The sequence below is a fragment of the Bufo gargarizans genome, chromosome 5, assembly GCF_014858855.1.
Source record: "Bufo gargarizans isolate SCDJY-AF-19 chromosome 5, ASM1485885v1, whole genome shotgun sequence".
Classification (NCBI taxonomy): domain Eukaryota; kingdom Metazoa; phylum Chordata; class Amphibia; order Anura; family Bufonidae; genus Bufo; species Bufo gargarizans.
In genome coordinates this window covers 437,399,434-437,471,522 of record NC_058084.1, presented here as the reverse complement: position 1 = coordinate 437,471,522, position 72,089 = coordinate 437,399,434, and the positions used below count along the sequence as shown (strand labels likewise).

Below are 72,089 nucleotides of genomic sequence, written 5' to 3'. Positions count from 1 at the left end.
TTGTGGGACTATTTGTGTACTTCTAGTAAGTGCTTGCTGGCTGCAAATATGACCTGAAGGTTTTTCAGGTTCGTCTGCCATTAAAGTGAATAGGGCCCGCCACAAACGCTCTGTTCACGAACATTTGATCGTGAACGCGCGTTCGCGAATCGTCCCGGCCGATGTTTGTCTATCACTACTGGCGCGATCTGCCCTTCTTCTTGACTGGAAACCATACTTAAGGAGAGGATTGTGGAACATCTAAAATCCCATGGATTGAAAGATGAAAAAACGCATGGGTTTACTTCAGGGAGATCATGTCAAACTAATCTTATTGATTTTGTTGATTGGGTGACTAAAACAATAGATGGAGGAGGTGCAGTAGACATCGCTTATCTAGACTTTAGTGAGGCTTTTGATACTGTCCCACATAGAAGGCTTATCAATAAATTGCAGTCTTTGGGCTTGGATTCCCATATTGTTGAATGGATTAGGCAGTGGCTGAGGGACAGGCAACAGAGGGTTGTAGTCAATGGAGTATATTCAGACCAAGGTCTTGTTACCAGTGGGGTACCTCAGGGATCTGTTCTGGGACCCATATTGTTTAATATCTTTATCAGCGAAATTGCAGAAGGCCTCGATGGTAAGGTGTGTCTTTTTGCTGATGACACAAAGATTTGTAACAGGGTTGATCTTCCTGGAGGAATACACCAAATGGAAAAGGACTTAGGAAAACTAGAGGAATGGTCAAAAATCTGGCAACTAAAATTTAATGTGGATAAGTGCAAAATAATGCACCTGGGACGTAAAAACCCAAGAGCAGAATATAAAATCAGTGATACAGTCCTAACCTCAGTATCTGAGGAAAGGGATTTAGGGGTCATTATTTCAGAAGACTTAAAGGTAGGCAGACAATGTCATAAAGCAGCAGGAAATGCTAGCAGAATGCTTGGGTGTATAGCAAGAGGAATTACCAGTAGAAAGAGGGAGGTGCTCATGCCGCTCTACAGAGCACTAGTGAGACCTCATTTGGAGTATTGTGCTCAGTACTGGAGACCATATCTCCAGAAGGGTATTGATACTTTGGAGAGAGTTCAGAGAAGAGCTACTAAACTAGTACATGGATTGCAGGATAAAACTTACCAGGAAAGGTTAAAGGACCTTAACATGTATAGCTTGGAAGAAAGACGAGACAGAGGGGATATGATAGAAATACATAAAGGGAATCAACAAGGTAAAAGAGGAGAGAATATTTAAAAGAAGAAAAACTGCTACAAGGGGACATAGTTTTAAATTAGCGGGGCAAAGGTTTAAAAGTAATATCAGGAAGTATTACTTTACTGAGAGAGTAGTGGATGCATGGAATAGCCTTCCTGCAGAAGTGGTATCTGCAAATACAGTGAAGGAGTTTAAGCATGCATGGGATAGGCATAAGGCCATCCTTCATATAAGATAGGGCCAGGGGGTCTCCATAGTATTCAGTATATTGGGCAGACTAGATGGGCCAAATGGTTCTTATCTGCCGACACATTCTATGTTTCTATGTATCCCGGACAAGTGTGATAAGCAGCATTACACTCATTGACAATGGGCTGCCACAGGGGTTGACATTGGGCTTTGCTCTTTTATTTTTTTTTTAATTAAAGGCAAACTTCCATTATTGTTTTTTCACATATTACCTCCTTAAGGACTGGGCTTATTTTCACCTTAAAGGGACTCTGTCACCTCCATATGGCCATATACAGTGCTTACATTGTCCTATCGCTCACCTATACATGAATGTAATGGTACCTTTGTCATTTTCTTTACACTTGCAGAAGCTGGAAAAACGAACTTTGATTGATATGCAAATGAGCACTCGTAAGTGCCCAGGGGCGGCGTTCACTGTGTTGGTGCCCAGGCTGCTCTGCCTTTTTTCATTGTTCCCCCACCCCAGCCTCTGCTTATGCCCGCCCTCCTATTCCCTTGTGTCATCCTTTGGTCCGGCCGAGATCCCGCGACTGTGCACTGCCTTGCCGGGGCATGCTCACTGCGATGCCCATTGTGGGCACTGCATCGCTTTAACTACTGCGCATGCGCCGGCAAACGCCACATTGCTGCTGGTTTTGCGCAGTTCGCCGGAGCATGCACAGTAGTTAAAGCGATGCCGTGCCAACAATGGGCATCGCAGTGAGCATGCCCCGGCCCGGAGGCAGTGCGCAAGCGCAGGATCTTGGCTGGACTGGAGGATGACGCAAGGGAATAGGAGGGCGGACATATGCAGAGGCTGGGGCGGGGGAACAATGAAAAAAGGCAGAGCAGCCTGGGCACCAACACAGTGAACGCCGCCCCTGGGCACTTACGAGTGCTCATTTGCATATCAATCAAAGTTCGTTTTTCCAGCTTCTGCAAATGTAAAGACAAAGACAAAGGTACCATTACATTCATGTATAGGTGAGCGATAGGACAATGTAAGCACTGTATATGGCCATATGGAGGTGACAGACTCCCTTTAAGGACCAGGCTGTTTTTTGCAAATCTGACGCTTTGACTTATCCAGGCAATTCTGAGATTGTTTTTTTGTCACGTATTGTGCTTCATGACACTGGTAAAGTGGAGTAAAAAAATGCATTTTTATTTATAAAAAAAAATACAAAATTTACCAAAATATGGGAAGAATTTGCAAATTTCCAAGTTTCAATTTCTCTACTTATATAATACATAGGGTTCAACTGGATCGACACAGCCTGTTATCAACAGGAATGTACCACCTAAATATATATCAACTAAAGAGAAATCGGTACTATGTAATATCCTTTAAAAAAATTTTTATTATTATTAAATGACATAAAAGACATGTACAAAAGAACACATGAATGCAGAGATCATACAGAGTGCCATACAAGACAGTCCACATTAATATCACTTGTTAGCAGTTGGTATTTGCTATACATACAGCTATATTGCTGTTAGGAAGCTGTGCAGGGGCGCCCAGGTCAGCATACAATATCAAACAGCTGGCTCTGGCTATGCTTACAGCTATCCCAACTTACAATACATCTAGCATAGTTATAGATCGGGTATAGATGGTATTTCTAATGTTGTGACCGACACCATATAGCCTATAAGTCATGTCATCTAGTGCTGTGGTGTATCAAATCAGGCCGATCAAAATCTCTATGTCTTACCCTATGTTCAGCGCTGTATGAGTGTGGGCTGGCTCGGTATGGCGTGCGCTCCTCGACGCGCGTTTCGCTTTAATGCTTCATCAGGAGGGGCTCATTTTTTAATGAATGATGAGGTCTTTTTATGCGGGTGTTGGCCTATGGCTCGGTCCATTTAGTGTCATGTGACTCCACTGACGTCGATTTCTTACTTGGCGCGTCATGCTTCCGCCCTTCCGTCTGCGCGATCCAGATGAGGGCAGATACGTCTGACGTCATCAGGATCCCGCTTGACGGGACGGCGAAAGTCCTCTCATCTGCAATCCATGACGCGCACAGAGATCTCAATCTGGTTTTCTTACATATGTGGAGGAGTATGGGTATTATCTCATCTACCTTGATGTGTATGTTATTTTCCATATTGATCTATCTCCACCATATATTAACATAGTGGTAGTGAAAATACCATCTACAATCCCTAGATGTTCTATATTGGAGACTTAAATCGCCCTGATATCATACATAGGCAGCAATACTTGCATGATTATTTATACTTGCATGATCACTATACTTGCATGATTATTTCATATTTAATATGTTTTAAAATGTATACCCGAAATTTAGAAGTACATATTTCTAAAAATACATAGCATCTACATAATTATCTCATATTCTATCTGTTAAGTGTATATAGCAGAGATTCCAAAAATACATATTTATAGAATTACATCAATATAATATTTTAATATTTTCTAATAAAGTGTCGTGTGCATATGTGTGCCATGCATATATAAAATGTCAAGTGCATGTGTACTCGATGTACTACGGTACAGATGGAAGGCCACAGAGGAGAGTGTTGCAGTAGTCTAGGCTGGAGATGATGAGGGCATGTTCAAGCATTTTTGCAGATTCAAAGTTAAGGAAAGCATGGATGTAGGAGATGTTTTTGAGTTTGAGGCGGCAGGTGGTGGAAAGGGCTTGGGTGTGCGGTCGGAAGGAAAAGGGCAGAATCCAAGGTCACTCCAAGGCAGCGGACTTGGTTGACCGGGGATAGTGTGCAGCCATTGATCGTGATAGGTCTGTTGGGGAGGTTGAGCAAGATGGGGGAAAGTGGAACCGTTACGTCCACACACACACAGGGGGAAGGATAGTGAGCACTGCGTTCCACCCTCACCCCTGGCCCTGCCTACTTGCCTCACGAGTCCTGGTGACAGGGGACAACTGGACGACAGTCCCTTACTTAGGATATGTGCAGGGAAGACAGACAAGACAAAATACGGAACGTGAACGGACCGGGTCAGAACCAAGAGAGCTACGCAGTACAAAGGGTTAAGCAAAGAATGGTCAGGAGAAGCCGGGGTCAAATACCAGGAGAGTAGAGAAGTACCAGAGGAGTCTGCAAAGAGTAGTCAGGTGGGAGCCAAGGTCACAATACCAGGACGGATGCGCAATACAGGAGGAGCAGGCAAAGGATCGTCAAGGAACAGGATCAGGTGAGTATTCAGTATTCCAACAAATAGCCAGGAACCTAGAAATTAACAGGCAACCTGTGGCCAGCAGGCTGCCTGTATTTATAGTGGGGAGTGAGGGCCATGTGACGTGGCCAGCGTCACATGACCGACAGACCGACCAGTCGAGCACCGAGTGATCAGCTCGGCGCTCAAGGCAGACCTAGGAGCAGGGAGCCTCCCAGCTAGCAAAGAGAATGAGGTGAAACACAGATCCTCGCTCCCGAAGCTAAGCAGCAGGTCTGAGGCTGATGGGAGACCGAGTGCGCCTTCGGCACCCTGTTACAGAAAGATGATGAATTCTGTTTTATCCATGCTAAGTTTTAGAAGAAGGATGATATAGAAGATAGACATTGTGGGATTCTTGATAGTAAGGTGGTGATGTCTGGACCAGAGAGGTAGATTTGTGTGTCGTCAGCATAAGAGTGATACTGAAAGCCATGGGACTCTATAAGTTGTCCCAGTCTAAAAATGTAGATAGAGAAGAGCAGGGGTCCTAGGACAGAGCCTTGCGGGACACCAACAGAGAGGGAATGAGACGAGGAGTGGGAGACACAAAATGTACGTTCTGTGAGGTATGATGTGATCCAGGAGAGGGCCAGGTCAGTGATGCCAAGAAATGAGAGAGTTTGCAACAGAAGGAAGTGGTCAACAGTGTCGAAGGCAGAGGACAGGTCAACGAGAAGGAGGACAGAGTATTGTTTCTTGGTTTTGGCTGTTAGTAGCTCATTGGTGACTTTGGTAAGGGCAGTCTCAGTCGAGTGGTGGGGTCGGAAGCCAGATTGTAGGCGGTCAAAGAGGGAGCAAGAGGAGAGGTTAGAGGACAGTTCTGAATGGACATGTTCAAGTAGCTTTGAGGCATACGGAAGAAGTGATATGGGGCGATAACTGGACAAAGCAGATGGGTCAAGTGAAGGCTTTTTGAGGATGGGTGTAATGGTAGCATGTTTAAAAGCAGAGGGGAAGACACCAGAGGTTAGTGATAGATTGAAGAGATGAGTTAGGGCTGGGATAAACACTGTGGTGAGGTTAGGGATGAGGTGGGATGGGATTGTGTCAAGTGCACAGGTGGTGAGATGTGATCTGGAGAGTAGAGTGGAGAGTTTTTCTTCTGTAATGCCGGAGAAGTGGGTTTTGGGAGAAGAAGACCGAGCAGTTGTGTAGAGGGTCCGTGGGGACTGTGTACTGAAGCTTTCTCTGATGTTGACTATCTTTTGTTTGAAGTATTTGGCAAAGTCCTCAGCTGAGATGAGAGCAGAGGGTTGGGGCGCTGGGGGACAGAGAAGGGAGTTAAAAGTGTTAAAAAGTTGTTTAGGGCTGTGTGACAGGGTAGATATGAGAGATGAGAACTAGGCCTGTTTTGCATCAGCGAGTGAGGATTTGAATATGAGAAGGGATTGCTTGTATGCAGTGAAATGATCTTTAGAATGGGATTTCTTCCATCACCGCTCAGCAGCCCTGGAAGCTTGTCTGAGTTTTTTGGTCAGGTTGGTGTGCCAGGGTTGTCTGTAAATTTTTCGGGGTTTTTTGTGTGTGAGGGGGGCAACAGTGTCCAGAGCTGTACTTATTGTGGTGTTATATAGGGTGGTGGCAGCATCTGGGTCTTGGAGGGAACAAGTGGTATAGAGTGGGAGAGAGTCAGAAAGCAAGCCAAAGTCCAGATGTTTAAGGTTCCTGCGGGGGTGTGCTAGTGTGTGGACCTGGGGAGCAGCAGAAGAGACCAATGAAGAGAAGGTGAGTAGGTTGTGGTCGGATAGGGGGAGAGGCGAATTAGAAAGGTTAGATAGGGAGCAGAGGCAGGTAAAGATAAGATCCAGAGTGTGACCATCTCTGTGGGTGGGAGCTGAAGACCACTGTGATAGGCCAAAGGAGGAAGAGAGTGACAGGAGTTTAGAGGTGGCCCGAGTGGCAGATGTCAAGGGATGTTGACGTCACCCATTATGATAGTGGGGATGTCGGCAGAAAGAAAGAGTAGTAGCCAGGTGTTAAAGGTGTAGCCATAAACTGTTGAGGAACACCTAAAGGGTTGATAACGTTTGTAAAATCAGTTTTGAATACCTTGATGGGTGTAGTTTCTTAGATGGGGTCATTTTTATGGAGTTTCTACTCTAGGGGTGCATCAGGGGTTCTTCAAATGGGACATGGTGTCAAAAAAAGGCAATCAAAATCCGCCTTCCAGAAACCATACAGCGTTCCTTTCCTTCTTCCCCCTGCCGTTTGGTCATACAGCAGTTTACGACCACATATGGGGTGTTTCTGTAAACTGCAGAATCAGGGTAATAAATATTGAGTTTTCTTTGGCTGTTAACCCTTGCTTTGTTAGTGGAAAAAACTGTTTAAAATGGAAGATTTGCCAAAAAATAGCTGTTTTGGCACTGTTTTTATTTTTTGACAGTGTTATCTGAAGGGTTAGGTCATGGGTATTTTTATAGAGCAGATTCTTACGGACGCAGCGATACCTAATATGTCTACTTTTTAAACATTTATTTAGGTTTTACACTATATTATCCTTTTATAAACAAAAAAAACATTTTAGTATCTCCATAGTCTAAGAGTCAGATTTTTTTTTAGTTTTTAGCCTATTATCTTAGGAAGGGGCTCATTTTTTGCGGGAGGAAAGGATGGTTTTATTGGCACTATTTAGGGGGGCATATGACTTTTTGATCGCTCGCTATTACACTTTTTGTGATGTAAGGTGACAAAAAAATACCTTTTTTGCACCGTTTTTTTTAACCGTGTTCATCTGACGGGTTAGGTCATGGGGTATTTTTACAGAGCAGATCTTAATATGTATGTACACTGAATGGTGGTGTCCTTCCGTATCCCTCTCCTGTTACACACTCTGCACTTTTTTTGGGTCCGTTTCTTCTTTCCAGTATGGGGGACAACACCTGGAAAGTGTTGGCCAGGGACGATCCGGGCGCCTCCAGTTCCTGGGGTACTCCGGCCTGCTCTTTCCCGGTCAGAAAAGATCAGGGCCTTGAGGACTGCCTCATAGAACTGGAGGAATGTCCCTGTGTTGCCAGCGCTCCGGGACAGCACAAAAGAGTTGTACAAGGCAACTTGCACCAAGTAGACTGCAACTTTTTTTGTACCATGCCCGGGTTTTGCGCATGGCGTTATATGGCGTGAGGACTTGATCAGAGAGATCAACTCCTCCCATATACCGATTGTAGTCGACGATACAATGGGGCTTGAGGACTGTTGCCGTGGTACCTCGCACAGGGACAGGGGTGATGCCGTTACCATGAATTGTGGACAGTGCAAGGACATCCCTCTTGTCCTTATATCTGACCAGCAACAGGTTTTCACTGGTAAGGGCATGAGTCTCACCCCTGGGGATAGGTACCTGGAGGAGGTGGGTAGGGAGGCCGCATTGATTTTTCTGCACGGTCCCACAAGCGGACATGGATCTGGCGGCGAGGGACTGGAACAAGGGGATACTAGTATAAAAGTTATCCACATAAAGGTGGTAACCCTTATCTAGCAGTGGGTGCATAAGGTCCCACACGAGTTTTCCGCTAACACCCAGAGTGGGGGGACATTCTGGGGGTTGAATACGGGAATCTCGCCCCTCGTACACACGAAACTTGTAAGTGTACCCTGAGGTACTCTCACAAAGTTTGTACAGCTTCACGCCATACCTCGCCCGCTTTGAGGGAACATACTGGCGGAAAATGAGTCTCCCCTTGAATGCAATGAGAGACTCATCAACCGCGACCTCCCTTCCAGGTACATAGGCCTGTACAAATTTGGCCCCAAAGTGATCGATAACCGGCCTGATTTTGTACAGGCGGTCATAGGCAGGATCACCTCGGGGGGGAACATGCTATATTATCTGAATAATGCAGACATTTCCGGATGGCCTCAAACCGGGTACGTGTCATGGCCATACTGTAAAGTGGGGTCTGGTAGAGGACGTCCCCACTCCAGTAATGCCTGACACTAGGTTTCTTGACTAGGCCCATATGCAGCACGAGGCCCCAAAATGTCCTCATCTCGGCTGCACTGACCTGTGTCCAGCCACCGGGCCTGGCCAAAAAGGAGCCTGGGTGTTGAGCAACGAACTGTTGGGCGTACAGGTTTGTTTGCTCCACCATTAGATTTACCAGTTGGTCACTGAAAAAAATGACTAAAAAAGTCATATTCAGTGAAGCCCACTGTGGAAATCTGGATTCCTGGTTGGCCTACAAAATCAGGAATCACGGGCTCAAATCGTTCTGGGGTACACCAGACAAGTTCACCGGCAGGAGGCTCCGGTTTAACTGTTGAGCCGGAAAACTAGTACGAGGCCCAGAGCAGCTCGTACTAGTGTGTGCAACAGGGACCCTGGCATAACGGTCCCTTTGCTCCGCCGCCTTGGGGGCTCATCATCATCGCTAGATGATAAGGATGCGGATGACAAGAGGAAAATGGGGTCATCCTCGTCCTCACTGGGGCTCTCGGATTCGGAGGCAAGCTGGGCGTATGCCTCCTCAGCCGAGAACGTCCGGCTGGCCATAGGGGAGTGTGTGTGCATGCGTGGAAAACTTTATTCAGTGTGCGTGTGTGTGGGGGCACGGGTGTTCACGTACTTACCCTAAACCTAACAGACAAATTAATAAATAAAAAATAAAAGATTCAAACACACTGATCAGCGGTACGAAGCTGATCAGTGATGGGGTGGGCGATGCGCTAGCAGTGGCCGGACGCTAAGAGGGCCGGCCACAGTCAGTGCATGCAAAAAAAAACAAAAAAAAACTTGCGCCCCCAAAAAATGTGTGTGTGGGGGTGGGGGGTTAAGGCAAGCTGCAGCACCCCTGGGGGGTCTAGGGTCACACAGTGCTGTGGAGCCCAGACACCCGATCTGGTGCTACAACACAACACAATCTCAGGACGGTGATTGGTGGTGTATTATCACACCACCGATCACTGTCCTATTCCGGGTCATCGGTGACCTGATAACCCGGAAACGCAGCAAACCGCAGGTCTGAATTGACCTGCGGTTTTCTGTGATCGCCTACAGGGGGGGGGGGGGGGGGTTACAGGACCCCCCTGGGCATTGTACCAAGGTGCCTGCTCAATGATTTGAGCAGGCGCCTTGTTCCGATCACCGCCCGCCGCGCGGTGATGATCGTAAATACACAGGGTTTACAGGTACGCCCTGTGTCCGTAAGAGCTTAAAGGGGGTTTCCAGTTACAAAAAAAAAAAAAAACATGACACCTACATTGAACCTTGCTTTATTATACATATCAGATGATGACATTCTGGGTGCATTTTGACTCTTTCGGCATAATTGCTATCTGTGACCCGCACCCTGTGTTTACATCCCAGCGCAAGACTCACAGGGAGTGCCTGTTGCATCACTTTCCTCTCCTTCCCTTCCCAGCTTGAACATCACAGATCCAAGCAGCCTCATTAGTATTCACTTCAGTGGATATGGATTGAGGGAAGCGCCCTCTTCCAGCACAAAGACATATACTAAAGAAATTATTTAGCAGTTCTTGATCATGATTTGAACCCCAAACCTCCTGTATGGCAGGCTAAAGAGTTACCATTACACTAAAGCCCTGCTCTGTTGGAAGGGCTGAATTTTCTGTTCTTAAAAAGCTATTTTCTTCACAAGCAAAATAACTATAACAAAAAAGTAGTATATTACTGTAGTGAAAGAAACAAAATTGCACCATTTACCAATCACCATAAATATGTGTTAACGATATTGTACAGCGTATTATGATTACAGTGATACCAAATACTGGGGCACATTTATTAAGACCAGCGTTTTAGACTCCGGTCTTAATAAAGCCCCATAGCTGGCGGAGGATCCGTCGAAGTTATGAGGAGGCGCCGACCTCTCCATTACTTCAGCACACCCAGCGCCAGTCTAAATGTAAGACAGTTTCCGAGCTGTCTTACATGTAGACCATTTTCTATGCCTAAAACAGGTGTAGAAAATGGTAAATCGGAGTTGGCATGAGCGGGGAACTGGCATGGCCATCTACGCCTGAAATACGCCTAATTTAGGCATATTTCTGATTATTAAATTACCCCCACTGTTTTGTGATATTTAATACTACGCGCCCCCTCCTATCCCTTGGTAGAACTTGATGTACATGTCTTTTTTAACCGTATTAACTATATGTAACTATATACAAGTATATATTTTGAAAACTGTAATGGTTTTTGCTTCGTACCAATAACTTTGCAGAAATTTGTAACTTGTACCATAAAAAAAAGCCAGAAAGTAACAATTCTATTTTTTTCGCCATAACGTAACCCGTCCACAAACCGGGTAACCCGTAAACAGCTGCCTTACCCACTCCTCTATAGAAAAGCTCTGCTGTAAAGATCAGATCATCATAATTATAATAACTAGGGATGAGCAAATAGATTTTGGATGAAACATCCGAAGTCGATTCGCATAAAACTTTGTTTCCATACTGTACGGAGCGAGCGCTCTCTGTACAGTATTAGAATGTATTGGCTCTGATGAGCCGAAGTTATTACTTTGCGATGTCTAGCAAGACTTCGCATAATAACTTCAGAAATTGATTTATACTGTAAAAAACATTTCCCGAACTCGAGTTCGGTACCAAGGTACCACTTGAAACCAAACCCGGGTTCAGGAAATGTTTTTTTTTTACAGTATAAATCAATTTCTGAAGTTATTATGCGAAGTCTCGCCGAACTGCGCGAAGTAATAACTACGGCTCATCAGAGCCAATACATTCTAATACTTCACGGAGCGCTCGTCCTGTACAGTATTGAAACAAAGTTTTATGCAATTCGCTCATCCCTAATAAAAACCCGTACAATAATAATAACCCGTACAATGTAGTGAACATATTATTTATGGTGATTGGTAATCAGAGTAAATAATAATGTTGTGTGTGAGTGAGGGGGGGGGGGGCAGTTTGCCTTTATGGAGCCATGAAATTCCATAAATGACTATTAGTAAGTGTTGTTTCCTGTCAATTGCTGAATTGCAAAACTAGAATACCCCTTTAACAACTGTGGGGTTTCGCTCTGGTAGACAGGATTAGCGGACGCAGTATGGAGGCAACAACAAGTTCTTTGGATACAACAGTTCAGTGTTTTATTCACACTTTAGGCAAGTGACAAAACAAGCAGTCATATGCAAACAAAAAGTCACCCTGCGGTGTTGGTGGTAATTCACACCATGCGGCAATTCTGCCTCAAAAAGTCCTTGCTGATAGCAGCACCAACCTGTTTTCACGCCAAACAGGTAGCAAGCCTTCATCCAGACACAAGGCTCCCAGATCCCAACACAGAGACACGGCTTCTGAGCCCAGCTGCCTATTCAAGGACAGCCAGGTGCTGCCAAAACCCGGGCCGGCACTTAAAATCTGGTCCGGTATTTGACCTCATCTGGCTGTAAATCAGCTCAGCAGCACATGCTGGGAGGAAAATACCTGTTTTCCCAGACCAAACCTCTCACTGTGTCACACAACATATATTTTTTAGGAATCAATAGAGAAAGTGACTTCTGGTCCACCCAAAAAAGCTGTATGATTAAGCGAGTCAGGGTGCCACGTGGTATAGCAACCAGAACGGTTACAAATAACTGAGAAATAAAGGCATCAGTAATAAAAGTAACTACGTTGCTAAACTGCCAGGTAATAAGAGAATCTTAACCATTACAGCTTGTCTTAGGCTACTTTCACACTAGCGTTCGTCGGTCCGCTCGTGAGCTCCGTTTGAAGGGGCTCACGAGCGGACCCGAACGCTTCCGTCCAGCCCTGATGCAGTCTGAATGGATGCGGATCCGCTCAGACTGCATCAGTCTGGCGGCGTTCAGCCTCCGCTCCGCTAGCCTCCGCACGGACAGGCGGACAGCTGAACGCTGCTTGCAGCGTTCAGCTGTCCGCCTGGCCGTGCGGAGGCGAGCGGATCCGTCCAGACTTACAATGTAAGTCAATGGGAACGGATCCGCTTGAAGATGTCACCATATGGCTCAATCTTCAAGCGGATCCGTCCCCCATTGACTTTACATTGAAAGTCTGAACGGATCCGGGCAGGCTACTTGCGCACTTGCGAATTTTTTTAAAGTTATTAATGCAGACGGATCCGTACTGAACGGAGCCTCCGTCTGCATTAATGTGATCGGATCTGTTCAGAACGGATCCGATCAAGCGCAAGTGTGAAAGTAGCCTTAGCAGTATCTCCATAAGACCTGTATATGAGGCTCTTCATAGGCGGCCTTCTCCTCTCAGCTCCAGCAGCTTCACAGGCAGGTACCCGTAGCTCCCCCCCCCCCCCCCCCCCCCAGCATTGGCAAGACCATGTCACTTCTTGATTCTGTATTCTGTCTCACTATTGAGGGGCTACAGACTCACAAACCATGCCTACCTGCCCATCTGCAGTACCCAAGAATAGGATACTTGCAAAGTTATTTTTATTATTTAATCCTCTGATGTATTGCAACCTGCATAGGTTTGTATGGACAACCCTGACTCAGGCCTTAGGGGAGGCTAGGAGTTGGGCTTAGGTCCGCCCCTAGTTTAGTGTGAGTCTAGTGTTAGTCCCACAGAATTCCTGTCTCTGATATATGGGCATCAAGAAAAAGCCATCTCTACTTCACAGTACTCCATAGAGAATGAAAGAACTAGATGGTTCAGATTCTGTAAAGCACAGCACTGGAGTCAGTCAGTAAGGTATTCACTGTTTAAGGCCTCATGCACACGACCGTTGTTTTATTCTGTGTCCGTTGCGCCATTTTTCGTGATTTTCTATGGACCCATTGATTTTCAATAGGTCCGTTGAAAACTCTGCTAATGCACCGTTTGCCATCCGCGTCGGTGATCCGTGGTTCCAGTCCGTCAAAAAAATATAACCTGTCCTATTATTTTCGCGGAAAACGGTTAGCGGACCAATTTAAGTCAATGGGACCGCTAAAAAACGTGGAGGCACACAAGATTGTCATCTGTGTCCGTTTTTTTCCTATCATTTGCATTTCTTTATGGCTACATGCACACGACCGTATGTGTTTTGCGGTCTGAAAATTGCGGATGCGCAAAAAAAAAGTATAGCATCCGTTTTTTTTTGCGGATCCGTTTTTTTTGCGGATCCATTGTAATAATGCCTATCCTTGTCCGCAAACTAGAAAAAAATAGGACATGCACTATTTCTTTTGCGGAGCAACGGAACGGACATACTGATGCGGACAGCACACGGTGTGCTGTCCGCTTTTTTTGCGGACCTATTGAAATGAATGGGTCCGCATCCTATCCGCAAAAAAAACGTATCGGGCACGGAAACAAAATACGGTTGTGTGCATGAGGCCTATGTCTGGTGGTCCTCCAAAAATAAGGGAAGACACACGGAAACCAAAACGGATCACGGAACAACGAAACCCCATTTTGCCGAACGGAACACAACAACGGTCGTGTGCATGAGGCCTTAGGCTGATAAAGACCACTTAAGGAACTTTCTAAATAGTCTTCCTTACAAATGTCCTATCGTTTTGCTGCTGCAGATGCACAGCACACCACACCACACTTCTCTGGGCTGTATTATCTCTCTCCTCTCTAAGGCTACTTTCACACTGGTGTTTTGGTTTCCGTTTGTGAGATCCGTCACGGGCTCTCACAAGCGGTCCAAAACGGATCAGTTTTGCCCTTAATGCATACTGAATGGAAAAGTATCCGCTCAGAATGCATCAGTTTGCCTCTGTTCCGTCTCCATTCCGCTTTGGTGTCCGTCTGACGAAACTGAGCCAAACGGTTCCGTTCTGACACACAATGTAAGTCAATGGGGACGGATCCGTTTTCTATGACACGATAAAAAACTGATCTGTCATCCATTGACTTTCAATGGAGTTTAAGATGGATCCATCTTGGCTTTGTTAAAGATAATACAAACTGATCCGTTCTGAAAGGATGCAGATGGTTGTATTATCTGAATAGATCCGTACCAAACGCGAGTGTTAAAGTAGCCTAAGGAGAGAGGAAATGGAGACCTCTTGTGAGCTAGGGAGAGGGAAATCAGTCCAGGAATGAAACTGTGCTTATACTTGTGAGCTAGTGAAGACTGCAGCATCCTGGACACACAGACTTCACATCCAGCATGTAATACTGAGAGGGACACAAACACGTGAGAAAAGTCTGAAACTAGAATCAGGATGTGCTGCTCCTGCATCCAGCAGGTCTCCTCGAGCTTTGGGGCCCGTCTGCCAGTACTATCCTGGTCATGACTTCTATTCCATTACTTCTAGGCTATTTACCAGCAAGCCCTATCCTAATCCTTGCCCCTATCTTCAGCAGAGTGACGAGTGAGGCAAGCATCGGATGCTACATACAAAGTCGCTTCGTTCAAAACTTCAGATTAATACTGTACAGAGATCAGTTACGGTCCATTCACACGTCCGCAACTGTTTTACAGTCTCCAAGTTTCTGATCCGCAAAACACGGACATTGGCCATGTGCGTTCCGCATACACTGGCACTATAATAGAAATGCCTATTATTGTCTGTGGCTGCGAACAAGAATAGGACATGTTCTATTTTTTTGCTGGGGCCGCGGAACGGAAGTGCAGATGCGGACAGTACACGGTGTGCTGTCCGCATCTTTTACGGCCCTATTGAAAATGAATGGGTCCGCACCCGTTCCGCAAAATTGCGGAACGGGTGTGGACCCATTATGCCGATGTGTGAATGGACCCTTATTCTTGAAGTCGCGCGAGACTTTGGTGAATAACTTTGGTAGTTGATTTTTTTAAAGTGGAAAACCACTTCAAAACTTGGAATGGAACTCGGCTTCGGTTCCGAGGTAACAGTCAGATCCGAAGCCGGGGATTTGGGTACGACGCGGTTAATCGCATACCTCCCAACTTTTTGCACGGTCATAGAGGGGCACTTCTGGTTCACCGCGTGAAAGATCCTCTTTTCTTGCTTATTTATATGACTCGATAGTCTTCTTTTACACATTAGCACAAAAATTAACAGAATTGAGAAATTTCTAAAATCCAAATGGCATCAAATAATGAAATAACATACAAGGCGGCTCTAATACACAGAGAGGAACCAGACAGGCACTTTCTGGAACAATATTGTACGTGTAATAAAGCAAAAATACAACTCAGATCAAAAAGAAGGACTTGGGTCAAATGACGGCCACTTCGGAGGGCTGTAAATCACTCATTTTCCGGTTTTGTCTGTGAGGTTCAATAAAGTTGTCAAGACTTTAGAATAAAAAAATAAAATAAAAATAATTACACGTCATTGCCGAGGCGCGTATGGTACGCATGCGTCTTGACGTCACGCTTCTAGGCGGTGCTGCGCTTGCTCCTTGGGAAGCTGGGTAAGGCGGGGCAGCGCATGCGCGTTCCTGCAGCCTAGACGGGAACGGTGGAGTGCGCGTCCCCGAGTGTCTGCGCAGCCGCTGCCGCCGCCGCTGTGCCGTCTGTGTCTGTGTGTGCAGGGGGGGAAGATGGGTGACGGGCCCACGCCCCATTAACGTTCACAGTGTTACCAGTAAACCCTCATAAGCCCGAGCGTGTGTGTACAGTCTTGTAGACTGGGGCCTTCCCCCGATCACCGTGCCCCGGTACCGCGCCCGCCGGTGGACGGGTTACTGTTGTCAGCGGCCCTCTCGCGTCCACACCCCACTCACACACGGCATTGATGGTAATGTATGCAAGGAAACAAGCGAGACTCAGTGATGGGTAATGAGCATTCCTCGTTCTTCCTCTTCCCCGTCTCCTCCTCTTCTCGCCGCCATTTTCCCTGCCCCCCCCTCCTCCCAGTGACGGCGGCGGCGAGAGCTCCCCCCGCACCCGCTCCTCCGCACCCGCTAACCCGCTTCTCTCTTCTGTCTTTCAGCTGTCACGACCGAAGGGACTCCCAACCCTACCAGGTATATACGGAGCGCAGCGGCTACTCCAGGCAGGCTTCGGCCTGCGCATTAGGCCTTAGCTTCAGTTTGGGGGTTGCTCCCGCAGCCTGTGGCCCCTTACTGCAGGCGGTGGCCCCTGCTACATGAGCAGGGCCCTCCATTGGTGTATCTAGAGTGATTTTAATTTTTTTTAATTTTATATGGGGGAGGGGAGGCTGTGGTATTTGCAGGGGGCTGAGCGGTCACTTTTCTGGTGGCACTATAGAGCAGGACAATATTTGCTCCTCTGTAGACTTTAGTGGACGGTGCGGTATAGGACTCCATGCATCGTGCCGGGCAGCCCGTATGCCGGAGACACGTATTTTGGCCTTTCTCTCCCCCCCCCCCCCTCTATTGACATCAATGAACATACAGCCTGCCACGCTGTATAGAAAGTCTCTAAAAGTGATTAGCCCCCCACCCCTGGATTATTGGTGGTCTGTGACAGCTCCTACAGGCAGAACCTGTCGCTTCATGAAGAAGCAGGGATGATCACCTGACCGCACTAGTCAGATGGGAGTAATTGTTCTCATCAGAGATGTTGGGGGAGTAGTACAGTTTCTGCATGTTATAATGCTGCAGAGGAAGTCTGGTGAAGCATGGGTGATCTGTACATGTAGGGGTCACCTGACCGCACTAGTCAGATGGGAGTAATTGTTCTCATCAGAGATGTTGGGGGAGTAGTACAGTTTCTGCATGTTATAATGCTGCAGGTATTACATGGCAAATGAATGATCGACCGTGGATGGACCGGAATCGCTTTCTACAAAATCTGTGTGAAGGAGGGGCAGTCTTCCCCCTGTAAAGGGAACCCGTCAGCATAGTAGTAGGGAGAAAGCTGTCAGCGAGGAGGACTGCTGCCTCGCAGCGCTGGGATAGCACCACTACAATAACCTGTAAGTTCTAGAGGACCAGTATGTGTTCAGCGCGCAGGAGTCGCAGAGGGCCGCATGAGTTGGATGTCTGGCGCATGTCTTAGTGGTGGTTGCGGAGGAGTCCCCTGAGTAGCTTGGATGGTAGGATATGCTGAGACTTGCAGCTAGACCAGGGATCAGCAACCTCCGGCACTCCAGCTGCTGTGAAACTACAACTCCCAACATGCACTTTTACTCTGCTGTTCTTGTAACCTCCATAGAATTGAAAGGAGGACTCTGGGAGCTGTCGTTTGTGAACAGCTGGAGGTTGCTGTTCCCTGAGCTAGACGGTGCTTGATTCCACCCAGTTTTTCCACTAGGCCAAAATTGCAGACTGAACCTGGTACTTTTTTGGGGTACCACATCCAAGGAGATTCCAAGTGAGTGAAGGTTGTACCACTGAATGGAACCTGTCACCACAACAAGCAGCAGGTTATCGAGCAGGAGGAGCTGAGCAGATTGATGGATTTTTTGGTGGGGAAAGTTTTAGGGAACTTTCAGGCCCCCTGCACACGATCAGGATTGCGTGCGGATTTTCCGCGCGGAAAATCCGCACCGTAGGTCATGTACATTGTATTCTATGAGAATTTGAAATTCTCAATGCACACGATGCGGATTTTTTGCGCGCGGATTTTGACCTGCGGTGCGGATTTTAAAATCCGCGACATGTCAATAAATTTTTTTTTTCCTGACCGGATTTTCTTAATTCACTTAGTGAAATCCGCATGCAGAAAATCCGCACCAAATCCGCACGCAAATCCGCACCAATTAATGCGGATTGACCGCACGGATTTGCCTGTGAACACCTGCGGATTTCAGTGCGGATTCTCCGCACATGAATCCTGAACGTGTGCATGTAGCCTTACACTTGCGGCAGAGGATTCCGGCAGGCAGTTCCGTCGCTGGAACTGCCTGCCGGATCTGCCAATTCGGACGCAAACAAATATATTGCAATACTGGATCTGTCTTTCCGGTTGTCATCCGGAAAAACGGATCCAGTATTTTTTCTTCTAAACAGATTTAAAGGCCTGCGCATGGCGGACCGGAAGAACGGATCCGTCAATGTGGAAATTTTTTGTTCCGGCACTAATACATTTCAATGGAAATTAATGCCGGATACGGCATTCCGGCAAGCGTTCAGGATTTTGGGCTGTAGAGAAAACTGCAGCATTCTGCGGTATTTTCTCCGTCCAAAAAATTTAAGTGACTGAACGCATTGCTCTCCATTCAGAATGCATTAGGATAAAACTGATCAGTTCTTTTCCGATATAGAGCCCCTGTGATGGAACTCAGTGCCGGAAAAGAATAACGCTAGTGTGAAAGTACCCTTATGCATTCGCATCTCAGCGGTTTCTGAGCTCAAGATGGCACATTCAGCTGTTATCGGTCATTGGCTTTCTCTGTATGTGTATACAGATAGTTAGGACACCCCCGTGTACAACCAAGCATAGAAAGAGCAGAGATATAAATTATAAGTTTTACGGAGTCTCTTCCCACAAAACTAGATTAATCTGCTCCGCTCCTCCTGCTCTAACATGCTGCCTGTGAGTTATACCATTTATGGTGACAGGTTCCCTTTAAGGTCAGGTGACCACACTGCAGACTAGTGATTGGTCAGAGAGCAGTCACTGCACTGATACCAGCCACTTTGAGCGGGTGCATATCCACACTGTGAAAATAACTACCCGGTGAAAAACCAGAGTGGTGTGGAGCTGTATCATGCAGTGGAAAAGTGGCTTCTGGTTCACCCCATGTGAAGACCATACACATTAAGGCCTCATGCACACGACCGTTGTTGAGTTCCGTTCCGCAAAATGGGGTTCCGGGATCCGTTTCCGTTTTTGTTTCCGTGTGTCTTCCTTTATTTCTGGAGGACCACCAGACATAAAGGAAAGTTAAAAAAAAAATATTCTGTCAGGTTTGCCATGCAAATGATAAGAAAAAAACGGACGCGGTTGACAATCTTGTGTGCCTCCGCGTTTTTTTGCTGTCCCATTGACTTGAATGGGGCCGCAAACCGTGTTCCGCGAAAATAATAGGACAGGTTATATTTTCTGTGACGGACTGGAATCACGGACGCGGATGGCAAACGGTGCATTAGCTGAGTTTTCCACGGACCCATTGAAAATCAATGAGTTCGCAGAAAATCACGAAAAGCGGAGCAACGGACACGGAATAAAACGGTCGTGTGCATGAGGCCTAAGATCTCTTGACAACCTCCATCCATTAGTAGGAGAGCAGATACACGTTGTGCTCTTCAGTAAAAGGTGAGTGCTCACTTACCTTTCATCCTCGTGTGTATTTGTTAAACATTATTCTGATTACAGTAGAAGATGTCTGAGCTATTTTATAGTGTAATAGGCTCATGTCCAAAGTTCGTTGTCTTGAGAATTTTCCTCTTAATGTGTATGGTCCCATGATGTAGCCGTTGAGCGATTTGTGACAGTACTGGCTGGTGGAGTTCTGGTGGCTCTGCTGTCACCGGGGGACCTCAGGCTCTCTAAAGCTGGAAATAGACATCCGAGTCAACCCTGCTAGAACTCCTTGGTAAGATGTTTTCAATCCAAAGTTCTGCTGGAGATAGGTCTTCCAGTTCTTGTAGTTTCGGCAGTGGTCAGTTCAGTCCTGTAGCAGCAGACTAAAGACCTGTAAGGCTGCCTGCACACATTGCACGAAACGCATAGAAATCCGCACGAAACGCCAGACAGATTTTCTGTTTTTAAACCTGCACTCAAGTGCAAGTAGCCTTAAACAGACTGGATTACATCTTGGCGTCAAGCCGCAATTTTCTCCCCAAAACTTTTTCTTTGAATAATAATGGTTATTAACGTTAGATCAAGCCCCTAACATCTGCACTAGGGAGGAGCGAATCGACTTCAGATTAAACATCCGGAGTTGATTTGCTTAAAGCTTTGTTCCAATACTGTACGGAGCGAGCTCTCCGTACAGTATTAGAATGTATTGGCTCTAATGAGCCAAAGTTATTGCTTTGCAAAGTCTCGTGAGACTTTACGTTATAACTTCATAAAGTGTACTGTAAATTACCACTTCCCGAACTTGGGTTAGTTTCCGAGGTACCATTTCGGGAAATGGTTTCATTACAGTACACATTAATTTGAGGGTATTACGCAAAGTCTCACGAGACTTTGTAAAATAATAACTTTGGCTCATCAGAGCCAATACATTCTAATACTGTACGGAGCTCCTGCTCCGTACAGTATTAGATCGAAGTTTTATGCGAATAGACTTCGGATGTTTAATCCAAAGTTGATTTGCTCATCCCTAATCTGCACGGTCGTTCCTCAAGGTGCAGCTATTAATGGGGTGTGCCGGTTATATCATAATATATCCACAGGCTAGGGCAGTGATGGCGAACCTATGGCACGGGTGCCAGAGGCGGCACTTAGAGCTCTCTTTGTGGGCACCCACGCCCTGGAAAAAGTCTATGGTGTACCAATATACTCTGGACTTTACCAGCCATTCATCAGCAGCGCTGGGCACACTATGAACAGCACATTGAATGTAGGCAGGTCATTATACTTAAATGATAAAGTACATGGAAAATATACTATACTGGACTGTAGTATTCAGGATAAATTGCCGTGTTGGCACTTTGCGATAAATAAGTGGGTTTTGGGCTGCAGTTTGGGCACCCGGTCTCTAACAGGTTCACCATCACTGGGCTAGGGGATAACTATCAGATCATTGGAGACGCCTGATGGAGTTGCTAGTTGGGAAAGCACGCCACCGCTCCATTTCGAGCCCCGGAGCGACCCAAGCTCTCTACTCTGCCATATCCAATGCTCCCATATAAATGAATGGAGCTGCAGAGTGCATTTTTGACCAGATGCTCTGTCTGTTTCAGGGCGCTTCACAGGGCAAGAGGCCCCCTTTTCATGATCGTGGGCATCCCAGCAGTAGGACCCCCACCGGATCTGATAGTTATCCCCTAGCCTGTGGGTAGGGGGTGTATTGTTATAACCGGAATACCACTTGAAGCATTCTTGCAGTGGTCTCCAGCCTGTGGTTCTCTACCTGATATACCAGCATTCCCTACTTTAGTGCAAGGATCCCGTGGTGTCTTACATTTCGTCCGTTGTCGCATAATCCATATTTTTCTGGTTTTGGTTGCAAATCTGGAGGGATGCAAAATACGAACCATGTGAATTTTAAAAAAATCTGGAATAGGGATATCCAGCACTTCCTTTCCGATTAATGATTCGTGTAAAGGGATATTCACATGAAAATCTGTTTATCTGAATGTGGTTGTTTTGACCACATCAGATCTACCATTACCATCAGATCAGTGACCCTCCTATAATCAGCTAGCCATAGAAGCGCATAGAAAAACTGAGCACCCGTTCTTCACCATACTGCTGTGGCCTTCTATGTTTTAAGATGTTTATAATAATCCTGAAATATGCTTATTCTTTTATTTCAGACTCTTAAATATTCAAAGGGTCACCCAAGTAGCGGTGATCACCGTCATGACAAGATGCGAGATTCTACAGACCCGTCTCCCCCAAATAAAATGCGTAGATCAGATAGCCCTGAAAAATATGCTGACAGTGTTGGACACGGCAAAGCCAAAAGTGTGCACGTTCACAGGGTGCGGGAGAGGGATGGAGGTAAGTCACAGCCTGCAAGTTTCTCTTCCCTTTTGGATGTGGGGTCTCTGTCCGGATGATGTGATTGTTGAAAAATCTTCTTAGAGGTTGCAGATGTAATTGTGATCTGTACATTCGGTTGAGGCAGGTGAATTTAGCAATATCCGTGAGGCCACACATGCAGGTTTTTTATGCAGTTTTTGAAAACTAAAAAAGGTGTGAGCAGATTTAACAGAGGTAGTATCTGTCCTTGATGCTTTCTCCCCTTATATGAGCCCCATTTGATTTTGACCGGTAACGTTCGGTTCACACTAGCGTTCTCAGATCCTGCAGCCTGGCGTTAATATTCCAGCATTAATGTCAGGTTTTGGGCGGAATTTGTCGAAAAGCAGCCGGATCCCGTTATATTCAATGGGGATGCAGCGGTGAATGGCAGTATTAAGCTATGCCAGATACGGTGAACTCTGCCAGAACAGCTTACTAGATTTTAACGCAGATGTGAGTGTACACTAAGACTGCAACAAAAAAATCCTAAACGTGTGGCCGCACCCTCAGAGGCCTTTTTGAGCTGGTGCTACTGCATGACGCTCACCTGAATGAATGTAGCTCCTCCTCCAGTGTGTATAGTGAGTGACTGTGTAAAGAGACTAGGGTTTGCAAAATGTACCTATGTGCCGGCATTAGCCAGTAAAAAATTATAGGGGATGTCCAGGGGGCAAAATTTGTTAGAAAGGGCTCGGAGTAGGATAAAACAAAAATAAAACCAACCAAGAGCAATGAACCACACATGTAGTATAAGGAATCTACTTTATTATGATCGTCCAAAATGTATACAATATGACATAATAAAAGTGATGCAGACGAGTGTCATGAAAAATATCCCCCCTAAAATTCGAGCAGCATGTACCACCGATCTTTATACAGCTATCTGCCTACGGAAGGGTATGGTGGCAGTGCCTACGGAAGGGTATGGTGGCAGTGCCTACGGAAGGGTATGGTGGCAGTGCCTACGGAAGGGTATGGTGGCAGTTGTAGTTTTACAACAGCTGGATGGCCGCAGGTTGAGCTTGCCTGGAGTAGGATATATAATGTGGTGATAAAAACCTGATTGCAGCATACAACAGAACATATCAACCACACATCAAAAGCCACAAAATACAGTAACACTGACCCTAAAATCCAGGTTGATATTGAGTTGCTTATGCCCTCGAAATAGCATTTAGATATAATAATTGAACCGGATTATATACAAATAGAGATGTATACCTTAACCATGGTTTGCCATCTGCGGTATGCTGCAATCAGGTTATTACCACGTTATGTATCCTACGCAATATTGGGCAATAGGATATAATTCATGCTATATCACGGAGAATTGAATCATTATTTGCTGATAGCTGTATAAAGATCGGTGGTACATGCTGCCCGAATCCTAGGGGGGATATTTTTCATGACATTCGTCTGCATCGCTTTTATTATGTCCTATTGTCATGTTGTATACATTTTGCAGTATACAGTAGATTCCTTATATTACATGTGCGATTCATTGCTCTTGGTTGGTTTTGTGATTCTGGTTCCACACATGATTTTGTAGGTTTATTATATTTGCTGTTTTTTGGTTTTCTAAAAACAAAAATAAAGGGGATACTCCCCTTCCCTGTTTCATTGACTCTCCATTTCCGACCCTACACCAGAAATGCCTGAGATGATGTGACTTTTGATGCACAGTATTTTTTGTTGAAAAACGCTAAAATAAAATTCTAGATTCCAAGCTGAGTGGTCTGAATAACCTGTGTAACAGGAATCTTGACTACACAGGGCAGCTCTGTTACACTGGGGGGGTCACTCACATGGGCATTTCTACTTTGGTTATCCTTACTCAGGGCTGTTTGACAGAGGTTTTCCAAAACGTGTTCAAGGAGCAGCTGCGCGTAGGGCCTCATTCACACTGTATATTTGGTTTGCGTCCGATCAGCATGTTTTTCGGATAGCATGCGATCCCGTTCATTTCTATGGGACTGCTAAAAATGTGTCATCCGTGTGCTGTTCACATCCTTGCGGCCCTTCTACAAATGATAGAACGTGTCCTTGTCCTTTTGGCGGACAAGAATAGACATTTTGACAATGAGAAAAGTGCTGGATGCACCTGGCCGGTGACCGCGGTTTACAGACCGGAAAACAGATACTGATGTGCGAATGTAGGCTAATAAACAATAAAACTGGATCTGAGTGATGGGCAACTGCTAATGTTGGTTTACACCAGGGGTGCACAGCCTGGGGACCACATGCGGCCCTTGATACCATTTTGTGCAGCCCCCATCCATCGGGTAACAGGTATTTTGTCTTGTGGCTGCTCACATGTATTTTCCATTTATTCTACCAATGGAAGGGAGTCCTGGGAGTGTAGCTAGACATGTCTGGTATATACTGTATGTTCTGTCATAACTACAGTATTCCCTTCAAGTTTTATTTTTGGCCCTTGGGATTGGCTCAGTCTGACATTTTGGTCCCCAAATAGCAAAGATTGTGCACCCCTGGGATACATTATTCTGTTGTCTCATGCCTTTACACTGCTAGACTTATTGTGTAAGGCCTCATGCACACGACTGTTGTGGTCTGCATCCGTGGGGACCCATTCACTTAAATGGGGTCGCAAAACATTCGGACAGCACTCAGTGTGCTATCCACATCCGTGGCCCCGCAAAAAAAAAAATAGCATGTCCTATTCTTGTCAGTTTTGCACACAAGAATAGGCATTTCTACAATGGGCTTTCCGTTGCGCAAATTGCGGAAGGCACACGGGCAGCTCTGATTTTTGCAGATCTGCGGTTTGCGGACCGCAAAAAATGGAACGGTCGTGTGCATGAGGCCTAAGGAAGAGAAGTGTTGCATCTCAGTGATGGAAGCCTTATTGTATCCTAGATGTTAGGATCCTGCACCACACCGTACATTGTGATCTCTATAATAGAATATTTCTGTACATTGAGAGTTACCTTTGTTTTAAATGCAGTAATGCTTGAAAGGGTTTGCCACGTTAAAGACTCCTTGCTGTGCCACAGTCGCCTGACAAACGCCTCTCAGCTCACCTGAGCTACTTTTTGCAAGGTTCCCAGCTATGCAACCATCCTACCGCCTAAGCTGCTGTGTCCAAGGAAGCTCAAATGTCCGCAGTCATTTGGTGTAGGCTCCGTTCACCGTTGCATTCGCTATTCCGTTAGCCTGTTCAGTCATAAATGTCATCTAATAAAATAACCCCCCCCCTCCCCCCCCGCGCTGCATTTGAATTCCCAACGCAACTGTGAATGCAGCCTAAATTATCTGACTGTTTCCTTACCTATCCATGAGCATATCCTCTTCTGCCTCAGTGCTGGATCAGTCACATTGCCGTCTGGTGATTGCGCAGAAGAAAATACGGAAACGGTAAAAGACAGAGTTACCCGAAACAGCATAGCTCACGTGCATTGCTATGGGAGTTATGGAAAACTGAAGAGCACTGCGGGCTCCGATATCCCCATCTCCGGCTGCCGCTTAGGCCTCTTGCACACGAACGTGTGCGCTCCGTGGCCGTATTACGGACCGCATTGGCAGATCCGCAATACACGGCACAGTTCTGTGTGAATTCCGCATCACGGATGCGGACCCAGTCACTTTAAATAAACATTATTAATCTTTAACCTCTAAGGGTGGGGTCACATCATGTGTTTAATGTATCCTTTTGGGGGGTGGAGAGATATAAAGGGCAACACACCACATATTTTTTTTTTTATCCTCTAAATAGTTTTTTTTAGAATGGAACTCTATGGGAAATGTCCCTTCTAGCAATTTTGCTGTTCACTCACTATTAGGCCTCACGGACAGGACTGTATTTTTGGTTGGAGTTTGATCCGCATTTTTTTTGGGGTCCAAATCAACAAAAAAAGGACAGCACATGGATGTCATCTGTCTGCTGGCGACATCCGTGCCTCTGGCCTGCGAATTATAGAACCTGTCCTATTCTTGTGCATGTTGCGGACAAGAATAGTTGTGTGTGGTGTTTTGTTTTTTTTGTTTTTTTTTTTACATTGGGTCCCTCTATACGTACAGAGTGCACACTGATTGCATATGCATTTTGTTTAACAGCAATTTGCACACCACAAAACTAATACGGTCGTGTGTCCTAGGCCTTACTAGGCGATTCCTGTCCTTTAGCAGAGAGCTACATGGACTGAAGACAGCGGGTGTCTTCTCTGGCTGGCCCTGGAGCTCAGTCAGCTCCTGAGCTCTGTGCAGAGGCCTCTGCCCCATACAGACTTCAGAACGTGAACACTGCAGAATGCTCACTATCTCAGACTGCTGTTTTCTATGTATGACAGCCACATCTTCCCTCCAGTACATAGTAAGTGCATTACTTACTCAAGTCCTAATATAATTCACTTATGAACTGCTTGAGTGCTTCTGCATGTTTTGATTTTCTTCTGCTAGACTGACTCTGCATCAGTTTACATAGTCCCTGCCCCATCTGTGCTGTAATCAGTAGTCTCTCTTGTGTTCTGGATCGTTCCCCTCTGTTCTGTGAGCATAAACTGTCTTCTGTGACCTGCAATGTTCCCCTCCCTGTGCAGTCATGATAATGTGTATTAAATCATAGATTATGCTCACAGCACACAGAAAGGAATAAACTGTCATATTACACACCATGTGTTCTGAGGATAGGGGCAAGGATTAGGATAGGGCTTGCTGGTAAATAGCCTAGAAGTAATGGAATAGAAGTCATGACCAGGATAGTACTGGCAGACAGGCCCCAAAGCTCGAGGAGACCTGCTGGATGCAGGAGCCGCACATCCTGATTCTAGTTTCAGACCTTTCTTACGTGTTTGTCCCTCTCAGTATTACATGCTGGATGTGAAGTCTGTGTGTCCAGGATGCTGCAGTCTTCACTAGCTCACAGGTATAAGCACAGTTTTATTCCTTGACTGATTTCCCTCTCCCTAGTTCATGAGGTCTCAATTTCCTTGTGCTGTTTGTGAAGGCAGTGGTGCTCACAGTAGCTCTATGGCCTTCTCACAGTTTTCCCCTAGGCCAGTGACATCATATTCATTGGTCACATGGCCTAGGTGCAGCTAAGCCCCATAGAGGGGCTGAGTGCAATAACAAGCACAGTTGCTATACAATGTATGGAGCTGAGAGAAGGCCGCGGTGCTCACAGGAGAGCCGGTGCCTTGTCAAACAGCTGATCAGTGGGGGTCACTGGTTGTCAGACCCCCCACTGATCAGCTACGGATGACCTATTCTGAGGATAGGTCATCAGTATAGAAGTCTTGGAAAACCTTTTTAAACTGTGAGGGGAAGGATTTGATAACCCAATTCCCCTAGTTTTCTGGCATATAAAATTCATAAATATTTGTGCTTTTCTTGTCACTAAAAGTATTAGGAAGTGCTGGGTGGGGGGATTATCAGACAGATTTATCAATGACTTGTGCCAGAAATGGGCATAAATTATGGCTAAATCTATGTAGGCTTTGCTTTTCTGTCGCACAAAAGATGAACCAAAGCTTGCACCATGTATATTAGGAGGAGCATGCCTGGTGCTTCTTGGATTATGACTGGAGTTTAAAAAATCTCCCCCCATTGTTTTCATGTTTATAGCTGTAGCCCTTATTGCTTGGTGGCTAGATAGAAATCCTCTTTGGGTTCACACAGCAAAGCGGACTGTTTTCTTCTTCCAAACACATGATCAAGCAGCCTGACTACAAATTGATATGTTTGATTAAAATGGAATTAAAATATTTATTTTCCACCTTTCTGTGGGTGGGCAGCAGCTCACATGAAACAATCAAGTATCTGCATCTCCAGGAAGCATTGCTATTGGCTCTTAACTTCACTGCATAGAAAACCTCCCTCATGTATAGCCTCGGTAAAGCATATGTAATGCCTTCACAGTCTAGAGAGAGATATAGCTATATATTTCCATGAGTTTAGAGATCCTTGTGACGGCCCTGAGTGAAGGAAGGGAGCAGGGAAGATTTTTGCCATGTTGATCCACCACTGAATGCAAGAGAAGGTGGACAAATGAATAAGCAGCAGGGGGCGCTACCAGAGAGGAAATGTATAGTAATAGTTATCATGGATTAACCCCTTTAAAGGGGTTTTCCAAAATTTTAATACTGATGACCTATCCTCTGGTATCGGTTTGCATTGCCCCGGGGTCAATATGCTGTCTGCAAAAAAAATGTGAATAAGGGTTAATGCACATGACTGGATACCGGCCGTGTGCGTTCTGTATTTTACAGGACATCTGGCCCGTAATAGAACAGTCCTATCCTTGTCCGTAATGCAGACAAGAATAGGACATGTTCTGTATTTTTGCAGGTGGAACGGAATGGACAAACGTTATGCGGACAGCACACGGAGTGCTGTCCGCATTTTTACAGACTCGTTGAAGTGAATTTGTCCGAGCCGCAAAAAATGCGGATTGGATGCAGGCAAAAAATACACTTGTGTGCATGAGCCCAAACACACGGATGAAAAATGGTCGTGTGCCTGAGGCTTTGCATAGACTTCTTGAGCACTTTTAATTGATCTTAAGTATTGCCGACTATGTTGGTGCTATATAAAGATCATCATTATTATTAGGGATGAACAAATCCACTTCGGATGAAACATCCGAAGACGATTCGCATAAAACGTAATTTCAATACTGTATGGAGCAGGAGCTCCGTACAGTATTACAATGTATGAGTCGAAGTTATTGCTTCGCGAAGTCCCAAAGTTTGCTTCGGTTCCAACAGTATTAAAACAGTTTTATGCGAATCGACTGGATGTTTCATCCGAAGTCGATTCGCTCATCCCTAATTATTATAATCTTGGCAGCGCATTCTATTGCATCTAAGGCTTTAGACTACAGCTGTAGCTCAGTAGTTAAACTCAATTAAGTGATACAGAAAGACTACATGTAGCCACAGCCTTAGCTGTTCTGTGAGAGTTTATTTGTGCCTGGCTTTACACTTTCTTGAATTACAGGCCAGAGTAAGGCTGCTAAGGCTACTTTCACACTAGCGTTGTTTAAATCCGGCGTTCAATTCCAACACCGGTACTGGTCGCCGGATCCGGAAAAACGTGTGAAAACGGATTACATTTGAATCCTGATCACAATGAAAAAATGCATTGGAAAAAACGGATCCGCCATTTATGGACTTTAACTTTTTTTTTTTTTTCTCACATTTTTCGGGTTGAACATGCAAAAGCCGGATCTGGTTTGATTGAACACACAGCACCAGATCTGGTGTTAATGCAAGTCAATGGGAAAAAAACCGGATCCGGCGTTCAGTCAGTGTTCCGAATTTTTGGCTGGAGGTAAAAATACAACATGCTACGGTTTTCTGAAAAGCCTGATCAGTCAAAAAGACTGAACTGAAGACATCCTGATGCATCCTGAACGAATTACTCTCCATTCAGAATGCATGGGGATAAAACTGATCAGTTCTTTTCTGGATTTGAGCCCCTAGGACGGAACTCGGCGCCGGAAAAGAAAAACGCTAGTGTGAAAGTGCCCCAAGATGGGTTTTAGTTGAGTGTAGGACACTGATGTGAAACCAAAGCTTGGAGGAAGCACACCACGCTGAGGTAATCTCAGTATTCCTGTTAGGAATTTGTAGAAATGTGGCATGCTTCATAATCTGGAATTTATTCTCTAGTAGGAGTTACCTGGAATCCTTCAATCTAATCCCACTTTACAAGAAGTGCACAGAGTAGCTTTCCACCCCAGTCTAGGCTAGCTTTTGCTCTGACAGATTTTTAACTCCCTTAAGGCTCTTTCACATGAGCATGTCACTTGCGGGAATCGCACTCTGACAGATGAATCATATGGTCTGGACTACAGAAAAGCAGGGCATTATCATGATTGATACTGCTGAGTGCCTCTGTGTGACCTTTCTGTAACAGAATCACACTGACAGCTTTATGTCAGTACATGCTCGTGTAAAAGAGCCCTTAGGGTTGATTCACATGGAAATTTTTTGAGGAGGTTTTAAGGCAGATTTGGCTGGATACACTTATGGCTTTGGCTGAAACAAAAAACCCCGTGAACCTGCCCTCTGGTTTAAGAGGGCCTTCAGCTAGAAGAGCATTTTTCACTGCTATTTTGGATGGTGATCTCGGAGGTTTCACGGCACAGTGCATACTGGTGTTATATATTTAAGCCCTGCTTCGTACAAAAGGAAATTTTTCAGGATTGTGCGAAATTTTGGGACGTTCTCTGCAAATTAGGGAGTGAAACTGAAAACTATGATGTTGGTCTTTCAGAATAAATAAGTGACTCGTATTTGGGTTATCATTTACTGTGATTTCAAATAGCTGCATGTACTGTACTTTATTAATGGGGTTTCCTTCGTTTTCAGGGACCAGTTTTTCTCCACAAGAAAATTCACATAACCACAGTGCTCTTCATAGCTCAAATTCACATTCTTCTACTCCAAGCAAGGCGAGTGATTCTGTAAGTTATAACGCACCAACACAGACCTCTTAAATAGCACCTTATTCTGTTTGTTTTAGGAATACAGTATACTTGATATTTTGTTTTAAATTAAGTTTTTATAACATTTTGAAAGAATTTTTGGTTATTTTTACTATCGCTATCTATACTTTCATTATAATTATGTTCTTACAAAAAAGAAACCAAAACTAAAATCCAGCAGTTTTTCCACTAGGCCTAATAGGCACCGCTTTTTGTCATTATCACATGCAGGATTACAATGAGCTGTAGTGGCTTAATACACCCAAACATAGTGTGTTGGGTCTAGATCTGTTACTCTGTCTTCCATCATGCTGAATCTGGGATACAGACATGACGTGCCTTTATGAACACTTACGCTGCGTTCACACCGGAACGCGCTGTAAAACGCTCAACAGGCAAGAACCAATGATTCCCTATGCGAATGGTTCTCACCTGAGCCTTTTACAGCGCGTACGATCGTGCTGTAAAACGCCCGACGCCCCAAGAAGTACAGGAGCTTGTTCCGGAGCCGCGATTGTAAACGCGCATACAATCGCGCATAAAGAGCCCTCCATCCCGAACGCTCAGGTCTGAACCCAGCCTAAGGGTCCATTCACACGTCCGTTTTTTCTTTCCTGATCTGTTCCGTTTTTTGCGGAACAGATCAGGACCAGATCAGGACCCATTCATTTTCAATGGGTCCTGAAAAAAAACGGACAGCACAATGTGTGCTGTCCGTTTCCGTTGTTCCGTTCCGCATGTCCGTTTAAATATAAAACATGTCCTATTATGTTCCTGAAAAATCGGATCCTGGTACAATGCAAAGTCAATGGTTCCGCAAAAAACGGAAGACATTCGGATGTCATTCCGTATGTCTTCCGTTTTTTGCGGAATCCGTTCCTGGAAACACATAGCAAATATTTTTTTTTTCAATTTTTTTTCAAAGAAATCCAAACAACTTTATTTGATTATTGAACTAGATACATGTTTCCGTTTTTTGCGGATACGCAAAAAACGGATGACATACGGAAACATTTTCAGGAACAACGGATCCGCAAAAACGGACCGAAAATCGGGATATAGGAAAATACTGACGTGTGAATGTAGCCTTAGTGTTATTCCGTGTAGAGATATTTGACCCATGACCTCAAAAAGCCTGATGTGGTTACCACATAAGACATGATTAATGCCACAAGGGACTTCAAGAATCTAGATTTTAGAAACTTAAATTGTGCTCCTGTGTTTTTTTTTTTTTTGTTTTTTTTTTAAATTTATTTGTTCTAACTTTTATTTTGGGGGGTGGTTTTTATAGTACAAGAATTGCCAGGGGAAAACAAAAAAAAATGGTTCCGCATGGAATGAATTAGAGATGAGCGAATTGATTAGTCTCTAACCAGCCTGGTCAATCTACTGCCTGCACCACTGACAGCTCAAATTCAGTTTCAGGAGCAGCTGCTGCGCACGTGTCACAACTCAGAACTGTAGCGCCGCGTGTGCAGTAGCTGATCCTAAAGCCCAATTTGATCTTCGTGTTAGCGACGCAGGCATGAGATTGGCCGGGCAAGATGGCACATGTGTTGTGTCATCACTACAGCAGGTATTAGGGAACGGTAAGGGACTTTAAAATGTCTCAGAATGTCCATGTCCCATGCTGAGCTATTTTAAAGATTAATTCTGGATAAAGTTGTGTAATGAAAAAAAAATTGTCACTGAATTAGTATACAGTGTCAAACGTAGCATGTGAAAGGTGGCACTGGCAGCATGCCTTTCAGATTGCTGTGGTTGATAGGCAGGGTCTGTATGCCATGCCAAAGTGTTTTTAATAACTGTAGACCAGGCATGGCCAACATGGGGCTCTCCAGCTGTTTGTAAAACTACAACTCCCGCAATGCCCTGCTGATAGCTGTTGGCAGTCTGGGTATGATAGGCGTTGTAGTTTTGCAACAGCTGGAGAGCCTCAGGTTGGCCATCCCTGCTTTAGACCGTCGTCCATCTTGCTTTGTTATGAGAATGTGGTGGGAAGACAGAGCGTCTCACCTGTAGCTGGCATTGACTCTCTTTGTGCTTTGTAGACATATGATCCTGCAGATGACTGGTCTGAACATATCAGCTCTTCTGGTAAGAAGTACTATTACAATTGCCGAACAGAAGTGTCTCAGTGGGAGAAGCCAAAAGAGTGGCTGGAGAGGTAAATGTGCGAGCGGTCTCCATTTCTGAATGTTGCTTTGTCTTCTGCGGTTCAGCTGCAGATGTCTTAAATGCCACTTAGCAAAAAAGGCGATTTATAAGGTGAGCGAGCGTTCCTAGCAAAAGGGATTTCTCCCCATGTCTGCATTATTTTTTTTTTTTTTTTTTTTTTTTTTTTTTCCGGTTTATGTGAAGGGGTTGCTTTAAATTTTACAGCAAGTGGTGCAAATTATCCAGAGAAAACTGATCACTGTGCTACGCTGTCTCCATAAATCGCGTATCTCGCTTTGCTGTGGGCAATCGATTCACTGCTATGGCACAACGTAGTGCAGTCCGCTTGGCTGTTTCTGGATCTCTGCCCAAGCCTGGCCTTTGCTTAGGAGGGTTTACAACAATGGACATCATTTGCCCACAGGATAAGTCGGCGATGGCTAACCTTAGGCACTCCAGCTGTGGTGAAACTACAACTCCCAGCATGCTTCATTTATTTCTATGGGGTTCTGGGAACAGCCAAGCAAGTGTACATCTTAGGAGTCGTAGTCTTACCACAGCTGGAGTGCCGAAGGTTAGCCGTCACAGGAATAAGTGATAGTCGTTGGGAGCTACACTGGTGGTACCCTCAGATTTCTCAGAGTGAAGATCACCTATTCCTGTGATGGCTAACCTCCGCCACTCCAGCTGTGGTAAGACTACGACTCCCAAGATGTACACTTGCTTGGCGGTTCTCAGAACTCCTTAAAAATTATTAAAGCATGCTGGGAGTTGTAGTTTCACCACAGATGGAGTGCCGAAGATTAGCCATCACTACAGGTCCCCAGTGAAGAGAGGTTTGGATGGAGAGCAACACTTTATGGGACTGACCGATAGCCCCCAAACTGCATCTAACTGTCATGTCCTGTGAAGGAATGTAAGGTCCTCCTGTTCTAACTGAGGGGGCCCCTGTCTTGTGGATGTGATAAATGTCGATTCTGGGAAACCCCCTTCTAATGTGACAGTTTGTTAGACGCGTATAGCTTTCTATCCTATAATGCAGTATATGACCTGTATTTCAAACATCTTGTCTATTGCTTATTTTTTGGCTGCCTTCAGTTGCCACGTCTCACTAGTCATTACCGATGAGGCCCGGATAGAAGCAGTAATAGAAAAATACACTTTGATTCTTGCTATTTATTTATGCAGCATTTTCCTTGTGGTCTTTAGAGCAATCATTATAAAATCATGTGAAAGTATACAGCCCTGTGACTGCTTTTCTTCCAGTAACTTAGGCTAATTTCACACTAGCGTTAAAATCTTCCTGCATGTTTTTTTTTTTTTTTGTTTTGGGAGGGGATGTCAGTACTTGACTAGTTCCTCTGCTGGAACAGCTTGCCAGAAGATTTTAATGCTGGGGTGAAACTAACTTCACACCGCAGCTTTACTGATGTTTATTAGAAGTTAGGTCTGTTGATGAATATTCATTAGGGTCCTGCCCTTGTCCAGCCCCTTTTTTGCATAAAGGAATCAGCAGCTGATTGACCATCGGAGTCAGTGTAAAGTGTTTGAAATCACCTGATCAGAACCCTCTCTGCAGCTCATTCACAACTAAGTAAAATTAATTTAAAAATGGCACAGATGCAGTATAAAAAAACAAATGTCACTTAACCAAACTTCCACAAGTGATGAACGAACACTGAATAAACCTATACAATAGATGAATGATTTATATTCTGCTCTTCAAGTTCCCTGGAGGCGGAGCTTCACTGTGAAGTGCTCTCTATTGAGTTGCTTCTCAGCCCCGCCCCTCTGCTCTGAGTGACAGCTGCTGAATCCAACCAGAAGTCAAATGCAGCTGTCAGATAAAGGAAAGGCTGGGAAGTAGCAGAGAGGACTTCACTGTGAAGCAGTGCACATGTAGGATCAGACCCTGGCAGAATAAAAGCCCATGTTCACACTACTCCTGATAGTTAACGCTCTGTAGAAGAAATGTTTGTCCTGCTCTCCCCAGCCCCAACTTAGCACTGTGAACAGTTCAGCGTGGTCAAAACTGCTGAATAATGTGCCCCAGAGTGGCCCTCAGTAGTAATAATGACCCCATGAGTAATAATATCCCCATGAAGACTAGAGTCATTCTACACAGCAAAGCTGGAAAGTGTGCAGAAGTGGTCAATTAGTGTAATCCAATCTGTGCATGTGTCTGCTGTGAATATTGGAAATCCTCAGGATTATTTTTTTGATGGTTATTTTTTAAATGAAAGTTGTTTTCTGCTGATCATATTTTGAGTAGTGCCTGCAGCCTGCCTCCTGAAAAAGATTCATATTTCCCTGCTCCGCGCTGCCTCTGGCCTCTCCATCTTCCGGGGCCAGCACTGTTTACATCCGGCCTGATCACATGTGTCCACAAGCAGCATGTCGCCTCTGAAGACAGTTATTGGCTGCAGCAGTGTATGTGACCATGCCCATAGCCCACTGGATGCCTAAGTTACTGGAAAATGGAGAGATCGGGGGCAGCGATCAGGGCCAGAGTGGCCGGGAGCAGATAAGTAGGAGTCTTCTTTTTTTCAGTAGGCAGGCTCGGGGCGTTACGTAAAATATAGAATTAGAATTGGAAACATTTGTTTAGAAAATTGGCTATTATTGTTTTCAAGGTGATAGAAAATGTTTTCAGTGCTATGCTCACCTCGCAGATCTCCTGCCGCAGACTGGTACCCCTCTACTTCCTGGTCCAGAGTAATTGGCTGCAGTGGTGACATGACCCTGTGTAGGGCTTCATCCCTGGACCATGAAGCAGAGAGCGGTGAACTGCACTCTTTAAAAGTGGTTTTCAAAAAAATTATTCTTAAGCCAGAAACGGCTTTAAGAAGTTATCTTCTGGTGAAACAGCCCCTTTTAATTATCTGTTTATTTTTGTCCTATTCTGTCGCATAGAGAGCAGCGCCAAAAGGATTCAACCAAAGTGGCAATTAATAGTTTCCCCAAAGACAGAGACTATAGAAGAGAAGCCATGCAAGCCACAGCTACAGGTGAGTTTTATCTGCCACGAAGCAGGATCCTTTGTAGTATATGGTTTTGATAACATTTTTGACATATATATATATATATATATATATATATATATATATATATATATATATATATATATATATATATATATATATAATTTTTTTTTTTTTTTTTCTCTTTAATTTCCTGTTGAGTAGAGAAACTTATACATGAATGTATTTTCTGATATAGGTATTTTCCTATAAAGGGGTTATTGTAAAGAATATACATTAACACATTGAGCAGATGGCAGTTTCTTAATCTTGTGCAGGGCTTTGGGGAATTTTCAGATCCCCGATGGTTGCCTTGCGGCCACGTTTAACCCTTCAGTGTGCTGCAGACTACCGTAAACAGTCAAAAAGTATCTCCTGATAGATCTGCAAGGCAGTTTTGGCAATAGGAGGCTAGTCAAGTGATGTTTTGCGGTATGTGCTCCCAGCAGTATTGTGTAGTAATACAGAACGGACAGTCCAGCTCTCCTGCTCAGTAATGCACGGAGGTGTGGAGGAATAACACGAGAACAAAGTGCAGCAGAGACAGAAACCAGTATTCATAGACATGGAAACCTTTGTCACATCTGAAACAGGAGCAGGACAAAGTGTCTGGAATATCAGGAAGGCTGTCTGAGGAACGTTCTCCTATGACACTAGTAGCCCCTCAGTCCCTTGTACCACCAGTGAGGAATTGAGGGTTAATGAACCCTATGGGGCAATGATTGTAGGAGAAAGCTCCTCAGTAGGTAGAGTTTCTAGATATTCCAGTGAAAAACCTGCATCCCTTAGGCCCCTTTCACACAAGCTAGTTTTCTGTACGGGTGCAATGCGTGAATTGAACGCATTGCACCCACACTGAATCCTGACCCATTCATTTCTATGGGTCTGTGTACATGAGTGTTGATTTTCACACATCACTATGTTACATGAAAATTGCAGCATGTTCTATATTCTGCATTTTTCACGCATCTCTGGTCCCATTGGGCTTCCGTGAAAAACGCGTTGCTTCTGGAAGCAGTCCGGATGCAAAGCGTTTTTCACTGATGTTGTGTAGGAGATTGTTTGTTTGTTTGTTTGTTTTTTATTCTTCTGTTTTTTTATTTTCCCACACGTGGAAAAAATGCATCTAAAAGTGATTGCACCCACATGGAAGAAACTGGACGCAATCGCAGACAAACTTGACTGCACTTGCGTGCATAATCTTCAGTTTTTTTTCCCTGAACAGATCCAGACACAATCTGTATTGTTCGTGTGAAAGGGGCCTAATGGTTATGAAGAAAAAAACCTGATTTAATGTTAAGGTGGTGTTTTCATACTGATTCTTTGTGACGTTATATATTATCGCTCTAAGGATTCTCTCTTTTCTTTTGTTCGCATAATCTGGTGTTATTTTCTAGTTCTATTCTACACCTGTGATTGGCTTTATTGGCCTTCTACAGCTGTGTGTTCATATCTTGTACATGGCATTGTCTTCAGTAAGGATCAGTTTGTATAGATCCGAAACGCATAGACGCAGTGTTTGCCCAATTCCTGTTTTTTGAGACTCGACAATAAAGGTCTTCGTTTGGATGCTGGATTTTTTTTCTCTGCTGCACCCATCAGTAATGTACAGAAGTTTTAGCCTAGTCTACACTGCAACTTTTTGAAGCCTCTCGGATTAATTTTCAAGGGTTTTTTCTGGGAGTTCAAGATTTATGGCCTATCCTCAGAATTTGTCATTAAAGGAGTCGTGTCATTTAAGCAAATGACGTTTGTCATGTAGAGAAAGGGCACTTACTAATGTATTGTGATCGTCCATATTGCCTCAGTTGCTGGCTGGATTCATTTTTCCATCACATTATACACTGCTCGTTTCCATGGTTACCACCAGCAGAAGTGAAGTGATGCTTGCACACTATAGGAAAAAGTGCTGGACTATGCGCATTCTCATGGTCCCGGCCCCCAGAGAGGTTGCTGCTTTTTCCTATAGTGTGCAAGCATGACCACCACTGATGGATTGCAGGTCATAACCATGGAGAAGAGCAGTGTGTAAAGCGTTGAAAAAAAAATGAAGCAAGGCTTGGCCTGTGCACCGAAGCGACGTTGCCTCTTCAAACAGCTGATTGGCGAGGTTGCCGGGAGTTGGACTCCCCACCGTTCAGAGATTGACCTATTCTGAGGATCACGAAAAATGTCTTTCACTTTTGAGTGACAACTGCAGTCCCAAGATTGAATACAACCTGGTGGATTCCTTTGGACTGCAGATGGGGCTTGATCGGCAGCACTGTAAAAAGTCGCAGCTGAGCCGTAGCCTTATTGTGCAATAGAATTTGTCTGCATTTCAGGTCAGTACTAAATGCAGCCTTCAGGTTCACTTTCACAGGCAGTTTTAAAGGGAACCTGTCATCAACTTTATGCTGATCTCACTGAGGGCAGCATAAAGTAGTGACAGAAATGCTGATGTCAGCGGTGTGTCACTCATCAGCTAAAAGTAAGTGGTTGCCGAGAACCAGCATCATAATCATTGCAGCCCAGGCCTTGAAAAGAGTCAAATCTACCTGAGAAGAGTCATGGTTATCCATAATCTCCTGCTCTCCTGTCCATCTAGAGGGAAGGGGAGAAAACTAGGTAAAAGCCGGTCAGTCATCAGCAGGAAGATATGAATAACCAGGACTCTTCTCAGGTGGCCGGGACTCTTTTCCAGGCCCAGTCTGCAATGATTGTGATGTTGGTTCTCGGCAACCACTTATCAACTCACCTGCCTCTACTTTATTCTGCCGTTAGTATGGGCAGCACAAAGTTGATGACTGGTTCCCTTTTAATTATTAGGGTTGGTTCACACGTGCCATTTTGTATAGTTTCATTTATTCTTTAACCATAAGCTATTTTGATTGTATTTTACAAGAAAGTGTGAAATAATCCTGGTGCGTAAACTCCAGCCTTATTTATAGCAGTGCTGTGACGTAAAGGCATGCCACTATCCCTTTGATTTGTTAGGGGAGCTGCCTCTGATTATGCAGAAGTTTCAGAAGCGATTCACTGGTTCTCCCTGCGCAGTGGTGCGCCCGGGAAGTGAAATCACCTCTGTGGCATCTGGATTCTAAGGATTAGTGAGGGTCACAGAAGCTGGGCCTCCACCCAATATCTTGGCATGGGATAAGAATGAAGGCACAGTACTTTTTTTTTTCTCTGATTCAGTGTTGCACCCGTCCACCTACTGCACATGAAAATGCAGCAGAGCCGATTTAGCGCTGCATTGTATTCCCCTGCACAGAGGGCGGCTGCTGTGCAGAGTAACTGAAATGGGTTCTGCCCCTTCGTTCATGGTAACGAGAGGGGTGTCCGTGAACTCCCACCTTTCATGAAGTGTGGATAGTTCCCCACAATATGGCATCACTTGTTAATGGGTTGTGTGAAAAAGAAAATGGTGAAAGACATGGCAAAATATTAAAATAATCAAAACTTGTACTCTCCGTTTTTCCACACCGGGCTTTGTTTTTTGACTACGATGGTGACATGCTAATACTGCATGTGACCTCTGCACCCGATCACTGGCTTCAGTGGTATACAATGCAAGACCAGATGTGTGATCCTAGTTGCCTCTGTAGCCATGCTGTCATGTTTTTGGGTGCAGAGGCGCGGTGCTGGAGCCGAGGGGGCTCTGAATGGTGAGTGTTGTTTATTTTTCTATCTTACCATGCCTTTTACAAGTTAAGCAATCGCTTTAAGATGGCAATACCCCATTAAAGGGGAATGTATCTTTTCTGATATTAGCAAAAGAACCTTCACTCCCTTGTCTACTGGGGCAAAACCTTACCACTGGTTGGATGCTTGGATAATTGTTAGACACAGGTAGCGGTTGATTGTGCGGCTGACGTAGGAATTACTGTGAAACCAGATGTTAATGATAACTGGCTGTTTTCTGTGTCGTGATCGCTTTCATTTGGGATTACTGATGTTACTGCTTGGCAAATATTACTGAGAAGGCTCAGCCATTCTGTAATACTCCTAATGTCTAACTTTGCTCCTTTTCAGAGCAGGATCACATTGTCTAAGTTGTGAGAGCAAAGGTGCATTATGGAATTGCTGAATATCCTCTTCCCTAGTCTATAAGCCTGGATTGTCTGACGCTTACCTCTGACTATTGGGCGGTGTTCAGTTTCTGTACTGTTTGCTTATGTAATTGGCGGTTTCAGTAACTCCTGCTGAATCGTTCTGTAAGTTGTCATAGCCTGGGCACCATTGTAATGGTTACAACAACCATGTGTTGTCCTTGTTTTCAGACATTTAGGTGGCCGGCTATCAGTAAGTTGTAGCGCTCCTCCCATTTGTCTGTTTTGGTTGAATGGCAGGCTGCGCCTCAGGGCTCACACAGGGCTAGCCGTAATCGTTTTTGTGGTCCGCAAATTGTGGCTCCACAAAAGACGTATACCAACCATGTGCGTTCCCCATTTTGCAGAACAGAATTTCCTTTTTTTCCATAGAAGTCCTATCCTTGTCCGTAAAACGGACAAGACTAGGACATGGTCTATTGTGTTGCAGGGCCGTGGAATTGACATTCCTGTGTGCTGTCTGCATCTTTTGTGGCCCGGTTGAATTGAATGGGTCCACATCCGACCCACAAAAGGGCAGATCGAATGCGGACAAGAAACACTGTTGTGTGCATGAGCCCTGACAAAGTGTTTGTTAGCTGGAGGGGACCATTGCATTCTTCACATGTACTTGTGCTAGAAATAATTTTATTTGGTCATTAAAGGGAACCTGTCACATCCAAAACACATTTTAAACCGACATTGCCTTACAGTAGCCCCCAGTGTGTTCCTAATCATGTTTTTCATTCCTCCACTGGTTGTTGTTTACTTAAAAAATACACAGTTTTAATCTGTGTTTTCGCTATCCTCAGTCGGCTTGAAGTCAAGGCGGCAGCTGCCTCTTTGCTTCAAGTCAAGCTAAGCCCGTCCCTTACCCGTCCTCCCTTCACTGTGATTGACATCCTGCTGTGAGGCTGGGATTGTGCAAGTCTTGCGCATGCGCGGTGCGCTCCTTGTCACTGAGCGATCCCGGCTCCTGCACTCAGCCGGTCGCTTTCCTCTCTAGCCAGCTGAGTACGGGAGATGGGATCACACAGTGACAAGGAGCGCGAGACTTTTACGATCCCAGCCTCGCAGCAGGATGTCAATCACAGTGAAGGGAGGACGGGTAAGGGGCGGGCTTAGCTCGACTTGAAGCAAAGAGGCCGCTGCCCCCTTGACTTCAAGCTGGGGGGGGGGGCTTGGGTGGGGCGGTGCACTGCGCCACCTATGTTTTTAATACTGGGGTGGGGGCGCACTGTGCCACCAATTATTAATACTGGGGAGCTTGGGGGGGCGCACTGCGCCACCAATGAAGAGAAATCTCTCAATCATATACAGGAGGCGGGAGCTAGCTGCAGAATCACATAGCCGGCTCCCGACCTCTATGAGCTGGAGCTGCGATCTGCAGCACCTGAGGGGTTAACTACCGCAGATCGCAGCTACAGCTCAAAGAGGTCGGGAGCCGGCTATGTGATTCTGCAGCTCCCCCCTCCTGTATATGAATGAATGAGAGATTTCTCTTCATTGGTGGCGCAGTGGCCACAGCCCCTCCTCTTCTCTTGTCCTCCTTCCCCTCATTGGCGGCAGCACAGGGGAGAGAGACGCTGCTTCCTTCTCCCCTGTGCTGCTGAGGGAACACGGAGAGCGCTGTCAGCAGCGCGATCTGTGTCCCCAATACGTTATCGGAATATCGGCAAAATAGATGCCGATAACGGTCAAAATACTGATAATCTGTCGATCCCTAATCTACAGACTGTTGCTCTACAGCTCTGATGGCTTGATCTGTAACCCTTCTCTGCACTTTCCTAACAGCTTATAAGCACTCATGGATAATTTACTGTCGCTTTGATAAGAATTCATCTGTAATGAGTGTTTATAGACAGTCAGGAAATGATGGCTATAGATCCAGTTGTCAGAGCTGCCCCGAGGGATTCATTTAGAAGGTGGGACCAGCAGTTTGTGCACATACACTTGTAAGTGAAAGCGGTACAGGAAAAACTAAAATGTTTTTAATGAAGACCAACTGGAGAAATGATTTTTAGCTCAAAATGAATAAAATGCAATAATAAAAAATTGCCCTCAAAGGTGTCCATAGACTTCAGATAGCTCTTATACTTAATCTAGTGTTTGCAATGAAAAAGATTATATATACACACACACACATTTATTTTTTTCTGCATGTGTTACTTTAATATATATATTCAGTAGATGACTGTCATGCAGAGTAACTTGACAACTTGGTGTTACTTTTACCCTTATCGATAGTTGGTGCCCGAATTTGGTGACCGTGTTGGTGTGTAGGGAAATACCGCAAGGTATAACAAGGAGAATGCTAACAATGTTTTTAGTTTACAGTATTCTACAGGTAGAGTAAGGCTACTTTCACATCTGCAGTTTTCCTTTTCGGTATTGAGATCCGGCAGAGGATCTCAATGCTGAACAAAAATGCTTCTGTTTTGCCCCCATTCATTGTCGATGGGCACAAAACTGAACAGAGCACACCAGAATGCATTCCGCTCTTTGGTTTCGTCCCATGTCCGACAGAAAACGTTTTTCTGTCCAGCATGGGATGCAGAGCAAGACGGATCTGGCATGAAACGCAACTTACGCCAATGGTGCCGGATCCGTTTTCTCAGACACAAAAGAAAACCGATCCAGCGCCTGTTGATTAACAATGGTGTTCGTGACTGATCCGTCCTTGCTATGGTAAACATAATACAGCCGGATCCGTTCATAACGGATGCAGTCGGTTGTATTATCAGAAATGGAAGCATTTTTGCTGATCCATGACGGATCCAGCAAAAACGCTAGTGTGAAAGTATCCTAACACTGGAACGGTAATATGCAGAGGTCTAAGAAAAGATGTTCCACAATTGGTGTTTTATGGGGTACACACATATTTAGTCATGTCAGGAACGGCTACAAGTCCTCTTTACTCTGGCCCTAGACTTGTATCTTGAATTATTTAGTATCATTTGTTTGGTCCTTTGTACTGAAATTGATAGGCAGGTTGAGATCTGTTTTTGACAAACATGTTGCTGATCTCTCTAATCACATTTAGGGCTCATTCAGACGGCCGTATGCTGTCCGCAAAAATACTGAATGCTATCCGTTTTTTTTGCGGATCCGCAAAAAAACGGATAGCATTCAGTATTTTTGCTGACCCATAGACTTCAATAGGGCCATGTCCTGATTTTCACGGACAAGTATAGGACATGTTTCATTTATTTTGCGGAACCTTGGAATAGATAAGGGCCCCATAGAAGTGAATAGGTCAGCATCTAATCCGCAAAAAAACGGATCCGCATTTTTGCGGATAGCATACGGCCGTCTGAATGAGCCCTTACTTTGTTATTGTCCTGTGCTATTTCTCTGCAGTAATTTTTTAGAAGCATTTTGAGCTTTGTTTAATTTGGGGGCAAAAGTCTTTGCATCTGTTGCCTGCTTAATGGGGTATTCCCATCTTGTAAAATGGCAACCTATTAGTAGGAGAGGTTATGCTTTTGATTGGCTTAGTGCTACTTCCCACTCCAAGTTCTTTCTGGATTGTTGTGCTGCCAGCCAGCCATAGCTATGGCCGAGGTTCTGTATCCCACCAATCATAGTGATTGCCTGTTTTATAGAGCGGTGCCATTGTTTTACTGGATGGGAATACCCCTTTAAATCTTCTATAACCCCAGAGCAATAAGTTATGTGAACTGTAATTACTGCAGCACAGGAGGAAGTTGTTTGCCAGTGAATATTTTACATCTGTTATTCACCCTTTAACCATTGAGGACATACCGGTTACTTCCGGTCAGTGGAGGCCTAAATGCATTAAAAAATTGAATTTTCAATATTTTTTTTCTGATCACAAACTCTGAAATGACAATTCGTTGTCTGCCAGAGCACCCAATTGATGTTTTCAAGTTCGGATCGTAAGACCTCTGAAATCTATCCCCTGCCCCTGTTGCCCCTAGGCAATGTTCATCGTGCATAGAAGGAGTTAAATCGTATGCAAATAATAAACTTTAAAATAGAATTATAATTAAGAAACTGTGTATCTTTTGCCTAAAAATGTATATTCTCTTCACCTAACCCCCTCCCCCTAATTCAAAACTACTAAATGACGGGAGCGCACGGGGCGTACAGGACATGTGAGAGCTTTCTGTCTTGTCTTTGTATTTGAATACGGTTTCCACTATAACTTAAAGCTGAGCAGTTTGGCGCTTTGTACAATGTACATCATTTAACATAAATGGTCATGTCGCTGTATTGAGCTTTTTTTAATTTTTATTTTTATTTTTTATTTTTTTTCTTTCTATAAAAATTCCCAATCAGTTGACGAGAAACATTCCAATGACGCAAGCAGCATGCTTCCACAGAATATCTTGTCGCAGACAAGCCGGCACAATGATAGAGACTACAGACTCCCCAGAACAGAGACTCACAGTAGTGCAGCCCCGGTGCAGCACACAATTAAACCGGTGGTTCACCCTTCCGCTGCCCCAAGCACTGTTCCTTCTAGTACTTTTACAGTACAGCCTGACCACCCTCCTCCAAAAAAGTCATTTGACGCAAATGGAGCAGCAGCTTTATCGAAACTGCCTATCCCTACAGCTTCCATCCCAGCACAAAAATCGGACAGAAAAGGTAATGTGTGACACTGGGAATAATTTTTGGGGAGGGAGGGAAGGTGCTCGGCTGCATATCTGCATCCCGGTGGCACCAGGGAAATTTTCTGCTTTGTGATCTTTGAACAGATTTCCAATGGCTGCCATGATGCGGCGGTCTCATTATAAGGAGGTACTGGTGTATAGGCCAGGTTACATGGTTTGTTTTGGCAGAAGGACCTGCTGTTCAGCATATCTGCTGCCATCTGCACTAGTAAGAGTATTTCATTAGACTTTGTTTAAGCAAGGTCCTAAATTTTAGCTTCACATACCTGTACAGCTATTAGTGATAAAACATTGCTGTTCAATGTGGGCTCGGGTATGGGGGATGTCGACAAGTGAAAGTCTGCAAAATGAGAGTTTTCAGCCCTTGGTTCTGTCAGGGCCAACTCTTTTCTGTATGCCCTCTAAGGGCCTGCCTCTATCAGTCTTAAAGGGGGTTGTCCGTTTTAATGACCTATCTTTTAGTATCAGCTCGTACAAGCGGCGACTCTTCAAACGGCTGATTGGTGGGGGTGCTGGGAATCAAACCCCCGCCGATCAGCTGTTTGAAGAGGAGTCGCCACTTGTACGAGAGCTGTCTTCTCCACCGTTGACCTTGCAGTGGTGAGCAGTGTAATTACAACTAAGCCGTCCCGTTCTTTCAATGGAACGGCTCCTTACTGTTACAAGTGGAGTTGTAATTACACTGCTCACCACTGCAATCTCAACGATGAAATCACTGCGTTCTCTTTAAACAGCTGACGTTCGAGGGAGCCAGGAGTCGGACCTCCACTAATCTGACGTTGACCTATCCTGAGAATAGGTAATCAGTGTGAATAAGCAGACAACCCTATTAATGCTACTAAATTTTGTGGCAGCTGCCACAGCAGTGGTAGGCTGCAGTTGCCTTCCCTGGTGGTGTCGACTGCCACCTGAGTTTTTTACCTGCTGCACCAGTTGACATTTGGATGCCTACCTCTCCTGACGTGCCTGTTTTAGTAAATATTTGCTTTCGCCATGAAATAATTCTGGATAGTCTTTTCTTAGCACTCTGTTGTGTTGTTATTCCTCCTAGAAATGCATGAATTTATTGACAGGTGTTGGATATTTGTCCTTGCATGCTCTTAGGCCAGTTTAAGACTGGCATTAAGCTTTTACAGCAGGCTGCTCCCGTAGGGGAACAGCCTGCCGGATCCCTATTGCCGTTTTTATTTACACTTGTGCCGCCGGAAGTCCTCCCAGCCCCATTCACTATAATGGGAACCGGCCAGAGATCCGGCCGCAGCATGGCACTGTTCCCGAGAGGCGGCTGGACAAAAACTGCAGCGTGGAGCGATATTTGTCCGGCCGGCTCTCGGCATATTTGCTATGCTGTGGCCGGATCTCCGGACAGTCCTCGCTATAGTGAATGGGGCTGGGCGGACTTCTGGCAGCACACGTGTGTAAATGGTAGTACGGATCCAGCAGCTGTTCCCCTGCCAGGACAGCCTGTTGGAAAAGCTTAACGCCAGTGTGCTTTGCCGGATCTTAAAACCTGAATTAAAAACGCAAATGTGAAAGTAGCATAACCCATAATTTGTATGATCAGACTGCAGACAGTTTTTTTTGTAGTCCGTAACCACATGGGCTGCTTGGGTGAACAAGGGGTTATGTCCGAATTCAGAGCTGAACCCGGACAACCCCTTTAAAGAGATGCTGTCTACTCTCCTGACATTTCTATTTTAGTAACTGCTTGCATTCCCCATCTGTTGCTGTGGGTTTATGTTGTGCCATTCCTTTATTATTCCTTCTAGAAATTATGAATGAATTGCCAGCAGTCCGCAGTGAAGGACTGTGCAGGGGCACAGCCTCACCTGGTAACACCCCGCTGGACCTCTAATGCAGACTGCTGGCAATTCATTCATAAATTCAAGCATGAATAAAAAAGGAATGGCACAACATAGTCTTAAGATCCAGAATTTTGTGGGGAATGCAAGTAATTGGAAAACAGACAGGCGAGGTGACAAGTCAGCGTTAAGCCTCTTTATATAGCAACCTTGTAGAAGATGAACCCATTCTATAACTGGTGGAAACGCCATTGTTTGCATGTGACACTACAAACCCTGAGAGCCCCTTAGAGTCATGAAGCAATGGAAATGTAATAGATATCGATCTGCCTGGTGCCTTACAGGTGGCAGCACTTCTAATAACTATGCCCTCTGTTGGCCTGGGTTCCCCCAAGTTGGCCATGATGCGGCCTGCACAACCCTGCCATGCCACATCAGTCAATTGTCTGGATAACTGAGGTATTTCTGCTACCTCTTGAGAACCCAGTCTTTCCATCTGCATGTGACTGTCTGTGCATGTGCACATGGCTCACAGTTCTTGCTAGTCTGTGTAAATCCTCTCACACACAGCTTCCCATGCTTAGAATGTCATCTGTTTAGCAGCCCTAAGGCCTCTTTCACACGGGCGTCATGGATTTGGGCTGGATAAGATGCGCGTGCGTTGTGTGAAAATGCGCAATTTTTCTGCGCGAGTGCAAAATATTTTAATGCGCTTTGCACGCGCGTGAGAGAGTTTGGCATGTTTGGTAGCTGAACTTCACAGAAGTTTAGGTTAGGTGTTGTGTAGATTGTATTATTTTCCCTTATAACCATGTTATAAGGGAAAATAATATTCTTAATACAGAATGCTAAGTAAATTAGGACTGAAAAGGTTAATAAAAAATAATTTAACTCCCCTCATCCATTTGTTCGCGCAGCCCGGCTTCTCTTCAGTCATCTTATTTGCTGTCCAGGAGGAAAAGACCTGTGGTGACGTCACTGCGCTCATCACATGGTCCATCACCATGGTGATGGATCATGTGACAAACCATGTGATGAGCGCAGTGATGTCACCACAGGTCCTTTTCCTCCTGGACAGCAAATAAGACGGAGGAGAAGCCGGGCTGCACGAACAAGTGGATGAGGTGAGTTAAATTATTTTTATTAACCCCTTCAGCCCTATTTTACTAAGCATTCTCTATTAAGAATGCTATTTTCTATTATAACCATGTTATTATGGAAAATAGCAATGATGAGGTCCCCATCCCAATCATCTCCTAGCAACCATGCGTGAAAATCGCGCCGCATCTGCACTTGCTTGCGGATGCTTGCAATTTTCACGCAGCCCCATTCACTTCTATGGGGCCTGCGTTGCGTGAAAAACACACAAGTGATGTGTGAAAATCACCGCTCATGTGCACAGCCCCATAGAAATGAATGGGTCCGGATTCAGTGTAGGGGCAATGCGTTCTCCTCACACATTGCACCCGTGCGGAAATCTCGCTCGTGTGAAAGAGGCCTAAGTGTTTCAGTTGCAAAAGCTTGGAGGGACTTTTAGATGCCAAGTGGAACTTGTGATCATGATGGCAAGTGTCATACACCTGCAGATCCCTCCTTCAGCCTAAAGGATATCTACACCTTTGGGGGCATTTTTTAAATTATTGCATTGTACTCATTTTGAGCTAAATTTTTTTTTATTGGTTTTTAATGCAAAAATGTGATCCACTGTCTCTGTGCAGCCTTGAGTTTCTGTAGTAGCAGGAACTGAACTCTTCCATCAGGCAGCAAAGCTGATGGCGCCTTATCTCTTTCCTTATAAACACTCATTAAAGCTCAGTTCTGATTTTACTAGATTAAATGTTTGACCTCTTAGTAATTTAGATATAAGGGTTATTAGATGACCGGCACAAAGGGACAGTAAAGAAATTATTTTTAGCCCAAAATTAGTAAAATGCAATCATAAAAACATTGCCCCCAAAGTTGTACATAGCCTTTACTAAATGGGTAATCTGATTTCACGTAGAAACTACTGTGCCTATAAAATGCTTTTGGATTTTCATTTAAGTTGAAGCGTTCACACTTTTCTGCTACCGAGGAGTCCTTCTTTTCTCAACTCATGAGGGCCCTTGATCACCAGGGAAGGGATTCCTTTGCATTGATTGCTTTGTGCGAAGATCCCGCTGAGAGTATTCCCCCATAGTCTCATGAATGTTAATAATCTTGGAGAAACAGTGTTCTTGTTGCTTGTAACGACCATAGTTGAGATTTAATTTTCCAAATCGTATCAGAAAGTCCAACACGCGTCTTCAGGATGCTAGTTACCAGTAATGAATTAAATGGAATCTGTCAGCAGTTGTGACCATGCTAAACAAGTCTCAGCACTAGGTAGGTAGGGGCTTGGAGGGCAGCACAAACATACCTTTTGTGAAGCTTTTATCATCATGAGTATTGTAAATATTCTCTCCAACTAGGAGACTGCTACAGCTGTCACTCAGATCAGAGAGGAGGGGTTGTAAAGCAGAGAGCACTTTACAGTGAAGCTCCGCCTCCTGTGCACTTAAAGGCATTTTTCGTTATTTTAATATTGATGATCTATCCTTAGGATAGGTCATATCAGATTTGCGGGGATCTGACACCTGGCACCCCCGCTGATCAGTACTTTGAAGAGAAAGTTGCACTCCGTGCCAGCGCAGCCTTCCCTTTATTGTTTACCAGCTCGCCGTCGACATTGCGGCGGTGAGCAGGTGTAATTACAAGTGAGCGGTCCCATTTACTTCAATTGGACGGCTCCTTCCTATTCAAGAGTATAAAAACGAGCCATTCCATAGAAGTGAATGAGACCGCTTAGGTGTAACTTCTGCAGTGTCTATGGCGAGCAGGTTAACAAAAGGTATGTTTGTGCTGCTCTCCGCAACCCCTACCTAGTGCTGTAAATTGTTTAGCATAGTCAAAACTGCTCAACCCGCGGCACTCCAGCTGTTGTAAAACTACAGCTCCCACAATGCTTTGCTGTAGGCTGATAGCTGTATGCTGTTCGGGCATGCTGGGAGTTGTAGTTTTTCAACAACTGGAGGGCCGCAGGTTGAGCATGCCTGGCTTAACCCTTTCACGACATGTGACGTACTATTTAAAGATGGCACCCGCTGCTGAGCTCTGTGAATCCTACTTTCACTTTGTACCAGTCATCCAATAACTCATCTCTAAATTATTTAAAGGGGTTGTCCGGGTTCAGAGTTCAACCCGGACATACCTTCACTTTCACCCCGGCATCCCCCTGACTTGAGCATCGGAGCAGTTAATGCTCCGATGCTCTTCTTTGCCCTGCGCTAAATCGTGCAGGGCAAAGGCATTTTTTGGAGATCTGGTGACGGACTGGGGCTGCCAGGAAGCCCGGTGATGTCACTGGCACTGATGGGTGGGGTTTAGCGCTAAAGCCCGCCCATCAGACTCGGTGATGTCACCGAACACACTGCCGGGTGGAAGTTTCTGCCCGGCAGTGTTATTGTAAACAAAAGAGCCAGTGTCCTGCGCGATTTAGCGCCGGGTGACGGAGCGCATCGGAGCAGGAGATGCTCTGATGCCAGCCTCAGGGATGCTGCCAGGGTGAAAACAAGGGTATGTCCGGGTTCAGCTCTGAACCCAGACAACCCCTTTAAAGTCCATTTACATGGGACGATATTACAGCAGATTGTCAAGAAGGAAGCGTTCCTTCCTGACAATCTGCTGACCACTGGCAGTGGAGTCTTCTGCATTTACATGCAGCGATCTCCTCCAGAGTATGGGGTGCGATCTCCAATACCATTCCACTTCCCCATAAGGACTCGTTTGCCGGCAGGAGATCGTGTTTACATTGCGCGATCTGCTGACGGTAAACAATCACTTTTGTGTGCGCATGATCGGATTATCCGATATACAGTACAGACCAAAAGTTTGGACACACCTTCTCATTCAAAGAGTTTTCTTTATTTTCATGACGATGAAAATTGTAGATTCACACTGAAGGCATCAAAACTATGAATTAACACATGTGGAATTATATACATAACAAAAAAGTGTGAAACTGAAAATGCCATATTCTAGGTTCTTCAAAGTAGCCACCTTTTGCTTTGATTACTGCTTTGCACACTCTTGGCATTCTCTTGATGAGCTTCAAGAGGTAGTCACCTGAAATGGTTTTCACTTCACAGGTGTGCCCTGTCAGGTTTAATAAGTGGGATTTCTTGCCTTATAAATGGGGTTGGGACCATCAGTTGCGTTGTGGAGAAGTCAGGTGGATACACAGCTGATAGTCCTACTGAATAGACTGTTAGAATTTGTATTATGGCAAGAAAAAAGCAGCTAAGTAAAGAAAAACGAGTGGCCATCATTACTTTAAGAAATGAAGGTCAGTCAGTCCGAAAAATTGGGAAAGTGTCCCCAAGTGCAGTCACAAAAACCATCAAGCGCTACAAAGAAACTGGCTCACATGCAGACCGCCCCAGGAAAGGAAGACCAAGAGTCACCTCTGCTGCGGAGGATAAGTTCATCCGAGTCACCAGCCTCAGAAATCGCAGGTTAACAGCAGCTCAGATTAGAGACCAGGTCAATGCCACACAGAGTTCTAGCAGCAGACACCTCTCTAGAACAACTGTTAAGAGGAGACTGTGTGAATCAGGCCTTCATGGTAGAATATCTGCTAGGAAACCACTGCTAAGGACATTCAACAAGCAGAAGAGACTTGTTTGGGCTAAAGCACACAAGGAATGGACATTAGACCAGTGGAAATCTGTGCTTTGGTCTGATGAGTCCAAATTTGAGATCTTTGGTTCCAACCACCGTGTCTTTGTGCGACGCAGAAAAGGTGAACGGATGGACTCTACATGCCTGGTTCCCACCGTGAAACATGGAGGAGGTGTGATGGTGTGCTTTGCTGGTGACACTGTTGGGGATTTATTCAAAATTGAAGGCATACTGAACCAGCATGGCTACCACAGCATCTTGCAGCGGCATGCTATTCCATCCGGTTTGCGTTTAGTTGGACCATTGTTTATTTTTCAACAGGACAATGACCCCAAACACACCTCCAGGCTGTGTAAGGGCTATTTGACCATGAAGGAGAGTGATGGGGTGCTGCGCCAGATGACCTGGCCTCCAGTCACCAGACCTGAACCCAATAGAGATGGTTTGGGGTGAGCTGGACCGCAGAGTGAAGGCAAAAGGGCCAACAAGTGCTAAGCATCTCTGGGAACTCCTTCAAGACTGTTGGAAGACCATTTCAGGTGACTACCTCTTGAAGCTCATCAAAAGAATGCCAAGAGTGTGCAAAGCAGTAATCAAAGCAAAAGGTGGCTACTTTGAAGAACCTAGAATGACATATTTTCAGTTTCACACTTGTTTGTTATGTATATAATTACACGTGTTAATTCATAGTTTTGATGCCTTCAGTGTAAATCTACAATTTTCATAGTCATGAAAATAAAGAAAACTCTTTGAATGAGAAGGTGTGTCCAAACTTTTGGTCTGTACTGTACGAGCGTTTCGCTGGTTCATCGGGTGATCGCGGTACATTTACACCGCCCGATCATTGCTAACGAGTGTTACTATGAATGCTCATTAGGGATGAGTGAATCCCATAAAACTGTTAGAATACTGTACGGAGCGAGTGCTCCATACAGTATTAGAATGTATTTGCTCCGATGAGCGGAAGTTATGACTTCGGGTAATAACTTAATAAATCAATTTCTACTGTAAAAAACCTTTTACCGAACTCTGGTTCGTTTCCAAGTGGTACCTGTTTCATCCAAAGACGATTTGCTCATCCCTATTAGCGATAATCTGTGCGATTCTTGGCCTGTTTTAAAGGCCCCTTAAGATATCATAAATACTTATTTAAGCCACATTCTTATCAGTAAGCTAAGGATTGAGCTTCCCTGTCTGACAGAAGACAGAGAAAATTTTGATTCTTCTACTAGATCATCTCGGCTCTGTACAGAAAAAAGGGCTCCATATTTTTCAATAAAGACCAATGGAAAATAATGATTTTTAGCTCAAAATGAGTACAATGCAATAATAAACAAATTATGAAGTGCAATCTGCCGGCAGCATGTTATAGAGCAGATTATTATATAGTTTTGAAGGAAAATATTTAAAGGCTAAGTACACCTTTTGGGGGCCAATTTTTTTTTTTTTTTTTTTTTTTTTTTTGCGTTGCTGCAAATTTTGATCCCCTTTCTCTGTATAAGGCTACTTTCACACTAGCGTTTATGCTAGATCCAGCAGGGATCAGCAAAAACGCTTCCATTACTGATGATACAACCGTCTGCATCCGTTATGAACGGATCTGGTTGTATTATCTTTTTTCATTGCCAAGACAGATCCGTCATTGAAAGTCAATGGGGGAAGGATACGTTTTCTATTGTGGCAGATTGTCAGAGAAAACGGATTTGTCCCCATTGACTTGCCTTGGGGGTCATGCCAGATCAGTCTTGCTCCGCATCCCAGTACGGAAAGCAAACTACAACATGTTGCGGTTTGCTCACCGGTATGGGAACGCAACTAAATGGTACAGAATGCATTTTGGTGCACTCTGTTTTGTTCAGTTCAGTTTTGTCCCTATTTGTCCGATATTGAGCCCCTATGACTGATCTAAATACTGGAAAACTAAATCGCTAATGTGAATGTAGCCTAACTTTGAGATTCTCTAGTAGCAGGCTCTGTATTTTTCCTGTTTTCCATCAGGCAGCTCAGCTGACGGCTCCTGATTTATGACCACCTAAACACTCATTATAGCTCAATGCATGCAGGACTTTTTTGTATGCTAAAAAAAGATATAATACTCCTGAACGTTAACAGATTTTCCCCCAATATAGTCAGTCACTGGGATCTGTTGGTCCCAGTTTATGTCCTTTATGTGCCCCATATTTTCCTTCTGCTCCCATAAATGAGCAGAACAGGAATAATAGTGCTGAATGTGAACTTGCCCCTACACGGTCTTTACACACCGCTATATATCAGACTGCTCTGCTCTTCCAACATCATTTTTTATTTTTAGGTCAGTGGCATTTTTTTTTCCCAAAATGCAGCAAAATAAAGTTTGTTTATTTTATCATGTGATTTACCATAGGCTTCTAAAAAAAAAATACTAAAAAAAATGTGTTGGGCCACCTAAAATAAAAGCCCATGAAAAATGCATGAAATTCATGCCACTGAAAAGTGTATGCCTGAGACGGGAGCATGCTTTTAGAGAAATTTTTGTAGGAAAAGAAAAAATTTGACTCTTTCCATCTACTTTTATCCGTCTTACTGATCACCTTTATGTAAAGTAGGCCAGGCTGGGGTCACACAAGCAACATGCGGCTGGTGCCCCGCACAGGATTCTCAGCCGCTGCTGTGAGATAATGTGATTGTGCACTGGGGATTGTCAGAAGTGTATTGCTGGCTTGGTCATTCAGTTCCTTCTGCCAGCGTCAGCCTGAAATGCTTTCTTGGTCACTGGTGATGAGTATGTGGGTAATACTATATCTCCTTATGCAGAGCGCCTTAAATGGTGTGAGGAGTCTTATAGGCCAGGTAACGCTTCTTTAGAACTGAAGGAAGAAGGGTATGCAAATGAGCTCTTAACAGACTTGTTAAGAGCTCATTTGCATACCTTCTTCCTACAATTCTGAAGGCGCGTTACCTGGCCTATAAGACTCCTCACACCATTTAAGGCCCTCTGCATAAGGAGATATAGTATCCCCCACATCCTGACCTAGGCCTCTCTCCCAATTACGTTAGTACACACTGCTCTGCACTGATGAGGGGCAATCACCCGAAACAGCTTTCTGCAGATGAGATGCTGTCTTAATTATCAGTCATGTCTCAAGGCTTTGATTTGATAGGTTAGCTACTTTACATCTGGTGGCTCATTTGCATACCTTCTTTCCGGTCAGGTGTAATAAGTCTTCGTGCAGCTTTGCGGTAATGGCATCCTGTGGTAACAAATGGACAGTAGGGCCACCTGCACATATTGCAGACTTTGCAAGTTTTTTCTATGCGGATTCTCGTGTGGAAAAACTGCAGCATAATACAGGACCCGCAAAATGATTGTGTTCTGACAAATCTCATGTAGACTTTACTTGCGACCTTTTGAGTTTCTCTGCACTTTTTTGAAGTGCTGAGAAGTGGCAGGACTTAACGGGAGGGCAGAAAATGGTGGAAGTTATAGCTGAAGTCTTCAGATTTCAGTTTCTTGGACAGAGATGTGCCTGATTTTAGAGGCTTCTGCCTCTTAATAAATTAGGAGCTTCTCATGCCAGTGCAGGGATATCAAGACTGGTATATGGATGCGCCAGTCTCGATAAATGTCCCTCTTCATCTTTACTCTTCATCAGACACGCAAAAATGGAGCATTTCACACTAGAACATACTGTAGCAGTGGAGGAAATATATCAACGATATCCAAGACATGGAATAATATAAGCACCTAATTACAGGAATAATCTCCGATACGTACAGAGGAAAGAAGGTGCATTTTAATGAACTAGAAGTACATTCCAGGCAGAAATTACATCCAACGAATGTAATCATCTAGAAATACCGCACCACATCAGAAGGCTCTAAAGTGTAGTGAAAAAGCTCTTTTGCGGCCCCATGGAAGTGAGTGGGTCTGCATCCGATCCATAAAAAATGCTAATCGGATGCGAACAAAATAGACGATCATGTGCGTAAGGCCCAATTGTGCTGCTGATCAGGCAATAAACAAGCTCATTTGCTCCTTTCATCAGGATGTTAGATGCTCTATTATCGGCAGCAAGTCTCCCTGTGTGATCAGATATTCTGATAATACTGAATGAGGAATGTTTGCGGTAGTAATGGCTCCTCCCACACTCCGTTTTGCATTGGTCAGTGTAATTTGGTGATGTAAACAAGCGCCAGTGAACGTTTATTGTCCATCAGAGCTCATCCTGCCTAAACATCAGGTTAATAGGGCCCATAGGGTACATCCCCGCGGGCTGACCTTTTTAATGGTTGTTTTTAGAACCACGTCAGTGTGGTTCTATTCACACGGTTGTTTTTTTTTTATGTACTGTGAATAACGGCCATCAAAAAATAGAACATTTCCTATTTTGTCCGTTTTCATGGACAGACTGCCCCATTCAATTAATGACCGTTTTTCAGAAAGGCATCTGTGGAGAAAAAAAAAACACCAAAAAAAGTGGACCACTTTGCTGTCGTCTGCATATACTCTTATCGTAGTGTACGGTATATAACGGTGGTATTGACATCCCCTGTAACAGGTTTTTATTTCTTTATTTTTTTTGCCTATCTGGCAGGATAACAAGCTGAACTGGATAGACAGATGTATTTTTTCAGCCTTATAAACCATGTTACTTTCTTGAATTGTCGTCTAGTACTGTACTGCAGTGGGTGCCCTCTGATTTAGTCATTTGCGCCTAATATGGCCCTGTGATATACAGTGTGGTTGTGTATTCCATATATATTTTATATGTGCTGATTTGAGATCACAGCCCCTAATCCTTTTCCTTGGCTTGAGGTCCACTTGTCAGCGAGAGTGTGTCGGCAATATTAGGATAACAGCCTGTATATATATATATGTGCGTGCACCTACATGTGGGTGGATGTTGTCATTTTAAAGGGGTTCTCCAGGAATTAAGAAAATGAAAATACTTAAATATAACTTTATTTTAAATATATTCCCAAATAACTATTTATAATGGCTCATTTTGTCTGGGTAGCAATCAGGGGAAACAAAATGGTGGCTGTCCCATTAGTTTACACAAAACCTGTCCTGATCACACATGAGGACTTTACAACACTGAGGTAAAGAGCTGCCTCGTCCTCCTCTTTACTTGTCAGGGATTATGATCCTGAATTCAGATGGTAAGAACTTTAGATGAATCTCTGGAGAATTTAGTTCATGAGGAGACATGAGATACAGAGACATGAGATACAGAGAGGAAGGACAGGACAGACTGTGGTGATGGAGACTGTAAACAAGCGCTGCTGCTCATTAGCCACACCTCACCCTCCTCATGTCTCCTCATCATCTCCATTCCCACAAAGATTCACCTGTATTCAGGATAATGATTCCTGACAAGTAGAGCAGAGAGGAGGATGAGGCAGCTCTTTACCTCGTTACCTACTGTTGTGAAGTAACTTGTCCTCCTGTGTGATTAGGACAGGTTCGATGTGTACTACTAGGAAGGCGGCCATTTTATTTCTCCTAATGATTGCTCCCCAGGCAAATCAAGCCATTCGAAGTGATGAAAGGTATTTGGGAATATATTTATTATAAAATAATACTTAAGTATTTTCATTTTTTTTTTATTCCCGCAGAACCCCTTTAAGTAGAAACGGGTGCAGAGTGCAACAGAGGGGACATATCGGCTCTGATCTGTTTAACTAAATCCTTGTATTCCCCTTGGAATTACATTTTTAAAACACATTTTCGTAGCGGCTTGCATTGCGCCCTTATTCTTCCTCGATGAATAAATGGCTGTGACAAAGAAGGGACTTGTCCCGCCGACAGCCAGTGTCAATTTATTCATAAATTCCAAAAGTATTAACAGAGGAACGGTAGAGCGTAATGTTCTAGTAAAAGACTCTTCAGAATTGTTATTTTATGGGGAATGCAAGTAAATCGGACATGTCAGGAGAGCCGTCACATTCTCTGCTACTGCATGTAATAGGAATGATGTGATGGTTGTATTATAACCCATGATGGCCGGCAACCCTCTATACATCTATCAGGATTGTCTGAAACGCTGTGTGTATGGCTTTATCCGTGATCACCTCCAACCTTAGACATTGGAACTGACCAGATAAGCGAGTGGTCTACCACGGGGCGGTTGCTTTTATTTTAATGTGTATGTAGCTTTACCCTCTTATGACAAAATGTTTTAATTTTTAAATTTGTTTCTGATTTGGAATAATGTAGTAGTGATACAAATGCTGTGTTCACATCTGTATCTTGGCCTCTGCTCCAAGCCGCCATTGCAGATTTTTATTTTTTTAAAGAAGAAAATAATGCTATATTCAGCACTGTTTTTCAATGGTAACTCAATGGAGACCGCGTTGGGACCCTAAAAGACCCCATTAGAAGTATGTAGGGCCCATCTTTTGGCATTTTGTGTCCAGTTGTGAACAGAGCCTAAGGGTAGGTTCACATTTTACCGACAGCCTGGAGTTTACCTGATTCAGTCTTGACCAGGGATCTCAAACTGCGGCCCTCCAGCTTTTGCAAAACTACAACTCTCAGCATGCCCGAAGAGCCTACAGGTATCAGCCTACAGCAGGGCATTGTGGGAGTTGTAGTTTTGCAACAGCTGGAGGGCCGCAGTTTGAGATGCCTGGTCTAGACAGAGGCTGCTTTTCACTGCTGGCCCCCATTGACTATAATGGGATACGGCCACTTTCTGACGTAAATGCTGCTTTTTAGCTGGTAAAACGTTGCATGCCAGCAAAGTGGCCGGATCCCATTAGTCACTGAGGTTCTGCAGTGAACAGTAGCCTCCTGCTAGGGCGCATATGTTGGACTTTGGCAGGCTGTTCTCTGCCGGGTCGAGTTTTAAAGGGATCTTGGTCCATTAAGAATGCAGTTCCTTTCGCAACCGCATGGTATAGAGCAGGAGGAGCTGAGCAGATTGTTATATGGTTTTGTGAGAAAAGATTCAGTAAAACTTATTTATTGATCTAAACCCCTCCTTATTCTACTTATGAGTCCAGTGGGTGGTCTTATCAGTGATTGGCATTCTTCCCTGCATTTGTTTTATATAGAGATGACTGCCTGCCCCCCAAGATAGCAGTGCCAGGGCCCACCGATCACCTTGCTCACTGCAGTACTCATAGTATGCAATGGGAGCAGCGCTTGCACTGTTAAGCCCTTAGATTCTGCGGTCAGTACATCCAGAGGCAAGGTCTAATGGGCAAGGGGCCATGCACACAACTGGTTTTGGTCCACATCCGATCCTCATTTACTTGTGGCAGTGGGGCCGCAAAAGATGCGGACAGCACACCGTTTGCCATCTGTATGTCTGTTCCGCAAATATATATATATTTTTTAATGTTCTATTGTCTGTTTGCGGACAAGAATAGTAGAGTTCTACACAGGGCTGGACGTTTCGTTCCACAAAAAGCGGCCGTTATCTGTGTTTTCCAGATCCACAATTTGCAGACCGCAAAAACGGCTACGACATGAGCCCTAAGGCCCCTTTCACACGAGTGAGTGCAACCTGTGACGTGAACACATAGCACCCTAATTGAATCCGGACCCATTCATTTCAATGGGTCTGTATACATTAGTGTTTTTTTTTCACTCATCAGTTGTGTGAAAAACTCAGCATGTTACTCTGCATGTAACTGAATGCAATCGCAGACAAAACTGACTGACTGAACTTGCTTGCAAAATGGTGCGAGTTTCACTGAACACAACCTAAACACATCCGGACCTAATCGGTCAAGCTCGTGTGAAAAGGGCCTAATACTGACACAAAATAAACTGCAAACAGTGATTGGGTTGTGTGCTGAAGACCCCTAGTGCGATTCTACAGACCTCCACCCATAAAACAGAATAAAAAGCAATCAAATAGTTGTGTGTAGCCCAAAATGGAACTAATGAAAAAGCATCTCATCCTACAAAACACAAGCCCTCACACAGCTCCATCGGTAGAAAGTTAATATAGTTATTTCTCCCTGAATGAGGCAACTGTTCTTATAGTGCAGTGGTATAACATAACCTTTACATAATTGGTATTGCCGTAATCCAAGGATGGCTAACCTGAGGCTCGCCAGCTGCTGCAAAACTACAACTCTCAGAATGCCTAGCCTGCCTACAGCAGGGCATGGTGGGAGTTATACAACAGCTGGAGAGCCGAAGGTTGGCCATCCCTGCTATAATCGTTCTAACCCACAGGATAAGGGCTCATGCACACGAACATGTTTTCTTTCCGTGTCCTTTTCAGTTTTTTTTGCAGACCGTATGTGGAACCATTCATTTCAATGATTCCGGCCCAAAAAAAAAACGGGAGTTACTCCGTGTGCATTTCCGTATGTCTATTTCCGTTCCGCAAAAAAATAGAACATGTCGTACTATTGTCCGCATCATGGACAGGGATAGGACTGTTCTATGAAGGGCCAGCTGTTCCATTCTGCAAAATGCGGAATGCACATGGATGTCATCCATATTTTTTGCAGACCGAAAACTACATACGGTTGTGTACATGAGCCCTAAAAGTAACTTATTTACGGCACACGGTTGAAGATTTAGAATGCAAAGAGAAAAAAAATGGAAGAATTGCTGTTTTTTTTTTGTTTGTTTTTTATCTCCCTCCCCTCCCTGAAAAAATTATGTAAAATGTAATCGGTTTTTTAAGTACCTCATTGTTGTGAAATTTGACAATGAAAAATGGTGGGAAAAAAGCTTGACATTAGACCTAAAATAGCCTAGTCATTAAGGGGTTTGTATGGAGCCAATACAAAAAAATGTCTGTGAAGTTGATCATATCCTTCAGTGCAGTTTAACATGCTGAGCGCTGTAATCGGCTCCCCTTTTTGTTGTCGAGACCCCCAGCATTCACGGAAATGCTTGGCTGGACGCTGTGGCTCTTTGCAGGCTTTACTAACTTGTATAGTTAAGACAGACTTTTATTTTAAAGCGTACCTGAGTTTTTAAAAAAAAAACTTTGCATTACGGCTGTGCTTCTTTGTACAGTCATAAATGTGAGGGGAGCAGCTATGTTTGGGCTTCTGTAAAATCTTTCAGCCATATTCCCTGGTTCAGCTGCACAGCTAGATGCATTTCTTTCACAAGCGGGGGCATCTCCCTTTTGTGGAATCTGTGAGCACTGTACTGCTGTGTAGTCCTTTTCCTTACTTCCCACTGTTTGCTTTGAGCTCAATTCAGACCTGCGGTTTGCTGCGATTTCAGCAGTTTCTGATCCCCGCAGTCCCTGACCGCGGGGATCAGAAACTTTTGCATTCGTAAAATATAAATGTATCCCTCCCCCCTGCACCCCTGATTTATTCGAGCACGGTGGGAGGTGCAGGGGGAGGGTTGCGGGAGGCGGGCGGTGCGGTAGGCGGGATCGCGATCCCCCGCCTCCCATTGCGTAATCGTTGGCGTCTAGTGGGTATACCAGGGTGCCAGCACATTGCTGGCACCCTGGTATAAACGGCTGACATCGGTGATGCGATGTCAGCCGTTTAACCCTTTCCATACAGCGGTCCGTACGGACCGCTGTATGGAAAAGGTTAACAGTAAGAGGGAGCTCCCTCCCTCTCCGATCGGGGGGCTGCTGTGCCTTTGCAGTCCCCCGAATGGAGAGGGAGAGAGCTTCCAGGCAGCCCCCCAAGCCCCGTCCTTACCCTTCCCCGTCTGCGCAGTTCTGGCCACTACTGAGCAGAAGGGGAAGGTTCCCATGGCAACAGGACGCCTTCTCAGGCGTCCTGCTGTCCATGGTGCTGAACAGATCTGTGCTGAAAGCATAGATCTGTTCAGACAAAGTGTAAGTAAAATACAGTACAGTACAATATATACTGTACTGTATTATGCAGACATCAGACCCACTGGATCTTCAAGAACCAAGTGGGTCTGGGTCAAAAAAAAAGTGAAAAAAGTGAAAAATAAAGTAAAAATCAAAAAACACATTTATCACTGATTAAAAATGAAAAAAAATAAAATTCCCTACACATGTTTGGTATCGCCGCGTCCGTAACGACCTGATCTATAAAACGGTAATGTTACTTTACCCGAACGGTGAACGCCATAAAAATAAAAAATTAAAAACTATGATGAAATTGGAATTTTGCCCACCTTACTTCCCAAAAAAGGTAATAAAAGTGATCAAAAAAGTCGCATCTACGCCAAAATTGTAACAATCAAACCGTGATCTCATCCCGCAAAAATCATACCCTACCCAAGATAATCGCCCAAAAACTGAAAAAGTTATGGCTCTTAGACTATGGAAACACTAAAACATGATTTCTTTTGTTTCAAAAATGAAATCATTGTGTAAAACTTACATAAATAAAAAAAAAAGTATACATATTAGGTATCGCCGCGTCCGTATTGACCGGCTCTATAAAAATATTACATGAACTAACCCCTCAGATGACCACCGTAAAAAAATTAAAATAAAAACGTGCCAATCAAACCGTCATCTCATCCCACAAAAAATGAGACCCTACTTAAGATAATCGCCCAAAAATTTAAAAAACTATGGCTCTTAGACTATGGAGACACTAAAACATTTTTTTTGTTTTAAAAATGAAATTATTGTGTAAAACGTACATAAATAAAAAAAATTGTATACATATTGGGTATCACCGCGTCCGTGACAACCTGCTCTTTAAAATTACGTCATGATCTAACCTGTCAGATGAATGGTGTAAATAACAAAAAAAAAACGGTGCCAAAAAAGCAATTTCTTGTTACCTTGCCGCACAAAAAGTGTAATATAGAGCAACCAAAAATCATATGTACCCTAAACTTGTACCAACAAAACTGCCACCCTATCCCGTAGTTTCTAAAATGGGGTCACTTTTTTGGAGTTTCTACTCTAGGGGTGCATCAGGGGGGCTTCAAATGGGACATGGTGTCAAAAAAACCAGTCCAGCAAAATCTGCCTTCCAAAAACCGTATGGCATTCCTTTCCTTCTGCGCCCTGCCGTGTGACCGTACAGCGGTTTACGACCACATATGGGGTGTTTCTGTAAACGACAGAATCAGGGCCATAAATAACGAGTTTTGTTTGGCTGTTAACCCTTGCTTTGTAACTGGAAAAAAAATATTAAAATGGAAAATCTGCCAAAAAATTGAAATTTTGAAATTGTATCTCTATTTTCCATTAAATCTTGTGCAACACCTAAAGGGTTAACAAAGTTTGTAAAATCAGTTTTGTATACCTTGAGGGGTGTAGTTTCTTAGATGGGGTCACTTTTATGGAGTTTCTACTCTAGGGGTGCATCAGGGGGCTTCAAATGGGACATGGTGTCAAAAAACCAGTCCAGCAAAACCTGCCTTCCAAAAACCAAACGGCGCACCTTTCACTCTACGCCCCGCTGTGTGGCCGTACAGTAGTTTACGGCCACATATGGCGTGTTTCTGTAAACGGCAGAGTCAGGGCAATAAAGATAGTCTTGTTTGGCTGTTAACCCTTGCTTTGTTAGTGGAAAAAATTGGTTAAAATGGAAAATTAGGCAATAAAATGAAATTCTCAAATTTCATCCCCATTTGCCAATAACTCTTGTGCAACACCTAAAGGGTTAACGAAGTTTGTAAAATCAGTTTTGAATACCTTGAGGGGTGTAGTTTATAGAATGGGGTCATTTTTGGGTGGTTTCTATTATGTAAGCCTCGCAAAGTGACTTCAGAGCTGTAGTGGTCCCTAAAAATTGGGTTTTTGTAAATTTCAGAAAAATTTCAAGATTTGCTTCTAAACTTCTAAGCCTTGTAACATCCCCAAAAAATAAAATATCATTCCCAAAATAATTCAAACATGAAGTAGACATATGGGAAATGTAAAGTCATCACAATTTTTAAGGGTATTACTATGTATTACAGAAGTAGAGAAACTGAAACTTTGAAATTTGCTAATTTTTCCCAATTTTGGGTAAATTTGACATTTTTTTTTATGCAAAAAAAAATATTTTTTTTAACTTTATTTTACCAGTGTCATGAAGTACAATATGTGACGAAAAAACAATCTCAGAATGGCCTGGATAAGTCAAAGCGTTTTAAAGTTATCATCACTTAAAGTGACACTGGTCAGATTTTCAAAAAATGGCCTGGTCCTAAGGTGTAAAAAGGCTGTGTCCCTAAGGGGTTAAGGAGGGGGTATCACACATGAGGCTCCTGTGACATTCAGAAGCCGTGTAGAAGCAGTTCTATCAGGCTCAGGAGGTCAGCTAGTTCTGACATGCCTCCACTTCCTTTCGGCCATTTTCTGTGCCTGTTACTAGGGATAAACAGGTAGTGGGACTGCAACTTAGGTGAAAGTGAGACCCCTAGAGGCCATGACTTTACAGCTATTTTTCAGGTGGATGCAGGCAGTTTTTTAAATGAAGTGATTTAGAAATGGGCTTTTTACACCATTGTCTATTAAATGAAATACCATTGTGTGAAAGGACTCTTTAAAGATGTGTCTAACAAGTCTCCTCTTTCTACCCCCACAGACTCATCATCTGCTGAGAAACCATCCTGTACTACTCCCTCTACATCATCTGCCCCTGGACTAAATCCCTCTTCTGCGCCTCCCGCCACCGCCTCCTCCTCCTCCTCTTCTACAGTCCCCGTGTCACCGGTGCCACAATCACCAATTTCTTCACTATTGCAGGACCCCAATCTCCTGCGACAGCTGCTTCCTGCCTTGCAAGCCACTCTACAGATTAACAATTCTAATGTGGATATCTCCAAAATTAATGAAGGTACATAAAGCCAGCCTCCTTCCTTTAAACTGGTTTTCTGGTCATTTGAAGTTATTCTCTATTCACAGGATAGGGGATAACTATTTAGATCAGTGGTGGTCCTACTGCTGGAACAGATCACGTGGAAGGGGTCCCGATGACGCAATGGCAGGTTAGAAGTTGTGCAGTTCCGCTCCATTCATCCCTATGGGACAGCGGCAGACAGTCGAGTGCAGTCCTCTGCTGTCTCTGGCAGGCTTATAGTGTGTGAATGGAGTGGCAGTATGAATCCTGAACTGCGACTCCATTCATATGGGGGTCCCAGTGGTCTGGACCCACAGATCAGGCGAGGGTCATAATCTGTGATGTGTCAAATAGAGGATATGTGCTCCATGACTGCCAAAATGTGAGGGGGAAACAGGGTTAGAAGATGAACAGTTCTTGTAGCCAACAAGTATTTTTTATTTATTTTTTTACATTTTAGGGCTATGTCCACATGGGAGGGACACGCTGAGGATTTGTTGCCACCGATTTGTGGGAGGCAAATCTGCAGTGTTACAGGACCAGCACTGTGGATGCAGAGGAAATTGATCTTTGGTCTTAAATCCAAAATATTTCAATTTATGCTCCATTTTTCTACGCCTAGATTTCATTCTTGTATCTGGTAAAATCTAAAGCAAAATCAGTGCCAAGACTGCAGGGGAATTTTCACTGTGGAATAGCGACCAAATCTGCCCTGTTAAAGGAGACCATAAGAAATGAAACTGGATGCAAAGTAGAAAACCCCTTAGGGATCGTTCACTCTGTGTCTTTTGCTTCTGAACTTTGGCTTGAAACATGGACCGAGATTTTCCCTGAGGTTTGGGAGGTTTCTGTCTTCCATTTATTTCAATGGGAGACAGCACCGAGATCGATAAGCTGCCGCTCCACGATTCTCAGTGCTGCCCACTATTAAAATAAATGAATGGGAGGCAGAAACCAGGGTTGGGGAGGAAGGGGTTCAACATAACAATTTTTATTTTTTTTATAAATTGTGGCATGCTCTGGCTTTAGTTTTTTCCCCTATACGCTAATATGCTCTATAGGGGAACAACACCAGTAAAAAAATAACATAAAAAATGCGATGTGTGAACAAAAAAAGAAGCATGCAACATGAAAATCAGGCATTTTAAAGGCCTTTTTTTTTTTTTTTTTTTACCACATTTTGCTTGTGAAGGACGCATGACATGTAAACTAATAAAATAAATCTTTTTTAAAAACATTTTTCCCAGCAGACAACCCTTTATTGGATAAAACTCTCCTCTGATCCATAAAATCATCTTGCTGGAGAGGGAAGTTGAGGGCAGTTTTAGTTCACCTACTACCCGTTTTACTGGCAAAATTGTCAGCAAAATGATTCTGATATTCTGTCAGATGCCTGTTTATTTATGGGGTAAGAAGTGTTGGGTTTAAGTATAGTTTAGCTAGAATATTCCTTATAGTTTTATTTCATTTTTGCTGAATTTTTTAGATTTGAACGCTCTGTAGAAGATACGCTCTGTATCTGGAGTCCTTTATCTGGAAAAACGTAGCTTTGCTGCCCCCCAGTGGCATGATATATTTTAACTGCAGTGTCAATATGTAATCGGAAGCGGATATCTTTCATTTTCACTTTGCAGGGTGCAACTTTTCTTTGGCTTGTGTCGGCATGCATCGCCGCAAATATTATAACCCAAATGTGTGTTTCAGTCCTTACAGCTGCTGTGACACAAGCTTCTTTACAGTCTATACTTCACAAGATTATCACTGCTGGGCCCTCCGCTTTCAACATCACATCGCTAATTTCCCAAGTTGCACAGCTGTCTGCACAAGGTGAGCAATGTCCTATGTGTGTCCCTAGGCTTGAGTGGATTGAGCTTCCGATCATAGATGCGATTCGTTCAAAAACTTTGTGGTTAATGTTGTTTCCGTAAAGCGTTAACATGTATTGGCTCCATGGAGCCAAACTTTATCTCTCTCCCGAAGTCGTGCGACACTTCAGTGCATTACTACTGTATTCCTGTCTGTGTATTTAAAAACATTTTAAAATAGGAATCTGAATTTGGCTTTGGTTTCAAGGTGCCAGCCAGTACCAAAGCCCACTTCGGGTTCCAATTTTAAAATGTTTTTTGCATGCATCAATATGAATACAATAGTAATTCACTGAAGTCTTGTGCGACTTTGGGCGAGATCAGGCTTGGCTCTCTGGAGCCAATACATTTTAATGCTGTACGGAAACATCATTAACCACAAAGTTTTTGAATGAATCTACTTCGGATCTATGATCAAAAGCTCGATTTGCTCAAGCCTAGTCAGTGTCCTAGATTCTCCCTGTCATCAGTCCCCAGGTTTGTGTGTAGATTAGTGCTGTACGTTGTCGTCTTAATTGACTCGGTAGAATTCCAGAGTCTTATAAAATGAAATCTGTAATTTTTTATTTTTATTTTATTTTTTAGCCACACAGTCTAATCAGTCTCCTATGTCTCTGACATCTGATGCCTCTTCACCGAGATCATACGTATCTCCCCGCATCAGCACACCGCAGACTAACACCGTTCCTCACAAACCCCTGATAAATACAACGTCTGGATCTTCACAGCCAAAGGTAACACTCATCGGCCGATTGTCCCTTGTCTGCTGAGCTGTTGCATGAGACAATTAATAGTAAAACCTAATTTCTGTATTTCATTCTGTGAAATCTGATCAGCAAAAAAATGGATAGACAACATACGGATAACTTCCATGTGCATTACATATTTTTTTTTCACTCCCATCATTGAAAGGGCTGTTGTCATCCTCAAGTACAGACGAGAGTCAGACAAAATTACCAATGTGTGCATGGCCTCATAGAAATTAATGGGTCAGGGTGCACATGAAGCCTTAGGGCTCATTCAGACGGCCATATGCTGTCCGCAAAAATGCGGATCAGTTTTTGCGGATTAATGCTGTCTCATTCACTTCTATGGGGCACTTTTCTTCCATTGCAAGGCTCAGCAAAAAAAGGAACATCTCCTATACTGGTCAGTGAAAATCAGGACATGGCCCTATTGAAGTCTATGGATCAGCAAAAAAAATATGGAATGCAATCCATTTTTTTTGCGGACATGCTGAACTGTCCGTAAAAAAACTGATCCGCATTTTTGCGGACAGCATACGGCCGTCTGAATGAGCCCTTACTATAAGACCTGGTTCACATTTCCCTTTCTCACTGAGGTGTGCTGTCCTCTTTGTTGGCAGACAGCACACATACACATTGATTTTAATAATTCTGTTAACATCATTTGTTTTTTTTGTTTTGTACTGACAGTAGGTCAGTGAAAAACAATAATGGACACATGCTCTACTTTGGCCCGTGATGTGGACCAGACACGGTCATTCAAGTCTATGGTTCCACGAAAAATTACTGACGCAACACGGATGGCATCTGTTTGGTCTGTTTTTCACGGACCACTAATAGGAGATGCTCTGGAAATGAATTTTCAGCAGAGCAGCGTCCGTGTAATATGGAGGGCAAAAAAATAACACGGACCAAACACTGATTCTTAACAAAAAACAAAAGTCTGTTTGTAATTCGTCATGGACGTCAAACATATGGAAATGTGAACTAGGGATTGACAATTGGGTTGTTATACAAGCTTAGTTTTATTGGAATTACCAGTGACAAAAAATTGGTCACAGGTGCCATCTTTCTTACCAGTTCCATAAAGCATGGTTGATCTTCCAGCTGCTGTATCGCCTATATGTTGTATTTTTTGCAGAATGCTGCTTTTTCAGGTTTTGGTTTTTCTTACCAGTAAAAGTAAAATGGTCTGTGTCTTTATAGGCCAATACCACGGTTGGTGCAAAGCAAGGACCATCTACACAGACTGTACCTCAGCAGACTGTGACTGCTGACAAGCCCCAAGGACATGAACCCTCCTCCCCCCGAAACCTTCAGCGACAAAGGTTAGTAATAGAGATGAGCGACTTTCATATTTTGAAATTCGTTCATGCTTCGTTTGGTGGTAAAAGCAGAATTGCGTTATGGATTCCTCTCCTGCATAACAGAGAACCCGACCGGTCCATTATGCAGCCCATAGACTTCTATTATAACGGAATGCCTCTAAAGGCATTCAGTTATACATTCTGTCATGGAATTGCGTTATAGTCCGTGGTAACGGAATCCATAACGCAATTCTGCTTTTACCACCAAACGATGCGTGAACGAGTTTCACAACATGACTGAGTTTGGTCAAGGTTAGGCTGGGTGCAGACTGTGTTTGGTCTGTACGTTCTCCACCATATACTTCCAGTGTATCCCACTGTAAACTCGTACAGAATAGGTTGGGTGCAGAATGTGCGGTGTTTCTCTATAGGAAAGTGCACCCTCCTGTACAGTAAAAAGAGAAAAAAAATTATGCCTACGCAATTCAGCCCAACAGAGGCATAAATGGCGCTCTTAGGGTGAACAAGGACCTATGGATATAATTCACATATTTGCTGGTAGCTTGGTTAAAGGGGCATCATGGAGTTGCTTTGTGCTGGTCATTGCAGGACACTTTGGGGACAGTGTTAAAATGACAAGTGTAAACTAATTTTACTTATTAACTGGACAGATGTTCTTGCTGGGGTTTGTAGTATTACTCGTTGCCTTTCCAGATCAATATGTGATTGTTCTACATATGGTGGCGGGAGCCTTTCTATCTAGTGGCGCTCTGCCCTGGCTCATTGAGGGTGGTCCTCAGGGGAACCTATGACTTTTCCTATCTGACATCTGAATAAAATAGCTTCCAGTTTTTGGATACCTAAGGGCTGTTGTAACGAGCCTGTGGAAACATGGCCTCATGGGTCTGGAAGCCCCTTTTATTTCTGCCTGCGTACAGCACTTCTTTATTAATAGACCTGTTATTAATCTGCTTTATCACTCTTCCTGTAGTAGTCAGAGAAGCCCGTCTCCCAGTCCAAACCATACCTCCAGCACTTGTGCATCCAGCACATCATCTGTCACACAGAGCACGCCTGCACGATCGTCCTCGTGTTCACTGACGCCAACGCTAGCTGCCTACTTCAATGAAAACCTTTTAAAGCATGTCCAAGGCTGGCCTGCAGATCATGCAGAGAAGCAGGTAACACAGAATCTTTATTTCCTGTACTCGTCTGCAGATGTCATCCGTGCGCACTTAAACCAGGGTACATAGTTTTCTTGAGCTGAAAAAAAAAATCATCAGAACAAGGAGCTGTATGAGCAAGGCATGCTAGGATTTTAGCTCAGAAGCCACAGGGGGAGAGATGAGAGCAAACTTGGGTAGCGGTAATGTGCAGTGGGATTGTCTCTGTAGTTCCCTTTAGCACCATAAGCAACGGGAACATCTGTGTGAACAGATTTAGCAAATTTAAATATGGCAGCACAGCGGCTCTTTGGTTAGCATGTATCTTGCCGCCCTGGGGTCCTCTGTTTCCAATCCCACCAAATACAGCATCTGCATACAGTACAGTTTGTAGGTTTTCATATTTGCGTGTGTTTCCTTTAGGTATTCTCTCATCTCCCACAACTTACTGATGCAGGAATTATTAGACGCCAATAAGCAAAGGGAAACTAATCTGCAACCTTTTTCCCCCCGTCCCTAGGCTGCGCGGTTGCGTGAAGAAGCTCACAACATGGGGAGCATTCACATGTCAGAAATTTGTACAGAGTTGAAAAATTTAAGGTCTTTAGTTCGAGTATGTGAAATTCAAGCAACTTTGCGCGAGCAGAGGTTAGTATGGCTTTACGTACTACCAATTTTCCGATCAGACGAGCGTTAAGGCTGTGTTCGCACCAGCATCATTCCATTTTTATAAGAGCTTTGACAACGTTGACATTTCTATTTTGAAACCTTTCTAAATGGACCCAAAGTTTCCCACTGATCTTGACAAGAATAGCCTTGTAGGCGACACTATTCTTGTAAATGATATGATCGTGTATGTTACGGTTTTCTTTCCATTTGCTTGTACGCTTCCAGTCTAAGAGCTCCTTCACACTTTCATAGGAAAATAGGCATGTTCAGTGTTTTTTTTAATTTTTTTATTCACTTTAATTTTTGATCCATATTCTGAGTTTTGTTTTATTTCATTTCTTAAAAAAATTGCTGTTTTTCTAACATTACAGAAATATAGATGATAAAAAAACAGAACAGATACTCACACTTTGCAGACACAGCTTGACTTTTTTTTAAAGGAGTTGTGCAGGCAGCATATATTGGTGAACTATCCTCAGAATAAGTCATCAATATCTGATCTTCGGGGGTCTCACACTCGCCATGTCTTAGACCCCCACTGATCAGATAATGATGAATGGTCATCAGTATATACTGCCTACACAAACCCCTTTTAATGCTCCACCCTTCCTGGTGGACCGGTGCATTCGAGCATGGTAAACTGCCCCAATTGCTCTGTCCCTGCTCCTTTTGACCACTGTTGCCGATCTCTGGTCCCCAAATGTAAACTCCTGTCACGGACGGTGGTCACGTGTGCTGCTGCAGCCAATAACTGTCCGCAGCCCTGATGTGTTTCACCAAGCGGAAGTTTACATGCAGGGAGCGGTGGATCAAAGTTGCTAAAACCAAGCAACGTTGAGCAGGTAAGTGTTCGAATCCACAGATCTGGTAGGGAGGATTTAAAAACGTACAAAAAGATGGATAATTTGAACTGCAGCCCATTGCATTCAATATGGAACCATTGGAAGATGACGCGTGTTGAAAAAGAAGCCATGCGCATATAAAGATGCATGTATAGTGAATGGGAATACGGTCAGCTAAATGTATTGCCAATGTCTTTCGGTGACTGAAGGCAGACTTTGTATGCATCTGTAATACACAAGTCTGAATGAGTTCTTAATTTCCAGGCATTTCTCAATGTGTCATTAGTCTGCCCTTGTGACGCTTGTTCTTTTCTCTCCCCCTCCTTAGGATACTGTTTTTGAGACAGCAAATTAAAGAACTTGAAAAACTTAAAAATCAGAATTCCTTCATGATGTGAAGAGTTGTCTTGCACGTGGACTTGGGACTGTAAAGCGGAGCGAGCCCGGTCTCAACACTTTTGAGCTGCAGACGAGTAGACTTTGGACCGTTGAGCCGGGCAGTGGACACTTCAGGGGGAGCGGGACTGGAGGGAGTGTCAATTCAGGGGGCAAATACAAGTGTGATTTGTATAAAAGAAAAACAAACAAAAAAAAGAAAAACCCCTTGAAATGTAGATTTCTTGTAGATGTATCCTTCACGTTGTAAATATGTTTTGTAGATTGAAGCCATGGGATGCCCATGTGTATCAGAGCTTTGACATCCAAAACTAATCAATGCAGAGGTGGTAAACAACCCTAGCCTTTTTCATGTAAGCTTGTCTGCAAAATTAGCCGTTACTATATATATATATATATTTTTATTTTTTTTCTCTCGTTAATTTATCATTCAGAAATCTTGCTCCCCCCCCCCCCAGAAGTTAGATAACCATCACCAAGCAAAAACGTATCTGTGTCTGAAGTATTCTCCAACAGTTTGGGCAGTGTACAAAACATTTGTGCTAGATGTCATACTCTCACCCCGGCCTTGTTTGAGAACAGTGCTTCATTACTTTGTATATATATTTTTTTTATTTTTATTTTTTTTCTGCAAGGAAATATATTCCTGGAAGTGTTCCTCCTCCCAATTTCTATATGAATTTTTCATCTGTTTTCTCCTTAACGGCACTGTAGCTTTGGCACTTTTTTTTTTTTCTATGTATTTTTTTTTTTTCCATTCCTGTGTACAGTAAGCGTAATATTGCAGTGATTGATCGACAAACCCACCCGCTTGTATAAATTATTGAACTTCTCTCCACATGCAGCCTACGATTACTGCCGAGCCAGACCCGTGTCCTGTGCTTTACATGTACAGTGCGCGCTCAGTCATACAATATACAAAGATTTTTATTTTAATTTTTTTTATTTCAATTATTTTATTTTTTTGCCCCTTTGGAAATAAATAAATAAATAAAACTTCAAATGTTTGTGTGGGGGAACAGAGGAAAACAAGCTAGTCAGATGTGAACTGTATCTGTTGTAATAAACCTGTTTAAAGAGATGACCGGTTTGCTTTTATTTCACGACGGTAAGGTTTTAAGATTGTGTAATGTAAAAACTTACTAGGGGGGGGTAGATTATGAATTATTTTTGAATGTTAAAGACACGCTCTTAATTTTCTTCCTGCTCCAAACTCTGACAGGAATAAGCCGGTTGTAGAGACAGTCGGAGCGGGGAGTGCGCCAGTGGCAGACTGGGCATGCGCTGCTCTTATTAGGAAAAGCAGCGCATGTGCAGTTAGAATAAAGCGTGCAGCCATGGACGAGCTGGGCTCATTATAAAAACATTACTATTCAGATTTTTTTTTTAATAAAGTATATTAGGAAACTCTTTTTACCCTACCTCCCACTATATAGTGGAAAGTACTTATATAGTGGCCAACCCCAAGTGATCGCCACTTTCTGGAAAGGCTTCCCGATCCCGGTGTTAGGGAC

General features: G+C 44.0%; 1 protein-coding gene across 2 annotated transcripts; it reads left to right on the top strand.

The window, feature by feature from the left end:
* Window positions 1-15,934: 15,934 nt before the first annotated feature.
* On the top strand, window positions 15,935-70,721 carry LOC122938122 (WW domain-containing adapter protein with coiled-coil-like). Of its 2 annotated transcripts, XM_044293436.1 has the most exons (14): window positions 15,935-16,292; window positions 16,450-16,483; window positions 21,857-22,043; window positions 30,398-30,492; window positions 32,565-32,680; window positions 35,584-35,678; window positions 44,063-44,374; window positions 63,333-63,584; window positions 65,292-65,414; window positions 66,038-66,186; window positions 67,405-67,526; window positions 68,497-68,686; window positions 69,189-69,316; window positions 70,508-70,721. In XM_044293436.1, exons 1-14 carry the CDS (start codon window positions 16,252-16,254, stop codon window positions 70,575-70,577), a joined length of 1,914 nt encoding a protein of 637 aa, XP_044149371.1. In that variant the 5' UTR covers window positions 15,935-16,251; the 3' UTR covers window positions 70,578-70,721. The 2 variants fall into 2 exon arrangements, with proteins under 2 accessions (XP_044149371.1, XP_044149372.1); XM_044293437.1 differs by lacking the exon at window positions 44,063-44,374 and having other exon boundaries at window positions 15,937-16,292.
* The last annotated feature ends 1,368 nt before the right edge of the window (window positions 70,722-72,089 follow it).

Excerpts from the sequence above, each read along its gene's own strand:
- LOC122938122 (XM_044293436.1), top strand. The coding sequence starts at position 16,252 with ATGGTAATGTATGCAAGGAAACAAGCGAGACTCAGTGATGG. Across the intron at positions 16,293-16,449 it reads CAAGCGAGACTCAGTGATGG|CTGTCACGACCGAAGGGACT; the intron begins GTAATGAGCATT and ends TCTGTCTTTCAG. Across the intron at positions 35,679-44,062 it reads CATGCAAGCCACAGCTACAG|TTGACGAGAAACATTCCAAT; the intron begins GTGAGTTTTATC and ends ATTCCCAATCAG.